This window comes from Moschus berezovskii, chromosome 13 (genome assembly GCF_049115385.1).
Source record: "Moschus berezovskii isolate FMDL1 chromosome 13, NW_MosBer_1.0, whole genome shotgun sequence".
Lineage (NCBI taxonomy): Eukaryota > Metazoa > Chordata > Mammalia > Artiodactyla > Moschidae > Moschus > Moschus berezovskii.
Window position 1 is genome coordinate 51,207,657 of NC_142472.1, and position 71,150 is coordinate 51,278,806.

General features: G+C 49.4%; 1 protein-coding gene across 1 annotated transcript; it reads left to right on the forward strand.

Moving 5' to 3' along the window:
* Window positions 1-7,658: 7,658 nt before the first annotated feature.
* On the forward strand, window positions 7,659-37,543 carry FGF9 (fibroblast growth factor 9). Its single transcript, XM_055426391.2, has 3 exons — window positions 7,659-8,749; window positions 18,023-18,126; window positions 34,248-37,543. The coding sequence occupies exons 1-3, from the start codon at window positions 8,473-8,475 to the stop codon at window positions 34,491-34,493; spliced, it is 627 nt and encodes a 208-aa protein (XP_055282366.1). The 5' UTR covers window positions 7,659-8,472; the 3' UTR covers window positions 34,494-37,543.
* Window positions 37,544-71,150: the final 33,607 nt, after the last annotated feature.

A 71,150-nucleotide genomic window follows, 5' to 3' on the forward strand; every position in this document is an offset into this window, starting at 1 on the left:
AGTCACAGGAAGTACTGGGAAAGATAAGGACTGATTCTAATGAGTTAATAAAATTCCAGAGGACACCCATGGTGTTTTTAAACCCTGCTCTGTGTCTGTTCTGTCTGAAAAGACATAAGTGCAGTGTGAAGCCCACTGGGTGGACACTTGCAAGGGGATCGGCGTCAGTCACAGTGGTTGTGCACCACACCTGGAATGATTTCTCATTTCTTATCAAGGGCTCCCTGGTTTTGTGGTTTTCCAGGGGGCTCAGCAGTAAAAACCTACTTGCCCACATGTGAGGTGCAAGACACTTGGGTTCGATCCCTCACTTGAAGGAAATGGCAACCCGTTCCAGGACTCTTGCCTGGGAAGTCCCATGGACAGAAGGAGCCTGGTGGGCTAGAGTCCATGGGGGTCACAAGAAGTCCAATGTGACTGAGCCTCTGAGCACATTCTTTGGCGATTGGTTCAGAGCTGTATAAGAAAACTTTCCCTATTTTTTTTCCCTTTTACAAACTGCTCAAGGTTTTCCTTTATGGATTTATTATGATTCACATGACCGGTTAGTTATTCGTGATGGATATTCTTGATGGGCTGCTTCCAGTCTTCTGCTAACATGAAGAGTGCAACAGTGAGGAGTCTCCTAAGAACATGATTTTGCACACGTATGTACAGGTATTTAAGATAAATTTCCAGAAAAGAGATTGTTGCATCAAAGACATTGTTGTGCATTTGTAATTTTAATAAATATTACCAAACTGCCTTTCATAGAGTCTGTGTCAATTTCACCTCCATGGTGATGTATGAAAGTACCTGAATTTTCCAAATGCTAACACCATTTCATATTATTTCTAGCATTTGTCAGATTTATAGGTAAGAAACGGTATATCAGCAGCTTTATTTTTATTTCTTCTTGTTATGAATGGAATTGAGCATATTTACTAATGTTGGAGAACCATTTATATTTTCTTTTCTGTAAACTATTTTATCCTATTGTCAGTAATTTTCTTTTTTCTTTTAGCACTTGAAATATTTTATTCCATTCTTTTCTTGCTTGCATAGCTTCCGAAGAGAAGTCTGATGTAATTCTTACTCTTGTTCCCCTATAGGCAAGATTTTCTTCCCCTCTCTGGCCACTTGCAAGATTTTCTCTTTGTACTTGGTTGTCTACACTGTAGACATGGAAAATGATATGTGGAATATGGGATACAGCATAGAGTTTTTGGTATTTATCCTACTTAGTATCTATGAGCTTCCTAGATCTGTGGCTTAGAATCTGTCATCAGTTTTGGAAACTTCTCAACTATTATCATTTCAAATATTTCTACTTCTTCTTCTCCTTCTGATCTTCCCATTACGTGTATGTTACACTTTTCATAATTGTCCCACAGTTATTGGATATTCTGTTCCATTTGTTTATCTTTGCATTTCTGCTTGAGAAACCGCTATTAACGTATGTTCACGCTCACTTGTTCTTTCCTTGGCTGTGTCCAGTCTATGAAAGAGTCCATCAAAGGCATTCTTCATTCTGGTACACTGGTTTTACTTGTAGTATTCCCTTCAGATTTTTTCCTTTAGCCTTGATCTCTCTGCTTACATTCTCTGTCTGTTCTCACATGTTGCCCATTTCCCCCAAATAGATCCCTTAGCATATTCATCATGGTTATATCAAATTCCTGGTGTGATAATTCTAAAATCCCTATCATGTCTGAGTCTGTTTGGGTCTGATTTCAATGAGTGCTTTGTCATTCCATATTAAAGGCTTAAAAAATTATTTTTTAGCCCACCTTGTAGTTTTTTGTTGAAAGCTAGCTGTATTGGGTAAAAACTGCTGAGGTCAATAGTCCCTTAGTGTGAGGTTTTATATTTATCTGTCTGGGAGCTAGGCTGCTTTTACTGTTTGCAGTAGCTATGGTGTCAGGGGCTAAAATTTCTTCTGGTGTCCTTGTTTTTGCCTCCCCTGTTGTCTTTGGGTTTCCCTGGAGACTCCTTAAATAGGGTCTGAGCTGTGTAGTTCTTTTAGCTCTAATCCCTGTTATCACACAGAAGCCCTGTGGATTCAGCCAGTGAGGTGTGCGGGCAGGGACGTATTCTGTGGTCCCATGACTAGGTCTCAGTCTCTCAGAAAGCTTGATTCTGGGATTTCCCCTCCCCCACGTTGAAGGTGGGAGGGGCTGGACTTGGGTATTCCCTTCCCTGCAGGTGTGTTGCTGCTGCTGCTAAGTCACTGCAGTCGTGTCCGACTCTGTGCGACCCCATAGACGGCAGCCTACCAGGCTCCCCCGTCCCTGGGATTCTCCAGGCAAGAACACTGGAGTGGGTTGCCATTTCCTTCTCCAATGTGTGAAAGTGAATTCGCTCAGTCATGTCTGACTTGTAGCGACCCCATGGACTGCAGCCTACCAGGCTCCTCCATCCATGGGATTTTCTAGGCAAGAGTACTGGAGTGGCTTGCCATTGCCTTCTCCGGCAGGTGTGTTAGGTGCTGGTAAATAGTTCCCCTTGAAGGCAATCTGTGTTAAGGAGAACAGAGAGCTCTGGGCATGTTTCAAAATGGTTACTTTTTTTCTTCTTCCTGAAGGAAGCAGGAAGGAATTTTTCTCAGATCTCCTCAGTGAGAACCTGGTAGGGCTTATGGAGGTAAATCTCAGAAAGTGTGGGGCCCCTTCTAAGACTGGGCTCTTCTGAACTTTTGATCGTCAAACTTGTCCACACTGAGCCCCCAGAAATTAATCAATTATAGTTCAAAATGTTCCTACTGATCCTGGTTCCAGCTGTGGGCTCCAGGTAAGAATTCTCTGCATCTGTCTGTCTCTCCAGTTTCCAGACAAGCAGTTTGTCCTGTGACCTCAGCTCTCTGATGGATCTAAGAAGAGCTGTTGACTTGCACTTTGTTCAACCTTTTTCTTTCTGTGAAGAGAGACTTCCAAGCTCTGCATGTCAGACTGAGACCAGAAGTCATATTTGCCTTATTGATTCGGAGGAGCTCTTTGCATATTAGGAAAATCAGTCCTTTGTCTTGATATGACCATTTTTTCCCATTTTGTCCTTTATATTTTAAATCTGTGTTTTCTCCCCATGCAGTTAAACAAATGTTTTGTGTGTGTTGAATTTATTATCACTCTCTTTTAGACATTTTAATTCTGTGACACAATTAATAAGGCCTTCATAACTCAGATTATCGGAGAAGGCAATGGCAAGCCACTCCAGTACTCTTGCCTAGAAAATCCAGTGGATGGAGCAGCCTGGTAGGCTGCAGTCCATGGGGTCGCTAAGGGTCGGACAAGACTGAGCGACTTTACTTTCACTTTTCACTTTCACACATTGGAGAAGGAAATGGCAACCCACTCCAGTGTTCTTGCCTGGAGAATCCCAGGGACGGGGGAGCCTGGTGGGCTTCCGTCTATGGGGTCACACAGAGTCGGACACGACTGAAGTGACTTAGCAGCAGCAGCAGCAGCAACTCAGATTATAAAGGAACTCTTCCATTATTCCTTCTAGTACTTGTTATAGTTTTATGTTTAAATATTTGCTCCATTTAGGTTTCATGTTCATGTAGAATGTCATGTATAGATACTATTATATACTATTTCGGTATCTACTCTCTATTCAGTTGTTTCAAAATCATTTACTCAATAGTTCATATTTTTTTCCCCCATTGACTATTATGTGTTAAATTCCAATATGCATTTGGGTCTATTTCTATGATTCCTATTCTGTGTTATTGCTTTATCTCTTTATTCACATGCTAAAATGAATGTTACAGGATAATGCTACTCTGTTTTAATTAGTACAGCTTTAAAATATTATGGCTGCTAGTTATTTTCTCATTTTTAATGTCAATTTCAAACATTTTTGTCAATTTAAAATTTCTTTATTAATTTTAGCATCAATTCTTCTAATAAAAACAGTTGATGGTGTTTTTATTATGATGCTGTTGTTTTTAGATTAATTTAGGAATGATTGCATATTTATGAAATTGAGTTTTTCCATTTAAGAACATTGTGTGGCATTCCATTTGTTCACATTTTCTTTTGTGTCCCTAAAGAGCTTTAAACACATTTATTCATATAAATCTTGTGCATTTCTGTTTTTTCCTGTGGATCTTATCTTTCTTTTCCTATTTTAAGTGTGGCCTTTATTTCTTCCTTACATATTTTAACTGGTTGTTTTTATGTGTATATGTTTATTTTATGGAAACATGCTATTTCTAAATGTTTACAAGCATATGTCCAGTAAAACAGAGGGCAGCTGGGGTCTGCACTATAGGGGTCTGAGGTCTATGGACTTGGCTCCACGACTTAGTAGCACCGTGGCACTGGGTACTGTTACTTAACTTTCATAAGCCAATTTCCTCTGGTGTATAATGGGATAGTAACAGTACCTACCCCGTAAGGTAGTTTGAGGATTAAAAAGATAAAGCAGGAAAACCCTTAGTAGAGTCTCTGGAGCACAGGAAGCCACGGATCAATGTTGGCTACTGTGGTTCTGTCTTCACCATTAAAGCTCAAATCCAGTCCATGGAGGTCAGAGTGGGAACTGACTCCCACCTGCGGGAACCACTGTCCCCCCTCCAAGTTCTCACACGAAGCCCACTAGTAGAGGAAGGGCTGTTGTTTGGGGGGATGGAGATGGAAGGACAGAGACCCCTTACCTGGTTGTTGTAGGAAAAGAATGAAAGGGTTCTGGATGGTCTGCGTTTGGGGGTCCAAGGAAATCAAAGGAGACACACGCGGATGGAGTAAGCAGCAGAGGTGGGCAGAGCACTGTTTCCAATGTCTCCTTAGGTTCGTAGTGACATTGCTTCAATAGCTTCAGGCCACTTTTACACACAGGTATCCTAACCCCGTCTTTGCATCCGCTCAGCAAGACCGTGAGGGAGGAACCGGAAGTCGCAGGGAGCGGGTGGGGTGGCAAAGCCGGGTGCAGACATGCCACCCCGTGCTAGGGCGCACTCCCCTCCGAATCTCTTCACTTCCTTTGTCAAGTCTCCTGTTTGGGTCCGAGGATTAAATTATCAGCAGGAAAGACAGGGGGCAAACTGGAAGGCGGGGAAACCAGAAGGATGAACGTATCGGGAAGAGGAGCCTGACGGGGGCTTTGGGTTCAAATCAGTGTTTGCTGAAAACCCCGCGCGCAGATGAAGCCACGGAGCTGTGTTAGGAAGAGTGTGGTCACAGCCACCACGTCTTAAGCGTCTATTGTGTGCTGCCTGTTCCTTTTATTCCTAACAACAGTCTTCCGAGGCGGTGACACCGCCTCTAAGAAAGCAAGGCCTGGGTCCTCTCGGAGCTGAGCCTCTGTGCACTAACTGAAGAATACCCGTGCAGCACACGCACAGGCCAGGGCAGGGGAGTCGTGCACCACGGCGGAGCCGGGAAGTTCTGCAGGGCGTCCGCCCCGGGAGGTGGGTGAGGTCCGCAGAAACGGGATGTGATGGGCGAGAGGAAGGACACGGCGTCTGTCCCTGAACAAGGGGCAGAGGGAGCTAGCCGGTGGGCGAAGGAGTCGCGCACGCTGCCTGCAGCCGGGGGTGGAGCCGCAGAAGAGCGCGGGCGGAGCGACTGCGGCGGAGAGGGGCGCCCGGCGGCGGGGAAGGCGCTCCACCGGCTCGCGGGGGCTCGCCCGCCGCCGCAGCGCTTTTACAAGGGCCGTCACGCGGCTGCGGGGTTCGGAAGCGGAAATGCTCTCGGCTCATTGGTTGCCGGTCCAAATCCAGACCGAAAGAATGCGCTCGGGGCTGGCGTGTGGGAAGAGTCCCCGGCCCGGCCTCAGGGCCCGTGCCCACGTGCCGCTCGGCCTGCCTGGTCGGGCGGCTCCCTCTCTCTGCATCGCTCCTTCCATCTGCCCGCCCGCCTGTCTTTTTTCATTAGGTTTTAACCAAAAAAAAAAAAAAAAGTAAGCAACCCGGCGCATTGTACCCAAGTGGTCCAGTAACGCCCCCGCCTAGCCCAGCGCCGCTGGCCGCCTCCGTGGTGGATGCGAGCAGCTCGGGTGGTTTCTGAGAAGGGACACTTCCTCCCCGCCTCTGGTGTCTGCCGCCGGGCAGTTCAGGTTCAAGCCCACCGTCGACGTGACTGCTGTAAAGGCCGCGGGGCAGGGCTCCGGAGCTCCGCTCACACGTAAGCGAGACGCACGAGGCAGCCCCGGACGCGCAGTGACCCGGGACTGCGGCGGCGGGTGTGGGCACGGAGGGGCAGGACGCCGCGCCCCCACCCTCCCCCCGGCAGGCCAAGAACGCCTTCCAGCCTGGGGGGCAGGGGCAGGTCGCCCCGGGTCGCCGGCACCTCCGGCGCCCGAGAAATCTGCAGATTCATTGCTCCCTTTCGTCTTCCGGCGACAGCCCTCCGTGCCGAGTAGGGCCAGCTGGGTCCTTCGCCGCCAGCCGTGAGCCGGCCGCAGAGGCGGACCCGACTTCTCCCCCATAAAAAAGCTGCAGTTCCTTCTCTCAGCGCCGGGGCCCCGGTCTGCGTCCCACCTTGCTTCTCCCTGGCACGTCCCGCGGCCTGGAGCGGTGCTCAGTCTCGGCAACTTTCACCGTCTGGCCCCGAGAGTCTGGCCGTTTCTAAGACAATGTGAACAAAGAGGAGCAGGGGCGAGCGGGGCGCGCTGGCGGGCTGGGGGCGGGCGTGGGGGCGCCGCGCTCCAACCGGCCCCGCGGGGATCGGGCGCAGGGCGCGCCGCGCGGCTCCCCGGTCGCTCGGGCGCCGGATTTCTTTGTCCCGAGCCTGGGGCTGGGCGCGAGGGCCGCCGGCCGCGAGCAGAACCGAGCCCCGGGCTCGGGGCTCCGGCTTCCACGTGCGTCCTGCGGGTTTAGAGCAGGAAGCAGCGTCCGCGACCCCTGGGCGCTCCCCGCACCGGGCTCCCGCAGCTCGGCGGCGGCTTCGGGGCCGCGAGGCACCCGGGGCCCTCGGCTTTCTCATCCCCCGAGGGCTGGCCCAGCTCGCCCCTCGGAGCGCGGTCCAGGGTTCCAGGGTAGGGGGAGCCCCCGGCGCGCGCTCCTGCACCCGGACTCTCCGCAGTCGCAGGCGAGCTCGGGGAGTGAGGCGGTGCTCGGGCGCCCCCCCCCCCACCCCAAGCCGGCCGCGCAGTGGGGGCGGGACCTAAACGCAGCGCCCGCTCGAGAGACACCGGGAGAGCCCCGAACCCGGCCAGGAGCGGCCACTGCGGCCGGTGTGCGCGCGTGGGAGGGGGCTGGGCGCACAGTCCCCCGCCCCCGCCTCCCCGGTCCCACCTGCCGCGCTGCTTGCTCCTGTCTGCAGGAGAGATGAGAGCGGAACTGTGGGGTCCGTTCAAGCTCATTAAATCAGCCCCCTTCACTCCAACTCTTGGCTAAGTTTTATCTCGTAACTCAAAGCAGCCCCCGAGCCCCAAGTGGGAAAAACTAGTTCTCCCGATTCAGTCTGCACCTCCGCCGTCGCATCGAACGAGGGGTTCGCTTCGCGGCTGCGACTCCGCGTGAGCGACGCGGCCGCAGAGGCCCGGGGGCCCGCTTCCTTTGTGAGACCGGGGACTCGGGTCCCCGCTCTCGGGCGCGCGGCGTGGGGCCTGCCGCAGCGCGGAGGGCGAGGCGGGCGCTAGGACCGCGGGGAGCGCGGGCGGCGCGGCGCTACCTTAAACCCGGCCCAATGCCGCCGCCTGCGCCACTCTGCGCGCCGCGGGGCTGCGCAGGAGGAGCGCTCCGGCCACCTCGCCCCGCGCCCCGGCGACACCTGTTCGCGGCCGCCGGCGGCACGCGGGTCCCGCCGCGGCGCCCCTCGCTCCCGCCGCCGCCGCCGCCCGCCGCCCGCGCCCGGCCGATGGACGCCAGCCGAGCCCCCGGAGGACTCTGGACACCAGCCTTGGACGCCTAAAGTTTTCCCTTCTTTTTGTTTTATTATCATCCTCATTTTTGGAGGAGGGGACGGGGCTGCAGATTCGTCGCCGCCACCAACGTGAGATTTTTTTTTTTTTTTCCTCCCTTGAAGGATTCCTGCTGATGTCTGCAGAGTCGGTTAGAGTAAAAACAGCGCATGCCTTCCTGGAGTCAGGATCCGTAAATTCTGACGTAGCCCGTGCATCTTAAAAACCCCTATAATAACGCCTAGGCATTTAAGTTGCTATGGTCATTCTGGTCGCAAGCCTAATGGAGAAACTCCGGGTTTTTTTCCCTCCCTACGGTCGGTTGAGATGAAGACCTGCCTGCCTGCCGAGAGCTGGGGATCTGTGTGTAGAGATACATAGATACGTTTATCAATATGTCAGTGTGCGAGTATAAAGTGGTGCTTGCTTAGACTATCCGCGGTTTGACCTTGAACCTGAGCCAGCGAAACGGCAGGTTACTTTTATTGATGCATTTCATGGATTGAAGAAAAGGACCTTTTTTTTTTTTTCCTTCTCTCTGCAACTGCAGTGAGGGACGGGAGTTGGATTTACCTCGCCGAGTACCTCCTGGGTTGGCACCATCATCATTGTTTATCGCTGTGCTCGGAACGCCCGCCGACTCTGCCGATGGCTCCCCTGGGTGAAGTTGGGAACTATTTCGGCGTGCAGGATGCGGTGCCGTTCGGGAACGGGCCGGTGTTGCCGGTGGACAGCCCGGTCTTGCTAAGTGACCACCTGGGTCAGTCCGAAGCAGGGGGGCTTCCTAGAGGACCCGCGGTCACGGACTTGGATCATTTAAAGGGGATTCTCAGGCGGAGGCAGCTGTACTGCAGGACTGGATTTCACTTAGAAATCTTCCCCAACGGTACTATCCAGGGAACCAGGAAGGACCACAGCCGGTTCGGTAGGTGCACCGTTAACCCTTGAGGGCCCGAGCTGGCAGCCTCGGACCGCAGCTGCCCAGAAGGCGGCCGGGAGCGGGCGGGGGATGCGGGAAGGGGTCTGCCACCCTCGGTCTCAGCCTGACTCGGTCTCGTTAGCTCCAGGGGAGGAAAAAACCTCCGGAATTGCAGACCTGCCGCTGGCACTGATGCGGGTTTACACTGGAAGGCTTTTTTTTTTTTTTTGAAGAAGGGCATGATTTATAAATATAACACATACCCCTAGTTCTTTTGCATCATATAGGCGGTCAAGATCGGGTTTAGGAAGTTTCTTTTAAATGGACTGATTCCACGAGTTTCAAGCTTTAATCATTAACTACGGAGAACTTAAAATGCATTTTGCTGAAGGCAATGGTTATCATCTCGTGCCAAATGAAGTTTTTGCCCCTTCCCTCTATTCCTCCAAGAAGTGTCCTGCTTAAATTGTAAATGAAGCGCATTGCTGATTCCCACCGAGAGGGACTGGGGCGCTTTAGGCGAAGGTTGCAGATTGTTCCGTGGGAGGAGAGACTCAAGTCGTATTTTAGACTCCGGGGCTGCAGGGGCAAGGCGCAGGGGTGGTGGGGGACGGACTCGGGCAGGGGCAGGGCCCTGTCCAGGGTCGTTTGTCCTTCCAGTCATCGACTCATGCCCTGTGCTCTGTCCAGTTCCCACCGCGCGCAGCCCTGTGTAGGATTCCTGGGTACCTCTGGTATGCGTGTGTGCGCGCGTGCAAAAGCGGCGAGCTAATTTTAAAGGGCATTCCTAGGGCTTCATCTCCTGAGGAGGGTGTCTGTGACTCAGCACGAGGTCTGCAGACCCCGGGGGCTGGAGACCATCCGTTCTAATGACTGCACACACGTGCCTGCTGAGTCGCCGGGCGCGACGGCAGCATCCCGGGGGTGGTGGGTGGAGGGGCTTCTCCTGATTTTTTCCCCCCATACTTACAAAATAAAGCGGGGTGGGGGCTGGGGGTGGGGGGGCGTTTGGGCAACCGGACTGTTGGAAGGAGTTAACTTATTGAGTGAACCCACCTGACAACATAAACTAGGTCGTAAAAGCAAAGTCCTATGGTGCTTTCTCTTCGTCAAGCTTCACGCCAGATGCTGAGCACGGTCTGAACTGTCCGTGTAGCTCGTGGGCTGCAGACGATGGCCGAGGTGAGGCCAGCCCGGGCCTGAGATGGGCCGGCCTTGGGGTTTTCTGCCTCTGTCCTCCCTCCCCAAGCCTCGGCTCGGAGGGACCCACCAGGGAGACGGCTCAGGGTCTCCCCCATCCCCCGCGCCCCGTCCGCTTTGCAGTCTCCAGTTACCCAGAGGAAGCTCGAGAAGTGGAGGCGGCTCCGGCCGCTGCGGAACGAGGACGAAACTTCGCGCAAGTGCTCACCCCGGCCGCCCCCGGGCCGCCAGCGCTCGCGCCGCGCTCCGGACCAGGGCGGGCGGCCCGGTGCGGGGATAGAGCGCACAGACCGAGCCCCCGCGCGCCGGCCGGCAGGTGCCACTCGGCCGCCCGGGCCCCGCGCGCACTCGGCTGCCGCCAGCCTGCTCCGCGCGGTCCTAGACGCGCTCGGGTTCGGCGGCTCGCCCCCGCCCCGCGCGCCCTGGGCTGCTGGGACCGCCGAATCCGGGGCGCCGGGCCCGGGCGCGCTTCGGCCGCGTTTAGGGATCGGGCTCCTTGAGCCCGGGGCCGCGTCCCTTCGTGCTCGAGGCGTGAGAACGCAGGTCCAGCGGATCGGGCCGCCGCCGGGAGTGTGGCCGCGCGCGGGGCGGGAGCTGCCGGAGGCGCGCGCGTTGGGGCCGAGGCCCCGGAGTCCCGTCCCATCTCGGACCCCTCTCCGTCCTTCGGAGCGCACAGCCGGGTCCCGGAGCGGTGGGCTCGCGGCGCCGGAGGTGGGTCGGCCGGCCGGCAGGGCTGGGGCCGCGGGGGAGAGAGAGGGGACAAAGGGCGGCGTAGGCAGGGGGCCGCGTGCCATTGTTGCGGACCCGCCGCCCCTCTCCGCCTGGAAAGCCCGCTATGGGCGCCCGCGTGCGGCCGGCGACCTCCGGTGCGGAGCAGGCGAGCCAGCCCCGCGACACCGGGAGGCTCCGCTTGGGGCTTCTCTTCTCCGTGCGCTTTTTGTTTTTTAAACGCAGTCACCTTTCGGGTAGGACGTTCGCTACACGCAACCCGGTCATTAGGAATCCGGTGCCTCTGCCTCGGGGACAGCGAGGGACCGGGGTGGAGAAGGGGACCGGGGGCCGGAGGGGGGGCGGCCGAGAGGCGCGCTCCGGGGTCAGCCGACAAGGACGCGGGCCGGGCGGCTGCACGGAGACCGTAAAACAAAACGCGGCCTCGGCACCCCCGCCCCCAATCCCGGAGGTGACGCGTCCCCTCCCCGTCCGCCCGCGCGGCCGGCGGGCAGCTGGGGGCGGCGCTGGCTGGGGGGCCGGGCAGCGGAAGCCGGGGCCCGGGGCCGGGCGGGGTGGGGGCCGGGACTGGGGTCGGCCGCAGCGGGCGGCGGGGGAGGGGCGCGCTCGCGCCGGGTTCGGATGCGGCGGAGCGGGCGGCGCGCGCGGTGGGGGCGGGGAGGGAGGGAGGGCGCGGCGGCCGGCTTCTTGCGGCTTCCATCCGGGAGCGGTGCGGAGAAGCCCCCACGGGAGCCGTCAGCGCCGCGGCAGGTTCGGGTGTCAGCAACGCCCGCGGCGCGGCGCCGGCCGCCCACCCGGGCTCCCGGCCCCGCCCGGGGGCGCGTGAGGGGAAGTGTGGGCGCTAGGACCCTGCGCGGGGAAGGGGGGAGGCCGCGGCCAGCATACCTGGCGCCCGCCCCGCCCCGCCCGCAGCACCTAGGACACCCCCATCTCCCCCGCGCGCGCCCCCCCCAGCCGCGCCCTGGGGACCTCGAGTGCATCTCCGGTTTCTCTTCCGAGCCTCTAGAGGAGAGGAGCTGTGGGTAGGGGGCCAAGAGGGCTTGCACCTCGGTTAAAACAGAAGGTGTGTTTTCCACCTGACATGGGAAATGGTAGAGGAAGCGGGAGAGACTCCCCTCCCCCGCCCCCACGCAGGTGACTGCGGCTGCGGCGGTGACACAGCAGCGGCAGTGCGGGCGGGGGGCGGGGAGCCTCGCGGCTGTGCCTGCGGGAGCTGTGTGGCCGCGACGCGGGCACGGAGGGTGCGGGGGGCCCTTTGTTTTCCCCTGGTGGGGGGCTCTGGCTTGGCGTGGAGGCCAGGCCCGGAGAAGGGGACCCGGGATCCCATCTGGGTTGATAGGCCCAGGGGAACCAGACAGTTCGTTCCCTAATACTGCTGGACGGAAAAAGTGAGCAGAAAAATCAGTGGAGGAAATGGTAATGTGGATAATAAAAACAGGGAGCCTGGGGCCTGATCCGCTATTTGACTTGGCACGAGGAACCCGAGCCGGGTGACCCAGCCTGGTGCGGAGCCGGCTGGTCCTTGCCAGGGCCTTGGGGGGGGCCTTGCGGGGGCGGGTCCCGGGGTCAAGGTGTAGTAGTAGTGCTGCTGCTAAGTCACTTCAGTCGTGTCCGACTCTGTGCAACCCCATAGACGGAAGCCCACCAGGCTCCCCCGTCCCTGGGATTCTCCAGGCAAGAACACTGGAGTGGGTTGCCATTTCAAATATGATCAATAGCCGTGCTTTAAAAAGACAGGTTAAACAATCCTGTTTCCAGGGGACTTGCTTGAAACAACTTAGTTCTGTGTATCTGTTCTTCAGTATCTCAGTCAGGGAGAGGATGCTGTTCTGAAGATAGACCCAGATTCTGGAAAAATCGGTGAGGTGATGGCTCCCGTTCAGCTAGTCATTTCCCAAATGAACCCTGGGCTTTGCTCAAGGCCTCAGGCTCTGAGATGACTGATCTGGCAGCCCTGTTGAGCAGTTCTCCCCAAGCAGGGGGCTGGAGGGGGGAGGTTAATCTATTTTAGAAAGCCTGCCCTGGTGCCTCTCTCCACAGCCTGCACACATTCTTGTCCTCTGAAGAATGCAGGTCTGTTAAGTGTTGGGGGCTTTTAGGCTGGAGGGTTGTTTCACATGGCCCACCCACTTCCCAGGGCCAGCAGAAATGTGGTCTGGGGCTGAGGGGCTCCTGGGAGCAGGGCCAGCTTTGGGGTAATGGTCCATGTGAACAGAGCCTGGGGCCAAACACTACTTACCTGGTGAGTCTGGGGTCAGGGGATACTCTGCCGAGGTCATTTTCCTGAAGGGGTTCAGGAACTGACCTAGCCTCTTGTGGACCACAGATGACCGTGGGCCCTGTCAGACCCCACCAGGCCTCCTGGGCCCTGGGACTGCATCCTCATGGGAGTGCTTGCCTGCTGTGGAAGGGCACAGCTAGATGCCACCATCACGGAGCGCGGCTGCCCAAGTCACTCCATCATTGCCTATGGCTGTGGCCCTTCTGCACTGTCTAAGAGAGACGGGCCACTCCCTCCCTCCCTCCTTTCTCCTCTTCCTAGTTCTTTCCTTCTTGCCCTTCTGTGTCTACACAGAAGCTTTCTCCCCAGGTTCTTCTTGAGCCAACAGCCACCCCCCACCCTGTGTCTCATGCTGGTGGAAACAGCCATGGAGGGGGGCAACCCCGCTCAGATCAGTGCAGTCTGAAGCAGATGCTCGGCACTGGCTTGGGCCTAGAGAGGGGGTAACCTACCTGCTGGAGGTTCTGGAGTTCCTGGTGGACAGGATAGTACCAGGAGTGTCAAGGATTCCAGTCTGGGTGGGGCGGGGGCTTGTTGCCATGTTGCCAGGTCTTGCTGGCCTTGCAGCTCTGATGAGCTCTGCATGTGGGAGAGCAGCTGTGACTCAGATGTTCTAGATTCTGTTTGCCCTCAGATCACGAGGTGACCTCATGAAAAGCTGGGCTGTTCTTTTGAGGTCTCTGCGTCTTAAGGGGCTGCAGAGCTAAGGATGCTAGTTTGAGGTGATGACATCCTTTCCATCTGGAATCTTCTCATTCCAGCACCTTCTCATCTGGAATCTCTCTCCTCAGAGACTTGTCTCTGGTCTTAACCCTTGGAAGTACCCTAGACTCCCCTTTCCCAGCCTGAGTGAGCTGCCTGCCTACCCTGCATACCCACCTTTCATTGCATCCCCCCATTGTTGTTACACTTACCTGGTTGTCTGTCCTTCTGCCCACTAGATGGGAAGCTCTTTGAGGTCATAGTCTAGTCCTTGCTCATCGTCATATTCTCAACAGAGGGTGTGGTGCTTGGCTTACAATTTGTTGTTGTTCAGTTGCTCACTGGTGTCTGACTCCTTTGTGACCCCATGGTCTGTAGCCCTCCAGGCTCCTCTGTCCATGGAATTTCCCAGACAAGAATACTGGAGTGGGTTGCTATTTTCTTCTCCAGGGGATCTTCCAGACCCGGGGTTCGAACCCATGTCTCTTGCCTTGGCAGGCAGATTCTTTACTGCTGAACCACTGGGGATGCCCATTGGCTTACTTCTTAGTTTGTTGATTTAATGAATGAGTGCATGTCTTATTGATACAAGGAGATAACAAGATTGATCACTTACCACTTTCATTTCCAAAATGTGTAATAATCATTTCAGAACTTACATTGTGTGTACACAAAATCAGTATGTTAACATGTGGAGCTGCCCACCTTCCCATGTCCTGTGTGGGGAGAGTGCAGACACAGGAGCCCACCTGCTCTTCATTTCCTCTACTGCTGCTTGTCCTGAGTGCTGGCTCGGCCAAGTCTCATCTCGCCAACGTCTTCCATTTCACTCATAAGCGAATGACCATATATATCAGCAGATGAATGGATAAGAAAGCTGTGGTACATATACACAATGGAATATTACTCAGCTATTAAAAAGAATGCATTTGAATCAGTTCTAATGAGGTGGATGAAACTGGAGCCTATTATACAAAGTGAAGGAAGTCAGGGAAAAAAAAAACACCAATACAGTATATTAACACATATACATGGATTTAGAAAGATGGTAACGATGGCCCTGTATGTGAGACAGCAAAAGAGACACAGATATAAAGAAAAACATTTGTACTCTGTGGGAGAAGGTGAGGGTGGGATGATTTGAGAGAACAACATTGAAACATGTATATTATCATATGGGAAATAGATCACCAGTCCAGGTTCAGTGCATGAGACAGGGTGGTCAGGGCTGATGTACTGGGATGACCCTGAGGGATGGGATGGGGAGGGAGGTGGGAGGGGGTTCAGGATGGGGAACACATGTACACCCATGGCTGATTCATGTCAATGTATGGCAAAAACCACTACAATATTGTAAAGTAATTGGCCTCCAATTAAAATAATTAATTTTAAAAAAGTGGTACAGAAATCCCAGACTCTTGAGGAAAGGTAAAGCTGATGGAAAGATGTACGTGGTCAGTAAGGACCTGGGCCTTGGAGTCTGATTGCTCCCACGGAGGTTGTCCTTAAGCCTAGCGTCCCCATATGTCATCTGAGGGCTCGCATGTGATGATGCCTTGGGCTGTTATGTGGCCCGAGTGGCAGGCCTCTCACTGGGCACACACTAGATGCTGGAGGACCTGGCTGTTGGGGTTGTCACTGATGAGACTGGTGCTCCTGATGTCCTGTAGACCAACCAGGCACATGGTTTTGTGAGAGCTCGTGTACTTAGGTTTTGTGGGGGCTGATAGGCAACGTTGGTTGATAACTGTCATTAGTTCTCTCAGAGCTGCCTCATGTTAGGGAAAGCAAAAATCATCAAATACCCTCTTAGAAGGTGCAAGTATCTTTTAGTTTTATGACTTTCAGTTGACATAGCGTATTAAATTGTTCAGCTGCAATGGGGCAAAATGTTTCCATTTTACAGTGAAAATTGGAAGTTAATGAATTCCTTATCCTATTTTAGGATTACTATGATTTACAGCGTGTGTTTTCGGGTAGCTAAAAAGAGACTCACACTGTAGTGTGTGACTCCTTTAGTAATAAAATGCCACAGTGTAAGTTACTGTGGTCATGTATGGATGTGAGAGTTGGACTGTGAAGAAAGCTGAGAGCCGAAGAATTGATGCTTTTGAACTGTGGTGCTGGAGAAGACTCTTGAAAGTCCCTTGGACTGCAAGGAGATCCAACCAGTCCATTCTAAAGGAGATCAATCCTGGGTGTTCATTGGAAGGACTGATGCTAAAGCTGAAACTGTAATACTTTGGCCACCTCATGCAACAAGTTGACTCACTGGAAAAGACTGATGCTGGGAAGGATTGGGGGCGGGAGGAGAAGGGGACAACAGAGAATGAGATGGCTGGTTGGCATCACCGGCTTGATGGACATGAGTTTGAGTGAACTCTGGGAGTTGGTGATGGACAGGGAGGCCTGGCGTGCTGTGATTCATGGGGTCGCAAAGAGTCGGACACGACTGAGCGACTGAACTGAACTGAACCGAAGTTACTTTTAATCCTAAGAATTGGATATGGCATAATGAAATAAAATGATTCATCAATAAGGGCGTGCATCTCACATGAACTGACTCTCATGGAAAGATTGCCTTATTTGTCTTTCCATTTGCTTTGTGAGGTAGGGAATGGCTGATTAATGAACTTATTTCAGATGTGTTTTTCATTCGAGACTCACCAGTTATCAGATTCAGAAGGCAGTTTCTCATATTTTCCCACACACTATTTCATATTCTGTTAAAATACATAGTTTTTTTTTTTTTTTGCAGGTTCAGATGGACAGTCTGTAAACTAGGCTCAAAGAATTTGTTACATTTTGTGCTTATAACTGGACTAGGAACACCCTTTTATAAGCAGTCTCTCTCTTTGTCCATCACCTTGGAACCTTTGCTTTATCAGATTTATGTACTCCATGTCTTGCTATGATTGCTGCACAGTCTTTTGTGAGAGTTGCAAAATTAATTGTTTAAAAATCCATGTAAGTGCTTTTTTACAAGTCACAGGAGACTGTAGCACAGTGTTATCCCTATTTTTTTCTAAACTTTTTTAATGTAAGTAAATTATTTTAATATTTGCAGATATTTCTAAAACAGCTCAGTATTTGGTATGTGTTAATGCAAGGTTTACACAGAGTGTAGCACTTTAATACAAAATGTGGAGAAAATGGCTGAGCATGAGTGTCTTACTATTGTCCCCAAAATGCCGTTGAATAATCATGTTAAAACAACACTATTGTTATGGAACCTAGAGCTGCTGTTGTGTGACTATAAAATTCTGGATTTATGCCCAGCTTAGGCAATGTTATTCTTAGTGAGGTAAGCAAGAGGAAAGAAGGAAATAAGATTGTTATGTTGATTTGATTTTGGGTTATAGTAATCCATGCCTATTTTAAATCAAGAGCACTTTTTTGGAATGAGCATTTTTTTTCCCTCCAAATATCGTGTTATCTTAATTGCTTAACTATCTCTTTGCGGCTTAGATAAGCACAGAGAAAAATCAATACTTTGTTTAAGCAGAAACATTTGGGATGTAGGCCTTTTAGTTTTCCAGATGTAGCATAATACAGTTATACTGGATAGAGAGAGCTGGATAATTTTCGGTATAAACTAGACAAGTCTTTGGTTGACATCTCCATTCTTACTTGAAGAGACATAGACTTAATAGAACTTTTTTCCAATCCATGACCATACACGGATACTTCATTTCACAGTTTTAAAGTAGAAGTAAGTTTTCTGTTACATTATACTCAAATAAGTTAGTTAGAACATGTACACTGGCTTATCTGACCTGTCATTTCTTACCATATCTATGTTAATACCAGGTTTTTTCTTAGAGAATGAACTTATGTTTATGGGGATGGGGGAAGGTTGGGGGGAAGATTAGGGGGAAGGGATAGTTGGGGAGAGTTGGGGATGGACATGTCCACATGGCTGTAGTTGAAATGGATAACCAACAGGGACCTCCTGTACAGCACAGGGGGCTCTGTTCAGTGTCATGTGGCAACCTGGATGGGAGGGAAGTTTAGAGGAGAATGGATACATGTATACATATGTCTGAATCCCTTTGCTGTCCACCTGAAGCTATCAAAACATTGCTAATCAGCTATACTCTAATATGAAAAAAAAGTTTAAAAGAGAAAATAAATGCTAGCTTTTTATTTTAAAACATTTTTTTTGGTTGTTATGTGTCATGTTGATAAGTGTTTTTGTCTCATAACTAGAAGCTAAGATCTAGTGGAAAAATCAATTCTTTGGGGCAGTGGTTTTAAGAGAAGATGGTTCCTGAGTAGGTGCTCCCCTTCGGTGCTCCCGGGCTTGTGGATGCGCGGAGGGCAGTGCTCCAGGCCCTGACCTGTGTCCCTCTGTCTCGGTCTTGCAGGGATCCTGGAGTTCATCAGTATAGCCGTGGGTCTGGTCAGCATCCGCGGCGTGGACAGTGGACTCTACCTCGGCATGAATGAGAAGGGGGAGCTGTATGGATCGGTAAGTGCAGCGGGCCACCTCGCCAGCCTCCCTGACTCACGTTTGCTGGGAACCTCTCTTTCTCTTGGCTATAAATAGAAATGAAACTGGTGGTGGTGGGAAGGGGAGTGTAGGCTTTCACTTTTTGAAGAAAACCACTTCATTGTTATGAATAGATGTCAGCCCTGAATCTTCACTAGACCAAAGTTTCTAAAACAAATGCTTTATTTATATGCTGAGCCATTTTCATTACCCAGTAAATAAAAAATTCAAAACTGTGAAAAATCCAATCTTCTGGTATTGAATGGGAGTTATTTTTGAAATGAGATGATCTCTCCCCAGCTTTGGCAAGCATTGTAATTAGAACTAGAAATAGACCATGCAGTGAGTATCAGCCCTTTTTCTGAGCTACATAAGATTTTCATTATGTGGAGACAAGGGAGATGGAAATTACTGTCAGATATTCTTGTAGGCGAAAAGGAATAGAAAAATATAATAATTATTTGTAAGTATTATGAGTTTCTTTTTTCTTGTGTCTTCCTTCCTGTCTCCAGTGGGTTGGAAGCTCCCTGTGGAGGCAGAGAGCACTCACTGCAGCTGGCCGGGCACATGGAATGGTGGTCTCCAGAGTTTTCTGAGTGTAGATCGCAGTGCCTCATGTCAAATTGTTTAAAAGTTGTGTACATAAAATTTAGCCCTTATATGTTATGTTGTTTTATGCAGCACACATTAAGGTGAAGGGCTCTAAAGGCAGGGATGGATGAGTGGACAGTCAGAGGCCACGTTCTGTCCACAGCAGATGAACCTGTGTCCTTGAGGCTGTGGACTGTTGTGGGGGCTTCTCCAGGGGCCCGTCCTCCCCCTTCCTTGCCCCTGCCCTTTTCACATGTCCCCGGTTGAGCCGCCCTGGGGCAGAGACCTGGTGACCACGGGGTGGCGGGGAGGCCTGACTGCGGGCTTGTGAGGCCCGCTGCCTGGTTCAGAGCCTGAGGTGCCCAGCAGAGGTGGGCCGGCCCCCTCGCCCTCTGTGTCCTTGCTCGCCTGGAGGTGTTCTCAGGCTGGGGCCCTGCTTGGTGGACGGGTGGCCAGGCCCGCATTTTCAGCCTGGTCCCGCCGACAGAGGATCCCTCAGCCCCCGACACCACTGCTTCCTGCTCAGACTGCTTGAGCTCCTGCCCTGAAGGCGGTGGCCACCTGCTTGCATCCATTCGCCCTGCCGAACCTTGCTGCCCGGGTCTGCTTTGCTAGGCCACCTGCTGTCCCTGTCCCATGTGCCTCGAGTCTTCCTCCCCACTCTTCTCTGGTCACTTGTCGTCTGATGGGCTGTGGGCTCGGGTCCCCCACCCCACCTTGCTGTCCCCTCCTCCCTGTGCCTCAGGAGGCAGCTTTTTTTCTTTAGGATTTGGTGACAATACTGCCACTTCTGCAAAACCTTCCCTACCCAACTGGAGCCCGAGTTCCTGGTTAGCATCCTGTGTGTGTGTGTGTCCTCTGGGCTCTGGTGGTGCCTTCTTTATGTTTCCATCCTCACCTGAGGAATGTAGACTTCTGGTGTGATTATGTGTCTGTGTTGGTTGTGTGTTCGTGTTGGTTATGTGTCCACTGGAGCAACATAGACCTCTGGTGTGGTTGTGTGTCCATGTTGGTTGTGTCCATGTTATGAGTCCACTCCAGGAATGTAGACTTCCGATGTGGTTGTGTCTCCATGTTGGTTGTGGGTCCATGCTCCCTAGTGTGTTGAGGTGGGGGCTGCAGGTTTCCTTTCAGCATTGCTCTGCACACAGCCTGGGCCTGCACTGGCGAGGGTCCTTGTTGGGTTGGAGTAGATTGAACATTGTGGTTTCTTCATGGCTTCCTGACCCTCAAGGTGTGGCCCTGGCTGTCTCTGCCTGTGTGGTCAGTGTATCCCTTGGGCCCTGCTGGAGGAAATGTCCCTCTCTGCTGTCCCCTTGCTGAGCCGCACTGTGACGTGTTGTCCTAGCATCCATCCCTGGGGGAGGGGCAGAGGCTGGAGAGGATGGTGTCCGGGAGGGTGGTGGCCATTGGGATGCCAGGCTCCCCTGCCTGCTCCTCCTGTCCAGATAGGGGCTGGACTCAGGCGGCCTCACAGCTCCTCTGCTCTGGGTCTCGGCCTTTCATGCCTTGGGCTCCCCAGGGTTCACTCCCGTCTTACCCGCCTGTCCTTTGATGTTCTCTGTGTGCCCATGATGTTACACAGCAGGATTGCTTCTTCTGAGCTGCCTGCCTGGTTTGCCTGTGTGCACGCCTCACATAGGTGTGAGGGAGTCCATCTCCTCGGTGGCCAGAGCCACACTGCACTGTGGTTGTCATCACCCTTGTGTGGCAGTGAGAACGGGTGACCCGCACATCCCCTCTCCATCCCAAAGAGACCGAGAGAAGGAAAGAGAAGCAGGGAGTGATTCTGTTCTTAGCGCGCCAGAGACTGTAGCTGAGAAGTTTACCTGTATGAAGTTGTGTGAAGCTCAGCGAAGTGGAGAAGGTGTGTTTCTAAACATTGAGGAAACCTTGAAAAGGCTGATCTCATTGGGGAAGAAGGTGAACAGGAGATTTGGGGAATTAGCCATCACTTTTATAAAGTCTATGCAAGTGTAAGTGCAGCAAAAGTTAACGTAAAATGTATTTAGGATTGTTTTTTCTCTTTTCATTTATGTGGTTCTTTTGCTTCCAAGACTATATTAGTATTAGATCTAAAAGGTCAGAGGTGAATGGGGTAATACTGATTCAAAAAAATATATAGGATCCTGAACCCTGTTAGAGGGCTTCCCAGATGGTGCTAGTGGTAAAGAATCCAACTGCCAGTGCAGGAGACATAAGAGATGTGGGTTCTATCCCTGGGTTGGGAAGATCCCCTGGAGAAGGGAATGGATACCGTCTCCTGTATTCTTGCCTGGAGAATCCCCATAGACAGAGGAGCCTGACGGGCTATGGTCCATAGGGTTGCAAAGAGTCAAACACAACTGAAGTGACTTAGCACGCACACACCCTGTCATACTGTGGAAATAGGAAAAACCCTATTGCTGATGTATATTATGATGTGATTTAAGGAAAATCTGAGCCATTCTATTTCTGGGATGGAGTTTGATTATTGTAATCATGTTTTGAATTCATCCCTACGTCCATTCATCTGCTCATTTCTTTACAAACATTTATACTTAGTATGTGCCCAGCATTGTGCTAAGTGCATGACAACACAGCAAGGATCTCAGACTCTGGTGGGAGAAATATGAAAAATGAAAGTGAAAGCGAAGTCGCTTAGTCGTGTCCGACTTTTTGCGACCCCATGGACGGTAGCCTACAAGGCTCCGCCGTCCATGGGATTTTCCAGGCAAGAATACTGGAGTGGGCTGCCATTTCCTTCTCCAGGGGATCTTCCCAACCCAGGGATCGAACCCGGGTCTCCTGCATTGCAGACAGACGCTTTACCGTCTGAGCCACCAGTGAAGCCTGCGTTTAATGAGAGTTGTTGACATTTTCATTAAAAAGAGGCAGCGCAGTCTCTAAAACTGCAACAGTGCAGGAAAGGGGAGCATGGGACCTGAAAATGTGGCGAGGAGGGTGACAGACCCGTTTGCATCCTTTCAGCACCCGCTGTTTTCTGCCTGCAGTTTTCATTCCTGTTGGTCTTTCCCACTGAATTTGGCTCTTAGGAGCCGGTCTCGTACTCCTGAAGGCCCCGCTGTGTGTGTCGCACGCTGTTGGCACGTAGGGTCCTCACTCTAGCCATTTGGCTGGTCACGCCTGCGTCCGTATAGTACGTCACACATAGATAGCGTGACCCAAGCTATCACTGTCCACCTCCACTGTCCTGGGTTTCCACCTGGGCCACCCTGGTTTTCTGCTGGGGGACCCTGCTTAGCTGTTAAGGCTGAAAGAGAGGAGGTAGGGTAACTTGCTCCTGGGCCAGAGCTTGTGGGGCAGAGTGGGGACTCAGACGAGCGCTGGAGTGCGGGAGCCTGGCCACCACCTGCCAGAGATGCTGGTCACACAGGCACCTGTGGGCCGTCGGTTAGTTGTTACATTTCCAGAGACACAGGTGTGCCCGGCTGGGTCCATGTGAGTCCATGTAATCAGCAACCAGGGTGTGCTGGATTCAGACTGTTTCCATTGTGTAGAAACTTTAAAGCCCAAGATGTCACGTGGGGTGCCTGTCCACACCGGCTGGGCCTGTGTGAACCGGAGCTGTCCCTTGTGCGGTGTTTCCACGGAGGTGGGGCAGTGGTTGGGGGGCTTCAAGGACCACCCATCCCAGGATGAAGGTGTATGTCCACCCCTGTAAGAGACAGTGGCGAAATATCTCAGATCCCAAAGCCCCATTTGCCTTATTTTTGTTTTAATTGAATATATACAAACATAGACAGTTTGTGCTCCTTTGGCGACTGCATTGCAAAACATACGTCTATTAAAATTCACCCTGGACTGTGGAATGGCTGGACTCTGGAGTGGCGGGCGGGGTCTGATGTGATGGGTGAAGCTACCTGAGTGGGGCTGAGATACAGCTTCATGCGCAGCGCACCTGTCCCCAGGGTTCCTGGTTGGGGGGCGTGGCAGCCTCCCCCCACGGCCTCCTGGGTGAATTGCTGAGAAGCCAGTTGTCACCTGGCCCTCACAGACGGTCCAAGGATGTTGTTTCTCTTCCCGTGAGTCCCAGTGGTGAGGGTTTTGCTGCTTAGCACTGAAGGTGACGTCAGATACAGACACATCCTTGGGTGACCGTGTGTGGTTATAGGCAGGCCACAGGAGGGTCTTGAGTGGCCTTAAAAGGATTCCTTTACTTTTTGGGAGATGAAAAGTCCAAGATGATGCTCCTGCAGGAGGCTTGTTGCCCCTGGATTAGCCCTTATTTTCCTGGGATGTGCAGCTGTGGAAACGTGCAGTGATGGGGGGGGTCCCTGTGGTCTCCGTGAGGTGTCTGCAGTGCCTGTGTGAGCAGCGTGGGCACACGCAGAATGAGCGTGTGCTTGTGGAACAGGACACCGTACCCGGTGGCCAGTCCCCACTGGACTTGGCGGTTTGTCTGTGTGCTGTGTCAGTTGAGACAACTCTGGCAGCGGCCGTGCCGGCGGGTCCTGGATGCTGAGTCCGAGGGGTGTCATTCCTGTAGGGGAAATGGTGAGAGTCTTCTGTGTTGTGGCCTCCCTGGGGTGGGCGCGCTCTGCAAGAGGGTGGCTTTCAGCAGACACCGAGTGATGAAGCCCGGCTTCCCATCCTATGCGCAGGTTGCCGGCTGTCAGAGGACTGCGTGGCGGTTCTTTGTGAAGGAGGGCAGCGCCTCAGGAGACCATTCCTACCATATTAGCCAGTTTAGCTAGTAGAGCATCTTTGTGCTGGAGGTGAGGAGATGAGGGTTGGTGGCTTAGTGACGGACTCAAGGTCACACAGAGGGTAAGGAAGGAGTTTGGTTTGAACGCAGGTGAATTAATCTTGTCTGATATACACAAGAGTGGCCATCTGTTTTTGTGAATTAAAAAAATATACATATATATATATTTTTTTCCCCCCAGAAATAACCCTTTTATTCAGTTCAGTTGAGTCGCTCAGTCGTGTTGGACTTAGAGCAGGGTCTAGTCTGCCCTTCACAGACATGATTTTGAAACAATTGTTTCCTTCTAGTAGCCTAGTTTTTACTTAGTGGTTCATTTGTTTCCTTAGCATCCATACTCCTGGCTGTTAATTAGTGGAAAATCATCTTTTATAAAAAAAATTTCTTCTTTATATAACTGTGGTCAGGTTTCTGTTGTTAAGCAGCCAGCTGACTCCCCTGAGGGTCTGGATAACCTGGCAGGTAAGCGGTGGCAGGGCTCACAGGTGGGGAGGCATCGCAGGCTCTGAAAAGTGAAGTCGCTAAGTCGTGTCCAACTCTTTGCGACCCCATGGACTGTGGCCCGCCAGGCTCCTCTGTCCACAGGCTTTTCTAGGCAAGAATACTGGAGTGGGTTGCCATTTCCTCCTCCAGGGGATCTTTCTGACCCAGGGATCGAATCCAGGTCTCCTGCATTGCAGGCAGACGATCTATCGTCTGAGCCACCAGGGACCTGGTTTTGATCGTCAGGTCCACGGGCTGGGGTCAGTGCACCCATGTGCGCAGAGCGGGGAAGAGAAGGATGGCCCGGGACTGGGGTTCCTGCTCAGGGGTGGGCCTCCTTTAGGCTCTGGGATCTCGGCACAGAGTCGGTGCTCCGATTCCCCCCGCCCTGCCCCCCACATTGCATCTCTGTAGAACAGGTGGGGCCTGGCCCGGGGCTTCGATGCTGGGGACATGACCTTCTGATTCTCTTCAGTCTCTGCATGCCTGCGTTCCTTGCACTGATGCTGTGGGGCAGCTGTGCACACTCCCTGCCACACGCGGCCACACACGAGTGCACACTCACTAGTTTTCATGACCCCGCAGGGTTTGGAGGTGTCATTGCGCACAAAGGCCGGCACTTCTGTAGGTGCTGGAGAACAGTTGACCCTCGTGACTTCAGGTTATGTGCTTGTGCGTTTGTCCACCAGCTGGAGTTTGTGTACCCAATTGTATGACCCTTAAATGGTGTGACTCACAAACCTGCCAAGAGCAGCCGCAGAAGCTACTGCTGGCCAGGACCCCACAAGGCCGTGCAGCCTTGTGCCTTCAGCTCCTGCTGAGTGAGCATCCTCTCCTGCATCTGTTCAGTGCCTGGGGTCTCATGTTTTTGTGCTTTTCCAGGGTGGTTTCTCTGATCAGAATGCCCCCGGGGCCTAGTGCTGAGATGCTATGTGTGTCCCAAGTGCAGGAGGCTGGGCGTGTGTCACGGAGGAAACACGGGCCTCACAAGAGTCTCAGCCGGCCTGAGTCACTGCCCTGCGTCCACAGCTGACAAATCCATAATATTAACTTAAATGGAGACAGAACAAAGCAGGGCTGTGTATTGGTTGTTTGACAAGCAAGTGGTGAGCAGAGAAACAGGCTCTGAACCCACGTTTCCCCAGGAGCTGCAGTTCAGGGCCTGATCCACATGGAACGGCCTCACACGTCAGGTTGCTTCCTCCTGGGGTGACCATGGCGCTGGTTCAAGGGGTACTTGCCACACTGGGGGGAGTTGGATGTGCAAATGTGGTTGAGGTAACGGAATTGTGTCCAGAGAGGGCTGGGGGCAGGGCTTCATCTCGGGCTGGTGGGGAGGGCTGGATGGTTCACAGAAGGCAGTTTGGGAGGGGCCGATGTGAAGGCATCCTTGGGTCCATGGGATTTGGAGACGTGGCTGCTCACAGGTCCCTATTCTGCTCCCCCGCCCCCCCGCAACACACACAGTGGTCCTGTCTCTGCTTCTGGTTTTCCTGGCAGCTACCAGAGGCCACGACGCTGACATTTGAGGGGTCCTCCACTGTCACTGTCCTTAGCCGCTCAGGGGACACTGCTGCCATGCTGCTGTGTGTCCTGGCTGGCGCCCTGGAGTTGCCCTGAGAAAGCCCCTCATCCTGGGGCCAACCCCCCCCCACCCCCCCAGCTAGGAGGGCTTGTCCGTTGCCCTGGGTGTCCGTTGGTGATCTCACAGGTGGCTGAAAAATACGTCTGCCTTCCCAGCACCCCCGCTGAGGGCCCCCCAAGGATGGGGAGGCCGTGGTGTCAAGTGGAGCCCAAGAAGGGCTTGTGAGTGCTTACAGTCCTGACCAGGCTTGTCTCCTCCTCCCTCAGCCCTTTGTCGTCCTTGTCACAGTCCTGACATCACCTCCGCAGCTTGCTTCTCCTTTGTGGAAAGTGCCCGTGTGCTGTGAGTGAGGACCCGCCAGGATCATGCCAAAGCCGCCACTGGGCGGCTCCGTGTGGCCTGCAGGGGCCTTGCCCTGGACGTGGACACGGGCTTGCTGTCCACTCCCCACCCGGGGTTGATCTCTGTGCCCCCTCCCGCTCCCACCCCGTTTTCCTTTGGCCTCGCTGTCTGCAGGGGCTTGCCTCCGGGTCCTCTGGAGTGGCTTGCATCCCTTTTCCTTCCCTCCCTGTCTTTTGAGTTGGTTTTCAGCTTGCTGTGTCTGGATGGAAGGTTCCTGCCTGTTCTTGCATCCTGAATGAACACTTTGAACTTGGAGATGAAGCGTGGAGTGGGGGAAGCACAGGGCTGGGACCCCAGCTCCAGGGCCACCTCCTCAGGGTTGCGGGCTGGAGTAAGAACCAGGGTTGATGACAGCCCATTGTGAGGATGGCTGGTGCGGGCGCCATCTGGGCTCCCGGGGGCTGAGCAGCGGCTCGTCATCCTCATGGATGTGCTGTCCTGTCTGACCACAGAGCTCCTGGTGTAAGACCCATGGAAGTCGTGTTTCTTGCACGTCTGAATTCACAAGTTAAGAGCTAGGACATCGTGTTTGAAAGGAAATAAGCATTTTCCTTCAGATCAAACTATGACATCCCTTGAGTTATCCTTCAGACTGTTAACCATAAAGCTGTGTTTGCCGAGGTTAATTTTGTATACCTTCTTCTTAAGTGCAGCACTTTAGTATGTTATGTTCTTAGTTAAATTAAGTAGTTGGATTTCTTTATTAAGGACAGAGTTTCCATCACTGATGGTGGCGAGGATGGTTTCTCCTGTCCACATGCTGGCAAAGTCTACCGGCTGTGGCAGCACCAGAGTGTCCACCCCCAGAGTTGGTGTCTTGGGGTGAAGGCGCTGTTTTGAAAATGGCCCATGATGGCCTGTGGATCTGGTGCCTGGGGGGAGCAGGGTGACTGACAGCGTCAGCTCGAATTTGCCAAAGTGGGCTATTAGCAGAGGGGCCCTGAGAGAGTGGGACAGCCACCGTGTGTTGCCCAGAGGAAGGCACTGGTAACTTTCCACGAGCATGGGGCCATTTCTTTACCACCAGGTGGGGGCTGGGAGGATGAGTCTGGTTCTAGAGGAGTCTGGGTTGATGTGAATCCAGTTGGAGCTGAGTGGTGGGGGCACCCGGGAAGTCAGGAGGTAGCAGAGACACGTGTGTGTGTGTGTGTGAGCCCACGAGGGGTTTCTCTGTGCATCTTGGGGGATGACTGTGCGCGTCTGAGAAGTTCCCACTCCTTGGTCACTTCTCTTTGGGGCTGCCTTCCTCTGCCTTGTGTGACATGTCCAGCTTTGCCCCCAGCTCTTGGCCCTCCCTAGGCTTCCCAGGTGCTCAGTGGGTAAAGAATGCCCCTACCAATGCAGGAGACACATGAGATATGGGTTCAATCTCTGGGTCAGGAAGATCCCCTAGAGAAGGAAATGGTAACCCATTCCTGGGAAATCCCATGGACAGAGGCACCTGGTGGGCTACAGTCCATGGGGTCGTAAAGAGTTGGACACAACTGACTGACTAAGCACGCGTGTGCTCTGGGTACTCTGTGACTTTGAGAACTGTTTTCCTAAAGGTTTTGGTTTTTCTTCCCAGTCAGTTCTCTTGGGGCAGCTCATGACACAGGTTTTGTTGGTCAGGCAGACATTCATTCATGAGCTGTGATTATTGAGGTCAACACAGTGAAGAGGTCAGCCGTGGTCCCCCAACATAAGACACCCTCTAAGGGGGGTGTCCTGCCAGTCTCCCAGGGAGGGAAGGAAGGGCCCCTGGTGCCACAGCCCTGTCTCATCCCCGTCCTTTCTTCCCAGAAACAGCAGCTTCCCTGCTTGGCTGCTGCCGGAAGCATCACTTGGCCACGTCTCTGCATTGGCAACGGATGCTGCACATTTTAGCTGGTTTCTTCCCTACTTTCCTACGACACTGCAGCTGTTTTTCCATTTCCCGTTCACTGCGTCCTTCTCCAGTCATTGTGGGCATCTCGGCTTCCACACTGGATGCTCCAAGGCTGGACCATTTGCTCTTAGGCTGAAAGAGACCCTAGATGTCTCTGGGTCCTGTCCCCTCTCTTCACAGAGAAGGAACTTGAGGCCCAGGATGGCTGATCAACCTCATTTGGGGTGTGTGTGTGTGTGTGTGTGTGAGGTCACCATCACTTCACTGCAGAGATTCTGTGAATCTTGTAGTTCTTCAGAAATTGCCTTTGGGCTTACACAGCCACTGTCTTTGTTAATCTTTCAGTTTCTCTAATTTCACTTCCGCAACTCAAGGCCTGAATTTTGCCTGTTTCACAGGAACTCTTTGGTACGTTTTTCTGTTTTGACTCCACCCCCTTCAGTGGGCGTTGATTGTCCCACAGACTCGGTGCCTGGGTCCCATTATTTCTAGGGGTGTCCTTAACAACAGGAATTGTTTCCTTCATTCCACCTCCCTGCCTTGAAGCTCTCCACTTCTCCTCCTTTGTCTGTGCTTCTACTTTCAGTTTTGAGAGGGAGTAATATTTAGCTTGAAGTTTTTTGCAGCTTTTGCAAGTCTGTGACGTGCATTTTAAGTGGTCATTGAATGACTTCTCTCATCAAGATAGACATTATGGTAAGAAATGTTATATAGGCTTTCTTTTTAACTAGGTGTTCTAAGATCCTGAAAGAAATTTCATGAACTTTTCCCGTAGAGTTCTTGGCAGATGAATCAAATGTGCATTGTCTAGACACTGAGACAGAAGTAAGAATATTGCCTACAGTGAATATTAAACTTCTCAAATTGGAATTCTCTTCAACCTTGGGCAGAATTTTCTTTCCCCTGTGGGTCTCCATCTCTGAAAATGTATTGCAAGTCTGTGAACTAACATGATGTGCCAAACAAATGTCTGTCTCTGGGGGTAGCTGTGAAGATTACCTCTAAGTAGCCTTGTCTGCCCTGCGGTACTCCTGGCAGGTCCTGTCCTTGGCTGAACTGTGGGTGCCACGTGGCTGGTGAGCACACAGCCTAGGAGACGTCGGCGTGTTCCTCCAGATTCAGACTGGGCCCTGCCTTCGGGTCCACATATGCTTAAGCCGCTTCTGGAGGGTTGGGTTTGGTTTTGTGGGAGGAGTGGAGAGGATGTCGGAATTCTTAATTTTCGGTATATTTGATGACATAGTGTTGCCTGTCCACTTTGTTCTATGTGCATTCACCAGACACACCTGCTTCACATGTTCCCCCAATTCCAGTGGCACATTTGATGGCTAGGATCGCGGGTGTAAAAGCAGGCCCATTGGGTATGGTGGGGATTTTAAAGAGGTTTTGAAAAATGAGGCTGGAGGTGAGACATGTTAAGGGACTGGACCTAAATGGAGCTTCTTATCAAATAAGACACAGTGTCTTCCCACCTGTTCTCTGTGTTTGTTGCTTTCTGTTTGGGGACTTCTCCCAGGAGAGAAGCACTAAAAGACCTGGCTTCTTATTAATGGTCCTTTCATCATTATAGTTAATCACCCCGATCCTTGCAACAGTTCCCACTAAAACTTTACAGCTAGATTATTAATGAGGAAGGTGCAGCTATACAAGTAATTGTAGTTAGCTGCTAAGTCACTTCAGTCGTGTCCGACTCTGTGCGACCCCATAGACGTCAGCCCACCAGGCTCCCCTGCCCCTGGGATTCTCCAGGCAAGAACACTGGAGTGGGGTGCCATTTCGGGTGGTCTAAATACCATGACTGGGATAAACGATAGGCAGAAGGCTGAGCGCTGAAGAATTGATGCTTTTGAACTGTGGTGCTGGAGAAGACTCTTGAGAGTCCCTTGGACTTCAAGGAGATCCAACCAGTCAATCCTAAAGGAAATCAACCCTGAATATTCATTGGAAGGACTGAAGCTGAAGCTCCAATGCTTTGGCCACCTGATGTGAAGAGCCGACTCATTGGAAAAGACCCTGATGCTGGGAAAGACTGAAGGTGGGAGGAGAAGGGGACGACAGAGGGTGAGATGGTTGGATGGACATGAGTTTGAGCAAACTTTAGGAGACAGTGAAGGACAGGGAAGCCTGGTGTGCTGCAGTTAATGGGGTCGCAAAGAGTCAGAGACGACTTGCTGACTGAACAACGACAAGGAGGTAAGGGGAGCAGGGTTGCTGAATCTATAAGCCTGCACGTGGAAACCTCAGTGATGGATGAGAAAGGTCTTAGCAACTGGACAGCAACAACAGAGAATGAATGATTACATCAAACCATTAACTTATAAAAGGTTGGGAACTCTCCTATCAATGTGACTTCTGACCTTGGGATTTACATGTTGTGAGTTTATGCTGGGGGTTTGAACAACTCTTTGAGTTGAACACAAGCAACCATTTGGATGGTGTGGTTAGAACTACACCATATGTTTATATGTATAAAATGGAATCATGTTTTAAAATAGCAGCATAAGTCTATGTATTTTCAATGAGAACTCTTGACTCTCAAAGTTTGAAAACTTCTGATTTCAGTTTTTAAATGGGGACTTGGGCATGGTAACGCCCATGTGAATTATACATTTTCCAATTGTCAAATAGTTGAAATTAGTGTCCATATGAGTTTATGTTGTATAACATTCCTAAATATTCTCTGGGGCACACTATAATTTTCACATTATTATCTCATACTTTGGTTTTAATAGGATTGGTAAAAGTTTTGAAGTTTTAATTTCAGTTTTTCCCACTGCTTAGAATTTGATGATATAAAATGAAAAGAGGTTTCCATAGTTGCTAACATTCACCAGATTTTGTTCCAAAGCATGGGCTTTAGAAGACTTTTGAATTAAAGCCACATTCTCCACCCAAGCCTAGTGACATAATCCAGCAGTTCAAAGATAGGTATGCCATAAACAGCTACAGTTAAATAATCTAAAAAAAAAATTAAAACATGGAAATACAATAAAACAAGAATTGATCACTTTATAGTGGAATACTCTATAAACCGTCTGCATTGGAAACATGTGGTGAGTTTTAAAACATCTGAGTTCTATAATTCTAAAGTGTATAGTTTATTTGAAGGCAGAAACTGTTTCTTCTTCTCTGCATATATATATATATATAAATACAGGTTAATATATATATTTTTGCTGTCCTGATTTGCATCCATTTACTTATTTTTAATTTAGATAAATCACTTTGGACTACACATTCCTAACATAAATATATTCACCTCAACTAAATATTTTATCGCTAAGTACTGAAGTCTGGTCATGAAGAGATTAGTTCTGTAAATCTTGCTACTTTGTCTGTGTTTGTCTAAAACAAAAATCATGCATTAACATAAACCCTAATAGTAAGAAGAAATTATTTGAAAGTATATACATGGTATAGAAAGGTATCAGGGTCTTTAATTTTTATGATCCTTTAAATTAGAAAAAGTTTTTAAGGTCTGCAGGTTTATCTGAGCGGCATTGTAATCCTTGAATAATAATTAGAGGAGCTCAACTGGACCAGGCATTTGGCAATGTATTGTCTGCATGCCTCATTTAACTAGTTAACTGAAGTTATCCAACCCTCCCAAGAATGAGATGATTGACCTTTCAACCATCACAAAAACTGCTGTCTGGAGATCATAGTGGAACAGTTTACTTCATTTTCTGAGTTGTCTAAAAAGTTATATAGTATGTGTAACGACGTTACAACAGCCTCATAAGGGGAACAGAGCCATGTTTGTGGAGCAGTGAAAAGGTTAGTTCAGTTTCTTAACCACGTTCAACTTTGTTAAAAAGGTTTTTTTGTAAACTGACAATACCCCCCAAACATGTAAAGCCCCTTTGGAGGGGCCTTGGAAGTCCCTGGACGGACAGGGTGTCTGGAGGGAGCCTCTGTTGGTGAGAAGTGGGAGGTGGGAGTCCGGGCAGGGCTCCTGGAGCTGCCCGTTCACCATGGTGACAGGATCCTGAACAGAGACCCCATCTAGGGCATTTTCGGGGGAAAGATGCACTTGCTGTTGGCTGAGGTTTGCTGCAGTTCTGAGAGGTTCTGATGTTAAGTGTCTACAGCCACCTTGGTGACCAGTGATGTCCTGAACTCTGGGCGCCACTCCCCAGCTACGCGCCTAACCTGGCCCCACCCCAGCTGTGGCGCTGATCTGCTCCAGAAGGGGCTGTGGAGGCTGAAGCTGGGGGCATGCCTGTGGCTCCAAAGACAGGCCCCTCATGGGTGCAGACCTTGAGGTGGCGTGTCTTGTCCTGATCCATGGAGGGCCAGTGCCCAGCAGGGGCAACCCGTATTCAGAGCAGACAGAAGCCGGGGCACAGCTCAGGGTCCAGGAGGAGGGGAACCCTGTTTCATAAGCAAAGTATCTGCCAGGGCTTCCCAGGTGGTGAAGTGGTAAAGAACCCACCTGCCGATGCAGGAGTCGTCAGACACATGGGTTCCATCCCTGGGTTGGGAAGATCCCCTGAAGCGGGGCATGGCAACCCGCTCTAGTGTTCTGGCCTGGAGAATCTCGTGGACAGAGGAGCCTGGTGGACTGCAGTACAGGGAGCCACATAAAGTCGGACACGACTGAAGTGACTTAGCATACTTGTGTCTGTCAGGTAATGTGGTTTCCTGCTAAGAAAAAGAAAGCTGGATTTGAATTCCTTTTTTGATTTCCTTGGTAGAACTGAAGGCTCTACAATTCCGTTCTTTGGTCCATTTTATTAAGCAGAAAATAAATGAACATTGCCTGCTTAGAAAACTTACTTAATCACTGAAAACTCAAACCAGACCTTTTAAGCCAAGAGTAATCTTGTCTGTGGGGAGAATATTTATTATACAGATGGAAGTAAAGTCTGAAGTAGCTGTTAATGTCTTTAACACTAGTTTTATTTTGTCCGCTTTAATGGAGATGGAAGAGAAATCACATTCAGCCTGGTCTCCCCAGCGTGGGGGTTTCCTCTGGGTTTGCTTGTGGAGGGAGGTGGGGGCTTTTCTGTTAGTTCCCAGGGGAGGGGCTGCCGCTCCCCCTGCAACCTCCTTGTCTCCATAGACCTGGCGTCAGCGGTCCAGTGTTTCCCCATCAGTCTGTTTTGCTCGATCCTTTCCCCTGGTTCAACTCACTTAACAGAGACTTGTCCAAGGACATATTTTGTTACCAACCCACTCAGTGCATTTTGATCACCCAGAAGTGCCCCTCCTAGGAGGTGTGGGTCCTGTGTGCCTTGAGTGGTTTAAGCGTTTGGTGAACAGATGAACGATGTCAGGAAGCTGGCTCACAAGGCCTCTGGTTTTCGGCATCCTCAGCTGGACTCGCCCCCCTTGTCCCCACCCTCACTGTCCAAAAGGCTGGCTGTGAATCAGTGTGCTGAGTTGTGTCCTCAGCATAAGGGGCCAGGTGTGCATGAGCAAGGGGAATATTTTCAAAAGTCATTTTAGTGTTTGTTTTTTACACTACCACCTGGGAAGGTGTGGACCTTGAAGTTTCAGCACAGCGAGAAGAGCAGCCCCCCAACCCGCCCCCCATTGCCTCATTTGTGTCTGTGCCTGGAGTGAGCTCACGGTAGGGGTGAGTTGTGAGCAGGGCCTCCGGTCCTTACTCCTTTTGGCGTTCAGGATACATGACCTCTGGGGCCCTGGTTGTGTGGTTCCTGGGAATCCAGGCTTTCATAAAGCTTCAGTGAAGGGCAAAGTGCAATACATTTATGAAAAGGTGGACCCTTTCTGCCTTTATACCGGGAGGGGACTGGTTCTTCTGAGGCCTGGGATGTTTGTCTTCACTTCTTTGTACTAAGGAAGACCCAGTCCCGATAGAAAGCTTTGTATCTCAAAATGTGGACCCAGCGGTGGCTGCCTCCAAATTCCCCGAGGGCCTGTTCAAAATGCGTATTTCCAGACTTTCTGGCTCAGAATTTTAAAGGGCTGGGGATTGGAACTCTACATCGAAAGAAAAAAAGTATCCCCAAAGTGATTCTTCTGCACACTGAAGTTTGAAAACCACTCTTCTAGAGTAATAAATAACTTCAAAGGGCAGAAAGCTTGTAACGTCATGGGCGATATTGGTCCACACGGCAAGGACTCTGAAAGGATGCTGACGATGAAGCGGCTCTCTGAAACTCTGTCCCCGAGAAGGTTCCCTGCCCCCAGGATGGTCTCCATCCTAACTGCTGTGGTGAAAACAGGAATGGCTCATGGCGTTAGTTGCCTTTGCCCGCTGACTCATTCAGATAATTGGCACTCGGAAAAAGTTTAACTAGAAAAAATTTAGATTCTTTTTGTGCTTTAATTGTTACCAAAAAAATTAGAACATAGTTGCATTTATAGAGGTAAGTAGCTTTTGCAGAGTGCCTTTAAAGTGGGTTAAAATCGGTATTTTCTCACCAGTTATGTAACAACTTTTAAATACAGAAAGGAGCTAATTTTGCAAAATGTTTGCTTTTGTTTTTTAACAGGAAAAACTCACGCAAGAGTGTGTCTTCAGAGAACAGTTTGAAGAGAACTGGTACAACACGTACTCCTCCAACCTGTATAAGCATGTGGACACTGGACGGAGGTTCTACGTCGCGTTAAATAAGGACGGGACCCCCCGGGAAGGAACCAGGACTAAGCGGCACCAGAAATTCACCCATTTTTTACCCAGACCCGTGGACCCCGACAAAGTACCCGAACTCTATAAGGATATCCTAAGCCAAAGTTGACAAAGACCGTTTCTTCACTTGAGCCCTTAAAAACGTAACCACTATAAAGGTTTCACGCGGTGGGTCCCTGTTGATTTGCTGTGTCATCACATCCATTGTCGCCAAACTCTGTCGCATGCATAGCCTGACGGAGGCGTGGAGGGGACGTGTGACTGTGCTGTGCCCCGGGCTCGTCCTCCCGTGGGACCCCTGCCTGCTGTGCTGCCGGGTGGGTCTTGGGGCAGAGGGCGGCCGGGGATGCGGGGTGGGGGGCACGTGGGGGCAGGGCCTGCAGAGAGCGGGGAGCAGAGAGGACAGGCCATGCATGTACCCGCCCAGTCTGTCCTTTCTCATCCTGGTCAGCACAGCCGCTCCACCTGGACACGTCGGGACTGGCCGGCGGCCAAGGCCCGCTGCGTCTCAGCAGGTGCAGCCGGCGCGGTCTTACCGACAAGACTTTCTCGGTTCCTTGTCACGGGTGTCATCCCAGTGAATTTAAAGCAAAGACCTCTTAGTAAAAAAAAAAAAAAAAGAAAAAGAAAAAAAGTTAAATTTATTTATAGAGATTCCAAAGGCGACATTTTATTTATTTTATATATTTATTTATTATATAGAGTTTATTTTTAATGAAATATGTACAGGCCAGATAGGCATTTGGAAGCTTTAGGCTCTGTAAGCATTAAATGGCAAGTCCGCTAGAACCTGTGGTGAGTCCACGTGCGAACGTGGCGTGCATGGATTTCAGACACTCGAATGGCCCTGTGTCCTGAAGGCGACAGCCGCTGTCGTGCCCATGTTACTGTAAACTAACGCGTACTGCTCGTGACACCGAGTATCCACTCTTCAGACTGCTTGTCCCATAGCTTATCCCAGAGGATTAAAGATTAACTGGGTCTCAAACGTTTATTCTGTGTCTGTACTATTTCCTCTCTCCTAAGTGGCTTCCTCCATCACAGTTGGAGAACATGACGGTTGGTATATATCCTACTTGTCTAACTCTATCGCAGAATATACCAAAGCTAAACAATGACTGTGTTTTTCTTTTAGTCAAGCTCCAGAACAACAGGACTCATTTCAAACATGTACTGGTTTAGAATTCTCAAAAAGGAAAAAAAAAAAAATGCTCACTTGGTACAGATTTTTTTTTTTTTTAGGGAACAAGAATCTGAATCAAAACAGCAGGGTAATTCTTATAAACTTGGCTCTCAGATATTATATTACACAAGCACCATAGGGGTCATTGTAACATCTTTTATGGAAAATTGCTTTTAGTGTGACCTGTCATAATACCTGATAAAAACACCACCCTTCAAATAAGACTTGCAAAATGAAACTAATAAATCTCTATCAATCATGACAATGAGAGGGAAAATAAATACTTGTTGACTGTGTTTTGTTTTTTAAAAGGGTCTTCACAAGCACTTGATTTTTTTAGAGGGGAAGTTACTATATAATATCTCTTTTACTAGCCTTTTATAACATTTTATGCTGAAAAGCATAAGAATACATATTTCTTTAGTAGCAATAATTTTGAAACCTGCCCTTGGGCAAGGGAGACTATTTCTTACTCTATACTAAGGAGAAGAGAGCCAAATTCTTAAAGCAATATTTAAGAAAAATTTATAACAAATTCAAATACCACATATAACACTTTCTAGCCAGTTACATGGGAAATTGAAAGTGACAGTTAAAAAATGTGTTGGGTTTTATGTAACTAATTTAAAAGCTTAATATTCCAACCTTGTTTTGCTCTGATGCACATTCTGTATGAAAAATAAAACTATGTCACTGGTGAGTCAAAGCTGTTTTGAGGTAGAAGCTCATGGCTTCTTGTCATGAGCACAGGGGCCCCTTCCCTGGCCCAACGTGGAGAATGGGCAGGTTCACTGATGTGCATTAAGGAAAAACCAAGTCCAGTGTTTGGAATTAAGAAATGTTGTGGGGGAGGGGGCAGAAGCAATGTAAAATATGATAAAGGTCAGAATGTCCTCTTCATTTATTTTCTTTTTTTTCTCTAAACAGAAGCTGCATTTAATCCCAAGATGTAGTATTCTTATTTATTATTTAACCCTTTGCTGCTGCTAATATGTGCACATATTCAGGCTGTAGATTTTCCAAAAGGCATTTAATATTTTTGGCTGAAAAACACCAAGCCTCTGACCACAGGGAAGGATCACGTTTCTAGGATGTCGTGGGTACAATGTTTAGCACTGAAGAAACTGATTTTAGGAGACAGTCAAAAGTGATCTTAAGGTAGCACTAAATGCTGGATTGACCTGTTGGAGAGAAAGAAAACCATCTGCGAAAAAGACAGAGCTCTCCATGGGTTCCTAGAAAGTGCTACTTTAATGTCAACTTTTGGAGGTTTTTTTTTTTCAGTGACTTTTTTTTTTTAAAAGAAAAAATGTTATATGCTTTGGCGACTGATATAATAAACTGTAATGGTGTGTAAATAAATAAATACTGACTTATGCAATTTCTGTACATAAGTGTGCCGGGGGAGTGGATGGCTCAGGTCTGGGGCCAGCACTGTCCTGTGGGAGCCCCCAGCTCCTGGCTTTTCACCTGGTTCTTGTCGTAAGGCACTCAAGGCCGTGGACAGCTGCCCCACCACTTCTGGGGTGGTGGGTCCAGTTTTCACAAACATGAGGCTGGCCAGCCAAACCGCTGTCTTAACTGGTGCCAACGCTGCACCTCAGTCACAGACTTAACGGGCATGGACTGATCACCCGCCCATCTGTCATGCAAATGTCCCCAGGCCATGCCGATGGACATGCCAGGTCACCTTGGGGCACCTGTCCCTAGGCCGTGCCGAAGGACATGCCAGGTCACCCCAGGGCACCTGTCCTCGCCATGTCCTGCTCTGTGGGTCAGTGAACGGCTTCAGTTTATGGTTTTCATGCAATTTCATCTCATTGACACTATGCTGTGTTATTTACTTGATAATCTGTAATTGTATGTAAATACATACAGGATTATGTAATTTGTGTAAATACATAATTACAGACTTTGGAAAACTGGTATTTTTTACTCAATGTCCATGTTGGAGCTGCTTCCGACTCTGTGCCTACACCAACCGATTGAATTTTAAAAACACGATCTCCTTGCTCTTACAGCTGTTGCGTGTGTTGAGGGGACGAGGGGGTGGGGTGCTGGGAGAGGGGAGCAGACCCACCCAGGTGTCTGTCTTCTGTGAGCCCAAGATGAAGGAGCGGGGGGTGCCAGGGTTAGAGAGGCGCGGGCATGCCTCGGGCAGCACTCGGAGCTGTGTGCAGGCCTCCATGGACGGTGAGGGGACAAAGGCACCGTCTGAGGTTGCGTTCTGTGTGTACTGCGTCATTTGACCTCGAAACGTGCCAGATTTAGATCCACTGTTTGTGGCCACTTGCACGAACGCACAATGAAATGGTGGGGGTTGGGGAATGCACCAGATGGACTCAAAACATGCGTTAGCCACCAAGCCTGTGTGTCTGTGTGTATATATCTGTGATACATGCAGTGTCATACTGTGTCCACAGGCATTTCATGTTTAAAACTGATATTTTATTGTTGCCAGTGGGACAGGGAGGAATTATGAGACTGCAAGGTGCCTGCCTCTATCACTAAGAGTACCGCATCCTGGGGAGTGCGTAGGGCTGGCCAGGTGGGAGCAGAGCTCCATGTGGCTTCTCTCCCTGCCCTGTGCCTGGGCGGCCGGCTGCCTTAGGTCTTTAGGAGAATTTTTGTTTGACTTTTTCTTCACCAGGTTAGTAGGGGGAGCAGGCAGAAATGACACACGGCCTTTTCTATCACTTTCTTTGGGAAGAAGGTGGTAATGAGTGTTGCCCACGTGGGCCTTACCCCTTGGCACTGCGCCAGCTCATGCTCACTAGGGCGGTGGGTCTGGCTCTAAGGTTGGATAGTGTTTTGACGGCGTCCAGGGAGGCCGGGAAATACCGAAGAGAGGCCTCTTTGCTGTTTGGTTGATAGTCAAAGAGAAAATCCATCTTTAGGTTTCTCATTATTCTCTGAATATATTCCAGCTTATGTCTTGGAAAACATTTTTAAAACAACTTGAATTAAAAAAGTTGCAGGCATCCCCAGGTATCTCAAAATTCCCAGGTGGCGCTAGTGGTAAAGAACCCGCCTGCCAATGCAGCAGACATAGCGACCCAGGTTCAACCCCTGGGTTGGGAAGATCCCCTGGAGAAGGGTATGGCAACCCACTCCAGTCTTCTTGCCTGGAGAATCCCCATGGACAGAGGAGCCTCGCGGGCTACAGTCTAGGGGTTCGAAAAGAGTTGGACACGACTGAGCACAGCACCAGGTATCTCAACAACCCTTGGCCAACTGTGCTTGTAACTCGCTGTGGTGGTTTTTCCCAACCTTCTGAAGATACTTCTGATTATGTTGTGGTTTTGGTTGTGATTCCCATTGTTTTTCATGGACTGAACCAGGCACATCTGATCCTGGGAATGAAGGATTTACAAGATTGTGTATCGGCCGGGGTTGGGCTGAGCTGCTGAGTTTGCCTGCCTTGCTCAGGGCCTCCGGGGATGGGCAAGTGGTCCTGACCATGTCCGTGGCCCGGCTTGGGGAACCTTACTGTGAACACACTCTGGCAGGCTTCTTCCTGAACACTTTGTGGGGTGCGGCAGAGCACTCTGGAGGCTCCACCTGGCTGTTGTCTCTGGCTTCCAGTGTCTGCGGGTGTGCAGGGCGGGTGCATGGCAACTCTGTGGGATTTCTGCTTCTGATGAATAAAAAGAGGGCTTCTCCTGGCCCACGAGGCTGCTGAGGACTATGACTGCTCTTTCAGAAGGAGGCAGTCCTCTGAACGTCTCTTCACTCCGGGGCTGAGCAAATCCTGCCCTCTCCCCCTCCCTTTCTGTTTCCCTTTTCCTCACGCCTTCCCTCCCCCTTTCTTTGGTTGTGTGGAGCTGGCATCAGCAGTAAAGAGACAGGCAGGGTCCCCCAGGGGTCCCGGAGCTTAAACCACAGGCACCCTGGTGTATTGTGATGAACCCAGGGATGGGAGGGGCCGGGGACCGGGATATGTATGTGCGCCTCATGTGGACTTTTGAAGATCTGAGGTCATCATGTTTGAGATGACGCATAAAAGGGCAGGAGGGACGGGAGATAGATCTTATAGCTGCCGGCCCTCTGGATGTGTTGTCGGTGCTTCGTTCGTGGAGAATCTGGGCTCGTTGGGTCTTTTACTGGAGTTTCCTGGATGCCTGTGATGGATCCTGAGAAAGCAGAGAGGGCTGGATGATTGGCCAGCACTGGTTGGGGCCTTGGTTCCTGGAGAGGGAGGCGGCCGGCCTGCAGTCAGGCCAGCTTGGCTGCATGGTGTCTGTGGGGGCTGCGTGCACAGACTTTCACTGTATTTAGAGGAAGGTGACCCTATTAGTTTTTGCTAATATTACTTTAATGTCCCCCTCTCATTTACCTCATGTCACAGGCACAGACCACACCAGGATAGCACTGAAAATACAGAATAATAAAAGAGGTGAAAATACACGCTTTAAAATATCCACTTCATTCTTTCAATAAATACGTACTGAACGGCTGCTATACGATATGAAACAGTGCTAAAGATGTAGTGGAGGAAAAGAAGTCAAATTCAGGGCTTGTTGCTTCAATTCAGGCTGGGTTCTCTGTCGACTGTTATATAAGTGTGCAGTCTGGATCCTGTTGGGCTGGAGTGCCCACATGAGAAGGCAGTTAGGACAATGTTCCATGAGCTTCACCCGTCTTCAACTATATATCCAATTTACAGGAATATATAAGGACACAGTTAGATGTACTCCCGTTCAAGTCCTATTGTTTTAAGACAATGTTTTTTCCCTTTTTTTCATATTCTTTTGCGTTACGGTTCATCACAGGATTGAATGTAGCTCCGTGTGCTAAACAGTAGGACCTTTTGCTAGCCATTCTATATGTAAGTTTGCATCGGCTAGACCCACACTCTCACTCCGCCCCTCTCCCACCCCTGCTCCCCCAGGACAGTGTTTTAAGAGAGTGTCCTCGAATTTGATGGTACAGATTCTTTCTGTAGATGATCTGCTCCTGGGCAGTAAATGGGTTTCTTCTGAAACAGAGGCAGCCCCGTTTTTCCTACCATGGGAAAATCCACAGGAAAACCCACCAGAATTTCAAAACGTTATCAGTTTCATATTTGTGATATCTTTTAAGGATACCAGGACTCCGAAGGTACAAGAACCAATGAAGCTTTGGAAACTACCTCATCTCCCATACAACTGACCTCACTGAAATATAAAGAGAGGGGGCAATAGAGAGAGTGGCATGGAAGCATACAACACCATGTGTTAAATAGATAGCCAGTGGGAATTTGCTGTATGACTCAGGGAACTCAACCCGGTGCTCTGTGACAACCTAGAGGGTGGGATGGGGTGGAAGGTGGGAGGGAGGTTCAAGAAGGAGGAGACATAAGTATACCTATGGCTGATTGATGCTGATGAATGGCAGAAACCAACACAATGTTGTAAAACAATTTATCCTCCAGTTAAAAGTAAATAAAAGAGAAATACAAAGGGGCATCTAACAGCAACTTCTATACCATAGAGATGAAATTACACATTGTGGTTAGAGGGATAAAACTTCTCATTTTGTCTTCACCAGAATTAAAAATCTGTAGTTAATCCTTTTCTAGTTTAGGGGGCCCTGGCTTCCTGCTTTCCTGGGTCTTCCATCTTTGTTCCATATTTGAAGAGTAGAGATGCGTCAGTGCCTGCTGCAGAATAAATGGAACAAGTGGGATGTGGTGGGTGGTCTTTAGAATTTCTCTGGAGGAGTTTATGATGTTGTGTTTGGTTTAGGGGATGAGGGCTAATTGAATTAGAGCAGTGTTCAAAGCAGGGCTTCCCTGGTGGCTCGGATGGTAAAGAATCCACCTGCAATGCAGGAGACCCAGGTTGGATTCCTGGGTTGGGAAGATCCCCTGGAGAAGGGAATGGCAATCCACTCCAGTATTCTTGCCTGGAGAATACCATCGGCTATGGTCCGTGGGGTTGCAAAGAGTCAGACATGACTGAGCAACTCACCAGCACCAACCACCACCAGGGGCATTCAAAGCAGAGTGTAGTGGTGAGAAGAGAGAGCACCATCCTCAAAAGACACACGTGACCAGCCCTGGATGGAGAGAACCCGAGGGCAGAACATTTCCCTGACACGGCCGTCCACCAGTGTGGTGCCATCCAGAGATCGATCTGAGTCCTGAAATGCTACTTTGGTGCTTGCCTGTGCTTGCTTATTTGTGTCCGACTCTTTTCGACTCCACTGACCTTAGCCCACCAGGCTTCTCTGACCATGGGGTTCTCCAGGCAAGAGTACTGGAGTGGGTTGCCATTTTCTCCTCTAGAGGATCTTCTGAACCCAGGGATTGGACCTGGATCTCCTGCATTGGCAGGCAGATTCTTTACTCTGGAGCCACCAGGGAGGGTGCAAAATTTGGATTTCTTCTGATGATCTGCTTCCAAGAAGCAGTTTTAAATTCTGAGGTGACTCTCATGTGCCTACGTCCATGCTTCCTGTTCCCTCCACCTGGCATATTTCCTATTCAAGAAGGCTGGATTCTGCTGTTCTGATCTCAGAGCTTTCATTTGGTTCCAGATGCAAAATGCTCGCTTCTCTTAAAATGTGGATTATTAAGGGGAAGAGTTGTATCAGCAGTGCTTCCTGTCACAGTACGTGAATTAACGTGTCTGAAAATAAGTCTAGTCACATCGAGTCCTCATCTGAGAGCCGCTACCCTGCTCTGCGTTCTATGTGGTCCTACACGTGTTGCCAAACACATCAACTCCTCAAAACAGTCAAACTGCACTCCATCGAGCTGCTCTGTATCCTAATTAGCTGGTTGCTATGGACACTTGGGTCATGTTTTTTTTCAAATAGCAGGAGCTCAAATTATAGGAAAACTAAAACTAAAATAGAAAGAATAAATATTATTATTGTAGCTTGGATAAATAGAAGTTGTTTTTTTTTTGTAGTCATAAGGTCACATTTGGCGCTTTAAATTTTTAAGCCATTTAAAATTGGCCAACTATTGAGTTTTATTCTTAGAGAAACTCATGATCTTTCAACATAATACGCACTGGATTATTTAGAATCTGACCAAAATTTAAGTGAAGAACTTTTCAACTGAAACTCCTTAATTTATTCAGCAAGCAAATATTGATATATTTGGGGGATTATAAAGCAGAACAAAATTGTTAAAATTTGTTTTCATATACAATACAAATCTATATGGACTCACTTAGCTGTGCCTGGAGAAGGAAATGCAACCCACCCCAGTATTCTTGCCTGGAGAATCCCATGGATAGAGGAGCCTGGCAGGTTACAGTCCATGTCGCAGAGTCGGACACAACTGAGCACTTAACACAACTTGTGCCTACCTCTTGTGAAAATGTCATGAGTTCATCGTTGTAACTTTTCTTCTTGCCCCCTTTGTATAAAATATCACTTCTTTCTGGAGAAGAGGACTGGGATGTGGTTTAAAGCAGAGTGTCATTTGGTGCTTTATAATATAATGGATTTGGGTTGCTTGGAGATCTTCTTTGGATTTCCATTCAGCTGGATGTTTAGAATTGTTCTCAAAGGTATTTCTTCTTGGTTTACTTGGAATTGAAAAGTGTCTCCGAAAAATGAAACATACATAAAGTCAGTATGATGTAACTTGGCATACATTTTGGGCACGTTTTATAATGATTAGTCTATATTTGTAATTCAGAACAGTCGTGAGGTTTCCAGATTCCTGTGTGACTGTTTTTATCTCATAAACATGTGATGGCTCATCATGAGGCTCTCTTATTGGGGAGCCACACCCAATGGTTCTGAGCACATTGAAGGGACTATATTAAGGAGCATGTGACAGATGTATGAATAATTTATAAATACATTTGATTAGTAATTGCCCTCTAGAAAGGGTAGAGGAATATACTAAAACATCTCAGGATTCACAGAGCTTTGGGTGGAGTACACAGAACTAAGTCTGATCCAGTCAGTGGTGGAGAGTAATTAGCCTTAGACTAAACACTGTTTCAGGTCTACCTAATATATTTTAAAAGAAACACCAAAAAGGATCAAACTATTTTAAAGTAAGCTTAATTTTATCCCAGAACAATGCTCAATAATATCTATGAAAATAAAAAATATCAAACAGCCAGTAAGATAAAATACTTTCTGACCACAATAGAATCTAATTTAGCAGAAAGGTCTCTGGATAATCCGTAAACACTGAAAACTAAGAAAACATAACTTCTAAATATTCTGACTTTGAATCCATGGTTCAAAGAAGTCAGAAGTGAAACTATAAAGTAGTTTGAACTAAATGAAAATTAAAATACAACAGCTCAAAAACTGTGGAACTGCTAAGTTAATACTTAGGGGAAATTGATATTTACTAAATTCCTTTATTAGAAAAAGGAAAGGAAGAAATGAAAGAAAAACAAAAAATCCTCAAACCAATGAACTCAACTTCCATCTTAAGAAACTAGAAAAGGAAGAGAAAATTTGGCCTAAAGTGAGCAGGACAAAAGACATATAAAGATCAGAGTAGAAATTAATGAAATAGAAAACATAAAAACAACAGAAAAAAATTAATGAAAGAAAAAACTGGTTCTTTGACAAGATCAATAAAATTGATAAACCTTCAGCCAAACTGATCAGAGAAAAAAGTAAGAAGATACAAGTTATAGATATAAAAATGGAGAGGTTACATTACTATAGATTCTATAGATGTTAAAATGAAATAAGGGGACTTAGCAGTAGCAGCAACAATTGATGCCAAAGTTTAATGTTGAATAAATTAAAACATTTAGATTAGATGGACAAATTACCTGAAAAACATAAACTACAAAATACCAAGCTTACTTAGGAAGAAATAGATAACATGAATATCCCTATTTTTACTAATAGGATTAATATCATTGCTATTAATATTTAAATGTGAAATATTAACTTTACCTACAGATATAGATACTCATATTAATTAGAAAATTAATAAATGAATTTGTGATTAAGAACCTTCCCACAAATAAAACTCTAGACTCAGAAGCATCACTAGTAAATTCTACCAAATGTTTAGGGAAAAAGAAATATCACTTTAAGATAAATGCAGAAAATTGAAGAGAAGGAAATATTTAAAACTCATTTTATGAATTAAGTCAGAGAAGGACTTTATAAGAAGAGAAAATGACAGATCAGTATCCATCATGAACATATAGATTTAAAACTTCTAAATATAATTTTAGCGAGTTGAATCCAACCTTTTTTTTTTTAAAAAGAAGAATAATGTATCATGTCTAAAGTGGGACGTTATTGCAATAATGCAGGGTTGATTTTCCAATTGAAAATCAGTGTAATTCAACTTATTACCAAGCAAAAAAGAAAAGCAAGTTATCATCTCAGTAAATTTAGAAACAGCATTTGACAAAATTAAAAATAATTCCTGACAAAACCCTCAGCAAGGTTGTTCACTCTTACCACTTCTGTTCAACATTGTCCTGGAGATCCTAAGCAGAAAGAAATGAAGGGCATCCAGATTGGAAAGTAAGAAGAACCATCTTTTCTTTTTTTGCAGATGACATTACTATTTATGCAGAAGATTTGATGATATCTACAGAAAAGCCAGTAGAATTAAAAAACGAGTTTAGGTTGCAGGATGAAAGTTATCAATTAGTTGCTACCTTGTGTTTGACTGTTTTGCGACCCCATGGATTGCAGCCTGCCAGTCTGTCCATGGGATTTCCCAGGCAAGTATACTGGAGTGGGTTGTCATTCCCTTCTCCAGGGGATCTTCCTAACCCAGGGATCGAACCTAGGTCTCCTGCATCGCAGACAGATTGTTTACCACGGAGCCACCAGGCACTACAAAAACCAATTGCATTTCTACATATTCTTAATAAACAATCAGATATTGAAATAAAAGTAACATTTAATAGGATACAAATATTTAGGGACAAATATGACAGAAGATATTCAAGATACCAATTCACCACAGACTACAAAATGTGGCTGAGATAAAAGAAGTCAAATAAATGGAGAAATATACCATGTTTATTGTTGTTAGCTGTATATATCCTGCACACTGGGCTATTGATCAGAGGTCACCTCAATCAAAATTTCACAGGTTTTTTTTAGAAATTAGAGATTGATTCTATAATTCATATGGAAATAGAGAGGAGTGAGAATACTCAGAACAAGGAGCACAGCTGGAGTTCTGACACCATGTGAACTCAAGGCTTATAAGGCTACAGTAACTCAGACTGTGCCGACCCATCACTGGAACAGAACACAAAGTTCATAAAGAGACCCACAAATCGGGAGACACCTCAATTTAAAAATTGTATTTGTTACCCTCTATTTTATGTTAAGAAGCAAATACTCATAAATAAAATGTATTATAGCAGCAACATCATTGAAAAAGAGATCTGATGTGCTAAATTCACTACTTTTATCTCTATACTTCTAAAAAATTAAGACTGTATTTTTTAAGAGCAATGTTATGTTCAGAGATTTCCCATACACTAGCCGCCCCACCGCCCCCCGGCCACCACCATCCATACAACATCTTAACCACCAAAAGTCCATAATTTCTGTTATAGTTCATTCTTGGTGTACGTTTTTGGGGCTTGGAAAAATGTATAATGACACATATCCATCATTATATTAATAGTATCATACAGAGTATTTTCACTGTCCTAAAAATCTTCTGTCCTCCACCCCTCAAGCCTTTAGAAACCACTGATCTTTTTGCTGTCTCCATCGTTTTGCTTTTTCCAGAGTGTCATACAGTTGAAATCATATAGAAGGTAGCCCTTTCAGGTTGACTTCTTTCACTCAGTAATATACACTTGAGATTTTCCCCAGTCTTTTCATGGCTTGATAGCTCATTTCATTTTAGCACTAAATAGTATTCCTTTGCCTGGATGGACCTCAGCTTATTTACCCGTCATCCAGTGAAGGACATCTTGTTTTTTTCCCCAGTTTTGTTAATTATGAATAAAGCTGCTATAAACATCCCTGTGCAGAGTTTTTGGTGAACCACAGTTTTCATTTCTTTGGGTAAATATCAAGGAGTAAGATTGCTGGATCATATGGTAACAGTATGCTTAGTTTTGTAAGAAACTGTCAAACTGTCTTCCAAACTGCCTGTACCGTTTTAGATTCCTACTAGGAATGGATGAGGGTTCCTGTTGCTTCACATCCTTACCAGTCAAGATGATTAATTTTTGACAAAAATACAAAGGGAATTCAATGAAGAAAGGACAGCCTTTCAACAAATGGTGTGAACAATTGAATATATCATACACACAAAATTAAATCCATACCTTGTACCATATATAGAAATGAATTAAAAATGGACTATAAACCTAAACATCAAACCAAAAACTATGAAACTTCTAGAATCAAATAGGAAAAAAATATCTGTGAACTTAAAGATTTCTCAGATACTACACAGGAAGAGCACAATCTCTTTCAAAGACGCCATTGAGAGAATGAAAAGAAAAGCCACAGACCGACAGAACATAACATCTTCAAGTTATGTCCAGACTTACCTGCCCAAGGATCTAGAGCTAGAATGTATAAAGAATTCTCGAAACTCAGTTAAGTGGGCAAAATATTTAAACGGTCACTTCCCCAAGGATTATGCAAATTACAAAAAAGATACTCAACATCATTGCTCTTTAGGGAGATGGGAGATGAAACTGCATTGAGATACCATTACACATCTATTAAAAGGGCTAAAATTTAAAAAACTTGACCCTTCTAAGTGTTGGAAAGGATTCGGAGGAACTGGAATGCTTGCCCTATATGATCTAGACATTACACTTCTATGTATGTACCCAATAGAAAAAGACATATGCAGCTGTTAAGGTAATAGCCAAGTACTGGGAAAAACCCCAAATGTATTAGATATACTCCAGGGGAGTGAATTAACTCTGGTGTGTCTGTACAATGGAGTACCGCTCTACAATAAAGACGAGTGGATGATTGAAACATGCCACAGCACTGATGAATCTCAAAATAATTGAGCTGACTGAAAGCAGCTAGACAAAAACGTACACGGTACATGTTTCTATTTGAATAAAATTCTAGAAAGTTAAATCTAAATGCGAAGTTATAGGAAGTAGATGGTGGTTTCCTGGGGAAGAGCACGGCCAGCAGAAGTGGGAAGAAGGCAGTGAGGAGACCTTGGGGTGATGGGTTTGGTAATGATCTTGATTTACTGGCTGGAGAGACATGTCAAACCTCACATTCTACATTTCTGTACAGTTTGTTGTATGGCCATTATACAGCAGGGGAAAAATAAAAAAATATCATGTAAAATATCTTACGTATTTATGTAAACAGCCGTCATGTAGTTGACATGAGATGATGGTGGTAGTGTGATCCTGGAGCATCAGTCAGCCCCCTTCCTGACAACTACAGCCTCATATCCTCCCTCAAGGAGATCCTCACATCTGCTGAACAGCAGGACAAGGAACGCCCAGAGGGAGGGAAACTATGACGATATTTGTCCCTGGTCACCATTTTCTAAAACCCAGCTCCTTGGACTTGAGTGATCTGCCAGAGACAGGAAGGTGAGTCTGGGGTGGGAAAGAGCAGCTCATTACCGGTGGTGGTCCAGGGAGCCCTCCACCCTAGCCCCAAACCACATTGCACACTGTTTGCAGGAGAGAGAGGCTTGACTTACAACCTCCTGTGAAGGGGACCTGTGAGCAAAACGAAAGAACAACAGCAAGGAAATCAAGACATACATGTGGTGTCATATAGAATACCTTTCTGGGCTTGCTTTGTAATGATTCATTCCGTATTTTTAGTTCAGAACTAAAGGAGTTAAGTTTCAGAATTCCTGTTTAGCTGTTTTTATCTCATGGCAACTAGTCATGGGGCTAAATTGGGAGCCACACCCGATGGTTCTGAGCACACTCAGGGGACTATATTAAGGAGCATGTAACAAATGTACGAACAATTTATAAAACCATTCGATCAGTTACTTACTGCTCTCTGGACAGGGGCTGAGCGTTTGAAGCAAACTTGGGAACGCAGACGATGCTGTGAAGTTCACTAGAGATTAGAGGGAAGAATTAATACAACATGTAACACAGTGACTGACCCACCCGTTCTTAGGACCATAGGACTTTATACTGAAGACACGACATGATCATCAAGACTGTATACAGGATTGCAGATTAATAGTCTGAAAACAAGTTTTTGTAAGGCAGAGGAGAATCAAAGCCTCATTTTTGTTTTCTACACAACTAGGATGAGGACTTTATATTTGGAGGACAGCAAATAAGCCAGCTATGGTTGTTTCGATGGAAATTAGGCCATGCTGTGCCTACACTCTATTGGACTTCAACATGACGTGTTCCCACTGTGCTGTTTACAGAAGGTTGGAACCTGTGGAAGTAGTAATCGTTTATACTGCTGTTAATCCACACATGGGTGATACCAGCTTACAAAGAGTATTTATTTGCATCTTCTCATGGGATGGAAGGTCAATGAGGCTGATTGATGTTTTCAAATCGTGGAAGTTGCATGAGTGTCATTATTTATTTATTAAATACCCATTCTCTACCAAGTCGGTTAGCACAGTGTTTACAAGTGTAAGTTTTGTGGTCTGGTGGCCTGGGTTTGAATCCCGTATCCATGGTTTCTTCTAACTTTGTGGCCAGGGACACATCATGTTCCTCAGTGTGTTTTTTGCATGGCCCTTCATCCCTGCCTCTGTGGGGGTTGTCGTCAGGATGGGGTAAGTGAGGTTTGTAAAGCGTGTTGAATAGAATCTGACCCACAGAGGCTCACAGCAGGGTGTGCCTCTCCTTCCACACCTCAAATTTGCATCATTGAAATCACACGATCATGTCTGTCTCAGAGAAAACACACTAACTGATTCACGCCAGTCTTGGGATTGCACTTGGCTCTCTGACCTTGGCTTCAGCTTCTCTTCCCCATCTTGACTCAACACTGGAGAGATGGGTCCACTCAAGTTCTAGGTTTTGGAAACTCCCAGCTAGCATTTTCCTTCAATCATGGTGGACTCCATGTGTACCTCCTGACTTTGCCTGGGCAGCCGGAACACCACGTTTAGCCAGCATGTCTCGGACTGCAAAGCAGAGGGCAAGCGTGGCTTCACCTACCTTCACCACATTCCAGGGAGGTGGGGCCATGGCCCAGAAGTAGCTTTTCTTTTTTTCTTCTTTGAATTGGAAACAAATGGGACTTAGGGATGTGAAGTGAGTTGATTTGGTTGTTTCCACACCAAAGAGTGAGAAGCAGTCTTCCTTAGTAGACCAGCGATCCAGTTTTCACTGTATGTGTCCAATAACATACCCCCTCTTCAGTTTTCTAAATTGGTTATCATGTCTCCATGCAGAGGAGACCTGGCAGGTAGTGGTCCAGTAGCTTAAGGGTACCTGCTGGGACTGCCATGTCGCTGGGCCTGATGGGGGAGGACCACGGGCTGAGATTCATAGTCAAAATGTTCAACAATGTGCTTCCCTCAGCCACCCAGCTGGAGTCTCAATTCCCAACCTCCCTTGTAGAGGGCTTGACCACCTGATTAATTTATAACAATAGATGAGAGTAGAAGAGATTTTATGGCATTTCTAGAGCTGGCCTCAAACGCCACACATCACTCCCCCTTCCCACATGACCCTGAGACTCAACTTTGACCTTGTAGACAAGCCCAATGTCCAAGAGGCTGGAGGGATAGTTCCTTGAACATCCTCCTCTGGACTGTTCCTCCTCTGGGCTTCCTAGGTGGCTCAGTGGTAAAGAATCCGCCTGCTAATGCAGGAGATGCAGGAGACATGGGTTTGATACCTGGGTCAGGAAGATCCCCTGAAGAGGGAAATGGTAACCTGCTCTGGTATTCTTGCCAAGGAAATCCCTTGGGCAGGGGAGCCTGGCAGTCTGTAGTTCATGGGGTCATAAAGAGTTGGACACATGCATGTACGTATATTCTGGGCTGTTCAGAACTAGCAGGGACACCAGTGACCACGTCTCATTTGACTCTCTTCCACTTCTGCCTCCCCATCAGGTCAGGGTTCTTAGTTTTCCATCTTTAGCATCTTTCTGCTGGGTCACTTAAGTGAGTAACAAATTCTAAAGACAAAACCAGAAAATAGCCCATCAGCTGTGCTTTCATGGAGTGAGAACGTGTTTCACAGATAATAACTTTGCTGTCTTTGGTGATTCTGCTGCTGATTTTCTGCCCCAGAACTACTTGTTTGAACAAAATCACCTTGTTATTTATTTGTGGCTACGTACATCATTAGGCTTCCTTCCTGGTTTGGAATTTGGTGGCTTATTGCTGGGGGCCATACCTGCATTTTAGAAATGACTTTTGAAACCATTTCAGAGATTATCCAGAGAAGACCAAAAATCTGTGTAAGGAATCCAGTAGTAGGAAAAGTGTGATGGTGGAGTTGCATGAACTGTCTTAATATTATACCTGCTGAACGTAATAACAACCAAGCTCAGAAGACTCTGTAGCTCTTTGTCACCCCAATTTCAAAAGGTACACAAACCACATTCTCCCATCTGTGAGCACTGTCTCAAAAGTGCCGCTTCTGCCCACCATTGCATCCAGGACAAAACTTGTGAGTCCTTGTCCCCACCCCTCCCCCCTCCCACCCTACCTCTCAATATCACCAAGTCCTACTGATTTAACCCCAGGCCAGCTCCTTCTCTCCAGCCCGTCCAGCATGCCGTGGGCGGGTTCCCTCCATCTGTAGGGCTGATCTCGTTCTTGCCTCCCTCATGAGCCCTGCCTCCATCCTTCGTGAAGCTGTGAGAGTTATACAGCCCTGCCACTCCCCGGCCCTGGCTTGCTGTGTTCTAGAACATTCTAGAGTTTAGGAAGGGAATTTGGTACATGCACTCCATATTTGGGAACACCCCAGCAGGGTCTGATATATCACCTCAAGTTCCAAAGTGTTAATGTTTCTGTTCAGAACAATTGATCAAAGTGGTCAAAGTCTATATGTAGCTTCAGACCCATGGAGGTCGGACTGTGTGGCCTTAAGTTCTGACTTTGTCCCCCAAAGTGTTGGCCCCTTGCTCTGAACATCTGTTGTGTTTCTCTGATCTTCTTCCTCCACTTCGGAGCAGATTCTAGCAGGATCTCCCAGCTTCCCACCCACCCTGCCCCCCCAACCCCTCCACAATGAACTCAGCTGTTTCTCGTCCCTCCTCCCTGGGGGGACCCCTCCCAGCTCAGGTGCCTCTTCCTCCAGTTTCCTGCGCTCAGCGCCTAGTGTTGACATGGTGGGTTGTGTGATCCCCGGACTCCTGAGTCACGTTGGGCTCTGTCCACAGCGTCCCCCGCCCCACAACCTCCATGCACCTGGGCCCTGGGGGCAGCAACCGCTTTGAGGACTCAGTTGAGAAATGACTCCCCCCACTGCTTTCTCCCTGGAATGTATTTACTGTTTTATTGTGGGTGTTAATGGGGAATCGGGATTCCATAGATGGACTTTGAGCTTTGAAGTTGACTTTTCCAGAAACAAATGTATGCATCAAGGGCTGTCTGGACTTTGCCTCCAAATTTCATAACTACAGCTCATCAGTGTCGGCTAAGTTGACAGGGAAAATCCCGTGCTTGCCACAGATCTCAGCAAACCAGTGCCTGTAGCTTTGTCACATGACTGCTGCAGAGGAGTCTGGGGTGTGGAAGGGGACCCCAGGAGGTGGCCCAGAGGAGCAGGAGGCTCGGCAGGTGGCCCGTGCGGTTTCAGTCTTGAGTTGTTTAACTTAAACCTGCAGTGTCTTCCCTTCCACTGGTTCACTCTTTTGTTTTAGTCGATTAGAGAGGCTTCGAGGTTTCCCATGGGAGACTGTCCTTCTCATGTGGCTGCACTCTGAGAGGCGCTTTCAGGGTGGAGAGAAGGGACTGGGTGTACATAGTGTTCTGGAGACTGTGCACAAGCACAGGGGCACACCTGGTTTGGGAAAAGAAATTGAGAATTGTTGAAATGTTAGATTTTTAAAGAAATTATTATTGAAGTGTTTGAGTTGATTTATCATTCTGTGCTAATTCCTTCTGTACAGCAAAGTGACTCCGTTATTCATATGTGTTCTTTTTCATGTTCTTTTCCATTATGGTTTATGACAGGATATTGAAGACAGCTCCCTGCCCTATGAAGTAGGACCTTGTTGTTTATCCATTCTATAGGACATATAGGATGTTTAATGGCCCTTCTAACCTTAAGATTCTTACAATCCATAGCAATGAGCCTGCTAGGTCTTTGGTCTTTGGTGTTTTACCATGACTTCTACCTTGTGTCATTTTTTGGTAATACATGCTTTATTTATTTCTTTGCAAACTGGTCATCTTCTGTGTCTTTCATTTGGCTGATATTTATGGGATGATGACCAGGAGGTGGGCATTGCCTCAGGTGCTGGGGAGTCACTGGTGAGCAAACCTGGTGTGTTTCCACTCTGCTGAGCTTGCCGTCTGTTGGGGAGAGGAGGTGACAGCCACGGGCTCCAGCAGTTGGGGTAGGAGTCACGCAGGGTGGACCGGAAATCAGTCGATTCGGAAAAGCAGGATTTCCTCCCACTGCGTTGGAACAGTACTCCTCAGTGTCTTTAATTTCTCTCTCTCTTCAAAAGAAGCCCACACAGCTCTCCGAACGCCCTTCATAAATTGTCCTCTCCGGCGGGCTACCCTCCTTCTGCTGAGCCTCCTGGTACCGGCCTAAGCGTCTGCCGCGCTGTTTACATGCCTTCATTATTTATAGGCTGCTACGATTCCCTGCCTCCTCAGCAGTCACCACCCAGACGTGCTGTACATAGTTAGTTATTTTAATCTTTCCCAATAAATCATGGCTCCCCACTGCCCCATTGCTTTTATTACTGTGCTTGGTACTCCCTTCAGCTTTCCTGCATCTTTATGGTATTGAAGTGCCCGGAATTTCATGTAATTTTCCAGGTGGGGTTTGGAGAAGGCTATTAACGAGGGACTCTCACCTCTGTTCTCTGCTGATGAAACCACTGGGAACAAAGCCCAAACCTGCATTAGCCCTTTAGCTGCTGTATCAGCTTTACTAACCCATATCTCATTTTCTCTTCACCGTCACCCTGCCTTGGCGGGGCTGGCTGAGCCCACGATGCTCTCACTAACTTGGAGCTTTCTGTCAGGCCTCAGCACTGGCAGGCGGAGGAAGGGAGAGGGAGCAGAGCCCCCGAGAGCAGGTGTCGTATCACAGTGAATGGCGGTGACCATGCCTGCCCCGGGGACAGTGACGGCGTGCAGGCTAGGGCTGCTGAAGGCCTTGCGTGTCTTATATTTGAGGCTCACAGCATGCTGGCCCGGAGGCTGAGGAACATGCCCAGAGATGCTGGGGAAGTAGCAGGAAGCCACCCAGCTCGAGGTGAGCTAGCTGGTTTGAGTTGGAGCTGCGGGACTGCAAAGCTTTTGATCCCTGGAACCAGTATGTCTCATGAGGGGACTCAGGGCAGGAGGGGTGAGACTTGGCACCGCGGCCGGGGCTGGTCTCATGTCTGGTCCCCAAGTTATGCGCTGAGGTGGCCCTGCTCCAGCCTGTTTCTCATCCTCATGGAGTGTGAAGGAGAGAGGACCACTGAAATCTGTAAGCAGATAAGTGGAAGTTACGTTCCTGGCCACAGTGGACACTCAGAAAGCATCGTCACACCTCCCCCTCCACTCCATCACCTGGAGAGCAGAGTCAGGACACAAAGCCCAGCCAGACCTTTCAGAACCATCATCTGAAGACGAGAACCAGCCACCCTCTGAGGCTGTCTCTAAAGGAACTTGACCTGCAGTGTCTTAACGGCCCGTCGCCAACCTCAGCAGTGCCACCGCTTCTCAACACTTTGCTTCTGTTTTCGCCTCCTTTTCAGGTCAAAGTTGAAATGGAGTAACTGGACTTTATTTCTCCTGGTGCATATGTACACCCTGATCAGGAGTCAATGAACTGTGGGTTTTGACGTGTTTCATGTGCAGAGCCCCTGCTCTGGAGCCGTGGCTATGGTGGAAGAGCTCACTGGCTGCCTCTCCCTCTGCCTGTCAGTCCTCAAAGGCTCACTTGCAGGACAGCCTGGTGTACATGGCAAAGCCCTGACCATTGGGCTTATGCAGATCTGAGGCCCAGGCAGTGTCATTACTTAGTTTTATAAAACAGGGCAAGTCATTTAATTTATTAGAGCTTATTTTTTCCCCTCATCTTTAGGATTTCCGCCCGTGTGTTGCAAGGGGTGAATATGGTCATAGTCCTGCTTGGTAGGCTTGGCTTGGTGTCCTGGCAGCTGCTCCACATGTGTTGGCCTTCACTTCTCATCTCTACCTCTTATTTCCTGTGAAAGCCCATGAGTATGTGTGGATTGCCAGGTGACCCACATGACAGTGAATACTTCTAAGTTGCTGCTGTACCCTCAGAACTATATGATGCATACTATCCACCCCGCCACCAGCACAACCATTACCACCACTGCCACCATTGTCATCACCATTACCACCATCATCATCAGCATTTTCACCCTCACCACCACCATTGTCACCACCATCATCATCATCCCCACCACCATCAGCATTACCACCACCACCACCGTCAGTATCACCATAAATATTTTCACCATCACCACCTCCATCATCATCATCATTTCCACCACCAGCATCGCCACTGCCATCAGTATCAGCATCACCATTTCACCGTCATTGCTGTCATCATCATCACCACCATCGTCACCACCATCATCACCAGCACGGCCATTGCTGCCTCCACCAGTGCTTACTGTGCACACAGGGTATGCCAGGCACTAAGCCAAGCCCTTTGCAGACATGCCCTCATTTATATTCTTCAAAATTACCCTTTAAAGTAGTTGCTACTGCTATTCCAGTTTTGAAAACAAGAATACCAGTGCTTGGAGAGGTTAACTGTCAATACCTTATTCAAGGCCATATAGGACTTGAGAGATAAAAAAGACACATGAGGCATGAGCCCTGCCCTGAGGAATTATATGAACAGTTGGGAGACAAAACCAATGCAAAATGAGTGACCTTGAGGGACCGTCTGTGGTAAGTGCCAAATGGCATAGTTCAGGCTGGAAATGCTGCAGATGCTCAGGGAGCAGGGCTAGTGAAGGTCACTGCGTGTGCATGGTTCTTTGTTTTAAGAATTAATTTTAAGGGAATTCAACTTGCCCTCAAGACTGTATGGATGCATGTGGGAAACAAGACTCTTAGCCATTCAGACTCCACAAGAAGCCAGGAAATGCTCTGCTCACAGGGCTCCAAAGGAAGACAGAAACTGACTTAGACCTGGACCCACAGGAACTGGGCTCGGGAGGCTGCACCGGACCTGAGTCTGCTCTGGTAACAGGGTGGTTTCGTGCCCTGGCAGCTACGGGACTTCTGGCTCCTTCTCTGAGGCTCTGATGTTAAAGAAACATGACCATTTGCTCCCCGAGTACTCTCTCTGTCTCTTCTGTCCAGATTTCCAAGAACAAGCTCTCATGCCCTGCCTAGTCCTCATCGTCCTTCTTTAAGCAGACCCTCTGTACCTGCCCAGCAAACTCATTGGCCACTGGCCAGCCTAGGACTGTGAACCTCAGTTAGGAGTCCATCCTCACCTGGTCAACTTCAGCCAGAGTCTCTTTCTTAGTCCTATAGATGCAGAGCCAGTCACCTAGGCAGCAGGACCCCCAGGAGGGCTGTGTCACAGGGCTGGTTCACACAGGCATCTGTCACAGGAGCTCTGGTGTGGCTGTCACTGTCATCTTCACTGGCCTGGCCTGGTGATGGTGGCCTCTGAGGATGCATGGAACCCAGAGGGAAGGACCTTTAAAAGAGATCCAGAGGGAGGACTGGAGTGAGCTCTTGGCGGCTGAGGACACAGGAGAGGACCAACCACATCTGCCCTCTCGGGAGCCTTGTGAATCAAGCAGCAACATTTGGATAGCAGGTCTGAGGCCCTAGGGAACCACTCAGGATGTTGAATAACGGGGTTGAAGAAGCACCAGTGTGGCTGGACACTGAAGCCCCGAGTCGGGCGTTCCCATCACCAAGTGTTAACTCTCTTCTGGGAGTGCAACCAGAAACAGGAAGACAGAAATTCTTTTCCAGGGAGATCCTAGTTTTTGGCTGAGGCACCTTTTAGGATTTCTGGCCCCTTTGCAGACTCAGGCAATTAGCATGTTCACATGACCCTCTGTTTATAAGGTAATTCACACAGTCTGGTTTGAACAACAGCAAAAGACCTAAATGAACTCAAATCATAGAGTAGGTTGGTAATGAGTCACAAGATGTTTTAAAAATAGCTATTTTGTTTACTGAGTCCACCTGCTTGCTAGATTCCTGAACCAAACTTCCATACCTCTTGCTCTCATATTTTCTCCCCTGTATTTTCTGTTTTAAGACTTTTTGAGAACTCCCCTCTCAGTGTCTGCCGAGGCCATGTCGATTCTTATTCTTTAATTTTTCTGTCTTCTTACGTGCTGCTGCAGGAACACACCCAGCTCTTGACCTGTTGCTCTGTGGTCCCTCAAGCCAGCATGCATAAGAGAGCGTGATTAACGTTTATTCAAGAAGACGCTTCTGAGTCTGAAAGCTTCCTTAGGAAACAAGACTTGGAGACAGGACTAATAGACAACACCCCACAATGCTTGTGCTTCCTTTGAACTAGCACGAACTATTTGATTTTCCATTGTGTGTTGAACACATTCAGCATATTACAAAAAAATGTGAGATGCTGCTGATTAGAAAATCCACCATTATTTAATGTACTGCTATGAAATAAATATACTGCTGATTAAGCAAAGACATCATGAACCTTTGTAAAATAGCCCTGATTAGAGATGTGAAAAATGAATGTGTTAAAAATAGATGTGAAAAATAGTCCATTTGAGACTCTGTGCATTACAATGGGTCACAAAAATCTCTTGAGTCATGTGTTCAAATGGGAAGAAAACCAGTGGGGGCCTTAATTCTAGGCCAAACCCTAATCTTAACCCTAACCTGAATGCTATCTAACTCCACAGCCAACCTAGTCTTAACTAAACTTCATCCTGACCTGAATGCTACCCAACCCTGCAGTTAACCTAGTCTTAACCCAAGCTTATCTCCTCCACTTGCCCACTCCTCTGCTTTCTCAATTCTTTGAATATCATAGTAGAAACTATTCATGTTTGAGATGATTTCTCAGCTGCCTTATCTTCAGTTCAGTTCAGTTCAGTCGCTCAGTCGTGCTTCCATGAACAAAATACCAGAGAATGGATGGGCTAAACAATAAGCATTTATTTCTCACAGTTTTGAAGGCTGAGAGTCCAAGGTCAAGGTGCCAGCAGATGGGAGTCTGGGAGCCGACTGACCTCTGACTTCTGGTTCTCACCATGTCCTTACATGGCAGAGAGAGCAGAGGGGGACAAGCTCTCTGCTGTCTCTTCTTCTAAGGGCACCAACCCCATCATGAGGGCCCCACCCTCATGACCTAATCACCTCCCAGGACCCACCTCCTGACACCACCACACTGGGGATGGTGATTCCATCACATGAGTTTGTGTGTGTGTCAGGGGACACAACACACAGTCCATGATGCTAGCCACTACCCTTTGTTCCCAGGGGCTCCCATCTGCCTGGCCTCTTAGCCCATTCTTGCATCTCTGTCTCTGGTCCTGCCCTCTTCCATCCTTCCCTATTGAAAGTGTTCGTCTTTCTAAGGTGAAAACCTCATGCCAGTGTTCTGTTTAGCAGTTTCTCTCCTCTACCTGGAACCTGCTTTCCTTCCTTCTTTGTGTGATAAAGACCCAGCTTGTATGTCAGCTTGGTGACGTCTTTTGTGACACCACCAGTAATTGTTTTTTTTTTGCTGTGTCCTCATATTTATCACTTTGTCCAGATAAGACCCATGGTTTGGCATTGGGAGATGAAAGCTAGAGCATGTGAGGGTGGTGCTGGTAACAGACAAGCATGGGAAGGTCCTGTCCATGGTCTGACGTGCAGGGCTCTGGGAGGTTGTTGAACATGGAGAACTATGGTTGTTGAGAGACCCAGATGGGAGCCAGGCAGTCCCACAGGTCTTGGGAGGCTGGACGAAGAATGTGTGCCTGGATGAAAGGCTGAAGAGGGCAGCTCCCTTCCTGGACCCTTCCCTCGGGTTCCTTTATCTGGATCAGTTCTGGATTTGAGGCCTCAGTTTAGATCTGCTTGCTGCCGGTTTTTGTAAATAAAGTTTTATAGGGGGATAGACACACTCCTTTGTGTGTGTGTATGGTCCACGGCCGCTTTCAGCATGTGGCTATGACAGAGACCATGCAGCCTGCCGAGTCCAAGTGCAATTGCTCTCCAGCCCTTGGACCATCTGCCGACCCCAGACCCAAGACATCTTGGAGGCACAGTCCTGTGGTGTGGTTTTGTAAACAGTCACTTCTTGTCCCTGCTGAATAAAAGGAGGAAAAGATGAAACGAATGTTAATAAAAGTAAAGATGAAGTTAAAAGTAGAACATAAAAAGAAAAAAAGAAGTGAAAGCAAAGGACGGGTTAAAGAACAACAGACCCAAGGTCTGAGCCAAGGTCTCTGTCTGGATGAGTCCCTCTGAAGGTGCCTGGAGAATGCTCTCTGTCTGCAGGAACAGCAGGGTCCCTGCTGGGACCAGAGGCCTTGAGGGGTGCACGCACCACAGGCTGCGGTGGGGGGGCTTGTCTTTTAGCTTAGGGAGGCTGGATCCTTCCCCCTCCCCTTGCCCCCATCCTTTCCTCCCCACTCAGCCCTATCCTCACCCAGCAGGAGTCTCTCACAGGCAGCCTGTGGCACGGATATTCCTGTCCTCCTGTTCGTGGTCCCCTTAGTGCAAACCCATGCTCAGGAGAGGCAGGACGTGTGGCTGGGAGGACAGAGGCTGGCGGGAGGCCTCTTTCCACGGAGGTGGTGCAGACCTGCCTGTGGGCTGTGCACTTCCTCAGGGAACATATGTCGATGTAGGCTCCTTGGAACTGAGCCTCTGGCCCTGGCCGGCTGGGTCTCAGCAGCCTGGGTTCCAGGGAGAGCAGACAGGCCTTCTTTCCCCAGTGTTTCCTCCGCTGCTTATAGTCAAGTGTCATCCTTTGTCCAAGGCCTCTGGCGATGAAAGGTAATTGGTGGCGCAGGTAAGCAGTGCGCAGGCACACAGGCCGGCCCCTGGAGAAGCTGGCCTGTGGCTCGCCTCCAACAGGGCCATATGTCATGTAATCCTAACCCAGCCCCTCTGCCAGGCTGAGTCCGCCCGACTGTTGCTCAGAGACAGGCTCTGAGAGCAAAGCCGGCAGGGTGTGTGGAGGAGGTGCAGAGGAGGCCTTGCCCAGGTCAGAGGTGTGAGATGTGCTTCTGATCAGACAGAAAGACAATGGCCCACTGAGCTGCAATATCAGGGCTATCCTTGGGGGTAGGGGGGAGGAGCAGAGCCTGCAGCAAGGTGCAGTGACTCAAAGCAGCAACTTGCCCCCTTGGGGTGATGTGGCTCCGAGGGGTGGCATGGCTCTGAGGGGTGACGGGAGATGGCTCACAGGCAGCATGTCCAGCTCACATGTAGATGGAGCCACCCCAGGGCCCTGCCCCTGTCCCCGGCTGTCCTGAAGCCTGCGGGGGGACTCACTCTGCACGCACCTTCAGCCCACTTGTTCTCTTGCTCGTGGCTTTCCTCCTCAATTCAATCACATGCATCGTGTCGCAGACGCACCATTCCAGGTGTGTTGAGCGGCAAAGTCTGGGCCTGAGGTTGCGTGTGCGCGTGTGCCTGCTTTAGGATAAATATAATGCAAGGGGAAGTGAGAGAGCAGCAAATGAGGAGCTGATGGGATTTGGTGAGGAATCATGTGCTTTGGGGGGATGAAGAACAATTTGATGGGAGTGAAATATGAGATCTGAGAGAGGATTCCTCTCTCCTGGGAGAGGGATAGAATTTCATCATGAGAAAAGCAGTCCAGGTGGAGCACGAGGCAGGGCGGAGGTGGGAAGCAGATGCACTTGGGGAACTGTGTATGGCTTAGTTTGGATGATGGATGGGATCTGGTTCAGGGAGTCAGAAGAGGTATGCTGGGAGGGGTTGGGGTTTGTGAGGATGAGGTTTGGCTGCGAGTGACAGAAAACCAAGAGGAACGATGGCTTAAACAAAATGTACACACATGGAACCCAGTGGTCTCTTCGGCTGGCCTGGGGCCCCACTGCATCCTGGTCTATATTCCTCATGCTAGTCCTCAGTGCAGGCCCTTAGCTGACGGTCCAAGGTTCTAGAGTTAGGATGCAGAACAGCACAGAGAAGAAGGGGTGAGGGGAGGGGTACATGTTCACCTTTTGAGGACCTTTTGAGGAGATTCCCAGAAATGACTATGAAAACTCATCATATGGCCATGCCTAGCTGAAAGGGATATTGGGAATCTGCTCCAGCTTATCTGCCCCTGTTGGTACCCATCCCAGGTCACTGGGGGGTCTCAAGTCCTGGGCTGGGAACAGCATATGGAACTTCAGAGACCATTGGATGCTGTGGAGCTTGGAGCAGGGGAATGACACGAGAAGGAGCATTTTAGGAAGGGTAACCAGCCTGTAGTGCATGGACCAGTTAAGATGGAGATGTAGCGAAGCTGGGGAGGCCAGTGAGTCTGCCACAGAGCTGCAGTGGAGAATTCACGGTGACACAGGAATAAAAGGAGGATTTAGATTCAACATCTGTTGAAAAGCTTAACAGAGCAGAGCTAGCCAGCTGAGAGAAAAGTGAAGAAAACATCCAAGAGGTTGTGAAAGTTTCAAACCCGGGTGCTTGGAGATTGGGGTTGGCAATATCTGAACCACAGATCCGTGAGAGAAGTGGGTTTTGGGGAGGTTATGGGGGTCTGACTGTTGTATCTGAGGGCTCAGAGAGCTTTCAAATGAGGCTTAAAATGAGTAGTTGAACTTGTTGGTCTCGGATGATGCATAAATGGTTGCTCACAGGTCACTTCTGGCTTTAGGTAGGATGGTTTGTGCCTGGTATGGGCTTCACCTGCACCATTAAAAAAATGGAAGTTGTTGCTCATTAATTGCTTATAAAAATCTGCAGTTCTGACTTCTTTTGAAAAACCTTATTATTTGGAGTACCGAGCGCTCATTCTCCCAAGACGGCAGTAGTGTGGAGTTGGAGGGACTGTGTGCTCCCACTCTGCCTCAGTCTCCACTGCTCTCTACCACCCTCCCATTCAGCCTGAGTTATTTATACCACCTGGCTGGCCCATCTGGGTACTGGGGTGTTCAAGCCCTATTCTGAGGTTTGGAAAAGATGTCAGGGTCACACATACAGATTTGGGAGCCCTGACTTTAGGGAGATGAGTTGAGGTATTGATTGAGTGCAACTGACGAGGGGTAGTGAGTAGGAGGTGAAGCGGGGGCGCCCATCAGAAGGACAGGGGGGCCTGGGATGGAGGCTGAGGGGGAAAGTGCAGAGATGGAGGAGAATACCCAGAGCAGTATTGTGTTGCAGAAACCAAAAGAAAAGTAGTTTTCAGGCTGGAAACCAGCCAGTTTAGTGCTGCAGAGAGAGGGAGGTGGAGGAGCCCTGCTGAAGGTCGCTGCTCAGGAGATGGGCGGTCTTGTGGAGTCTTGGTGCAGTGGGGAGGGCACAAGTCATTTGCAAACATGGCTTTTCTGTTTCTAATAATCTGAGGTCATCTGCACAAAGGTATTGGGGTGCAGAGAACAGCGGGGCATACCTGGGACTGGCCTTGCTCTCAATTTCTCCCTCACCTGGTGAGAGCCCCGGGAGGGGGTGGACAGAAGGCAAGCAGACGGTCCTCCATTAAGATGGGGAGTCTTAATTCCACACCTGCTCAGGGCTAGGTGCTTGTTTCATTCTCACAACAACCTTGGCAGTGGGTCTCCTTGTTTGCATTTTTACGAATGAAGAAAAGAAAGCTCACAGAGGTTATGGGACGTGCTCAGCTGACTGCAGCAGTGACGGGGCTCAGGGAGAAGTTCTGAACGTGACCTCATTCCTCTTCTCACACGCTGCCTAGGTAGGGGACCTAACCCCAGCCTGGGTTACCCCTCCCATGGGCAGGAGGCTCTTCTCACTGCTCTGAAGCACTGCTCCAGCCAGTAGTCACGTCTTGCCCTGAAATGGTTGAAGGACGTTAAGTTTTAAAGAGAAAAGAACTTATTTTGAGTCCCGTAGTGTTGCTCAGCACATGAAAGGACTTTGCTTTATCCCGATTACACTAACATCTCCTAGGGCTCAGTTTATTTCTGAAAATCATGTGTTGTGAATAGTATCCACACTATTATATAAAAAATGGAAACAATCTGTGTTCTGTGATCAGTGGTCTGGACTTGGTTCTTTATAGTCTTTCTATACAGGTCAGAGCACTGACTCAACCCCACTTTGTAAGAGGGTAGATAGTCGCAACACCTCCTTGTAAATACGAGGCCCTCTATTCACACGTGAAGGAGTGAAGGTGCCTTCATGGAAGATCACAGCTCTGCACTGGTCCATCCACCTCACATTCTCTGGTTTTGGGGAGAGGGAGACAGAGTCCAGAGTCAACATTCTCAGAATCTCCCCATTCCCCCCCCAAAATGACTCTTTTTCCCCTTAGGGGAATCACCAACATCTAGCATCATAGGGTCTAATATTTCTTGAATACTTACCATGTGCCAGATACAGTGATAAGTGCCTTGACTAGCGCTTCCTCATTTTGTTTTCACAACAATACTGGTTGTTGTTGTTCAGTTGCTTAGTTGTGTCCAACTCTTTGTGACCCCATGGACTGAAGCATGCCAGGCTCCCCTGTCCTCTACCATCTCCCGGAGTTTGCTCAAACTCATGTCCATTAAGCTGGTGATGCCATCCAACCATCTCATACTCTGTTGTCCCCTTCTCTTGCCCTCAATTTTTCCAAGCATCAGGGTTTTTTCCAATGAGTTGGTTCTTTGCATCAGGTGGCCAAAGCATTGGGGCTTCAGCTTCAGCATCAGTCCTTCCAGTGAATATTCAGGGTTGATTTCCTTTAGGATTAACTGGTTTGATCTCCTTGCAGTCCAAGGGACTCTCAAAAGTCTCCTGCAGCTCCTTGTAGGTATGTTTATTATTTACATTTTACCAATAAAGAAACAGAGGGGCTGAGAGGGCTGGAGGCCACACACTCAGCTGCTGAGCTGGAATTAGATGGATTCTTCCCTGTGTTGCTGTGAGCCCACCAGAGCATCGGCTGTCCCAGGAGAGACCGCAGGGCGGAATCAACCAGTGTGATTATCAATCAGTCTTCCTTCCAAGGCACCGTGGTGCCCTGAAGAGACCTGCTTCTCCCCTGCACTGGCTCACTCTCCTCAGGGAAGTGTCCCTTCACCCCGATTTACAAAATGGTAGACTTCAGACCAACGATGCATCCTCATTTCTGACCCTAGAACTAGGCAGGATGTGCATCTGACCAAATATTGTTCTCTGACTTGTGCCAGGACTTACATGGAGAATTATGCCACGAGTGAACATGAAAACCTACTTACCTCATATTTAATGACCTGTTGATTAAAAGAAAAAAAAAATGATAAAAAACCCAAACCAAAACAAAACTGAGATTGCTCTGGGAAATCTGGGGACTGTGTGCTCAGCGCACTCTCTCATCTCAGTGATTCTAGGAGGGTTTTTTTGGGCTGGATGGGCCCAGATTACTGCACAGTCCTAAATGCAGATGGCTTCTCCTTGGGGAAGTGGCCATGCTCAGTAATGGACCCCTCATGTTAACAAGAAACATAAGGTAGGGATGGGCAGGGGGCTTCACAAGGTATTTATCACAGCGACTGTGCCCAGGGCTTTCTCACAGTGATTGCTCCATAAATTTCAGTAATCTTTCCTCCTCTGATTTATGTAGCTTTTCTAAAGGGCATTGTTCACCAGCACATGAATGCGGACGCTAAATTTAGCTGGAAAGCACCCAATCTCTGATGCTCCAGTGCCCAGTGGAAGGCAGGCATCTGCCAGTCAATAACCTACTTTTGTTCCAGTCTTCCTCGCTTGCATAGATCATGCCGTGGAGGCTATTTATAGCTGGAAAACATGCTGGAAGTTGTCAGGAGCCCTTCCTGCCGCAGTGAGCCGCCCTCCCAGGAGCTGGGTGGGTATGTGTGCGGTCTTCCCAGCAGCGCCCGCACTGGGTGACCTTGATGGGCTCCATCCTTCCTTTGAAAACCGAACCTCAACTTGGAATTTCAATTAAAAGGCAGCAAGCTGGCTATCAGGCTTTGGCGTTGGCTGAGCTGCTGTTCATCATGGTGTGGATCGGAGGTCCCTATTGTGAGGACCGTAAGGTTCACTTATCGGGAACCACAGCCGCTGAATTCATCTCCAGGTTCACCAGGAGTGGGGGTGCTCGGAGAAATTTTTTTTTTTTGGTTCATTAAAGAGATGTGGTTAGGAGCGCAGGGAAATCAAGGAGGACAAGGACATCCGCCCTGTGGATGGGAGGGAGTGAGGGGTGGACAGACGCATCCCTCGGTGGGTACCACATGGAGCCCACCCATCTAACCCACAGCACTGGGCACCGACCGGTGGTGGATGTAATGGCTCTGACTCGGGGCTCGGTGAGGCTCTTGGAGTGCCCCTGGTTCAGCTGGCCCATAAAATGACTTAAGTCTGCTTGAGTGGGTTGTTTTGCATTGAAAAAGTTATTTAAAGCCTTTTAAAAAATGGCATTATCGGAGCCTGTTATTGGTTTACGTTACTTTGTGGGGAGGCACACGTTGTTTATTGCAATAGAGATCTCCCGATCCCCAGATGAAAAAGCCCTCTCTGTGGTGGGGTCACCCCATCAAGATCCCCAGAAACCAACCCCCTGAGTGGGGGTGGTGGCGGGGCCATGCACCTGGGCCCTGTGAGTCGGGGGCGGGGACTCCCCAGGCTGGGACGCCAAGGGATCCTGGAGTTTCCTATGCGGGCTCGTTCTGTGCTCCCCCTAACCTGCTGCAGGGCACTGTCCTTGAGTGAGCGTGACTCTGTGTGTGAAGGCTCATAAATGATGCGGTTGGGAGCACAGGGGATTGAGCACAGGGCCACTCACCTGGCCGAAAGGAGGGAGCGAGGAGCCCGACAGACATGCCTCTTGCTGGGCACCACCAGCATCTCAGACGAAGATGTGGGAAGCTCCTGGTTAGGAGCCTCTGAAGTCCAGTGAGGTCTTGGGAACATGATGCCTGGTGTCTTCAGAGAAGAAGTAGGACTCGGATGGGGCCATGTTGCTCTCTCCCGCTTCTGCTGTGACGGTAAAAGACTGTCCCGAGACTAGTCAGGCGGCGGCTGGGCGGGGCTTGCCCTGCACCCACTGTTGGATGCTCCAGGCACCACGCCCCTCAGTCCTAGCCGCCCTTGGGCAGACCCTGGCACCCAGCTTTACAAACAGGGAGCCAGGCATGGCACACAGCTGGTCCTGGCAGGAGGAAGAGACCTCGGCTGGCCTCTCTGTGCCCCCTTCAGTTTTCTCTTGGGCTAATGGAGCCTCAGCTCTTCTTCACCACTTGTAGCCACGGAGCTGACCCCCTCCCCCACACCCCCTTCCCACTTCAATGGGTGGGAGTGGGTGGGGGTCAGGAAATGGGACCGCCCCCATGTCCTGATCCTCTGCTCTTTATAGCATCAAGGTCTAATTCTAAGCAGAGGTTTAGCCCAAGGTTTGCCACCCTCCCTGCTGGACCCTAGAGATGGAGAGCAGAAGGGGGCAGGCACCTTGAGCCTCCGCCACGGTTGTCAAGGAGACAGGCAGGGGATGGGATGGGGGAGGCCTGACAGAAGATTTGCTGATTTCCACGGTGAACATATTCTCATCAGGGCTGACTTCAAACTACCCATGGCTTAACAACTGGCTTTGAAAGTTCCTGAACATCTGACCCCTGGAAATCGCATATCAGCCCTTAAACGTGTGCCTGGCGTCTGTGGCCAATGTAAGTGCCAGGCCAGCATTCCTCTTCTTGGCCAGCCTCACTCTGCCTCATCTCAGACACCGCTGAGTGGTGGCCTTGGTGCCAGTCCTGAAGATGGTCTGATGAATTCTGTGTGTGTTATGCACGCGGCTCCGCAGAGGCCACGTGCTGGAGTGATGGAGCTGATGACCTACCAGCAGCTCAAGCTGCTCACGTGGGCAGCGCTCAGGGACTGCTGGCCTGAGGGGGTGGGAGTCAGCCCCATGGTCTCGGGGGGCCCTGGGTGTGAGAATGGGTGCAGGGTGGGGCTGGGCCAGCAAAGCAAGTGGAGACAGAGGGGCCTCTTTCAGCCCCGGCGCCGCCTGAGCGGGTCTGGGCCGGTGACGAGCAGTGCCAGGTGCAGACGGAGCAGCTGTGTCTTCATGGCAGGACTGAGTTTATCTGCGCCCTATGTGGAATCCCTGGGAGCTGCTCACTGGGACTTTCAGCCTCTTCTCCTTTGCATGCCGTGTCCAGAAGCTTCCGTGGACAGGACTGTGGAGACGGGGAGCTGGCGTCTCTTGCTGAACTGTGACCTGGTTATCTTTAAACCTCCCGTGCTCATCACAGTGCTTGCTCTGCAGTCACTGGTCCCCAGGAGCCTCGGGCTCCAGAATCCATCTCCCAGTCCTGGGCTTTGTGGGGGTGAGCTCTCTCTGGGGTCCTCCTGCCCCTGATTTGAGCTCCTCCCATCTGCCCTTCACCCTGTATGTTAGGTGTTTTCTCTGATGAAAATCTGATCATCACCTTGAATCAAATCTCTCCCATCTTCAGAGTGAGGTCTGGACTTGGTGAGGCATCTGCCCCACCCCCGCTCTGAACCTGGGGTCTCTAGGTTGGCCTCCATCCCTGTGACCTCCCATCCCGGGCTCCAATCCTGCTGGCAGTCCTACTTGCCTCCATTGGAGGCAGCCTGGCTCCCCCTAGCCCCTCCTCAGTTCTCCTCGATGTGTTCCCCTCGCCCCCCTTTCCAAGCTTACCTGGGCTCTGAGGGTCCCTCTCGATTGCCCATGAGACCATTACAGCACGTCCATAGCTCACATGTCTTGTGAGCTCACATGTCTCCTGATGCCAATGACTCCACAAAATGCCTAACATGTAGCAGGCACAAAAAATATGCTTCTTATGTGAATCAACTCAAATGGATTCACCTTTTGCATGTTCGCTTTCGTCATGCATATCAGAACCTAGTCTGGACAGCTCTCCTTAGGATCACAGAGTGGAGGGAAGGGTGGCAAGTGGAGTGGGTGTGACAGGGTCAGGCAGAGTGCCCATGGCACCCCTGACCCCCCTTACCCCCAGGACCAAAGGGTTGATAGCGGACTGCATGTGTGAGCGCACAGAGCCTTCTGTTCTCAGCTCTAAGAGGAGGGCAGACAACACAGGGACCCACCGGCTGCCGGGAGCCTGGTCCGGCCGTGGATGCCCCGACGCCTCTAGGAGCCTGAGTGTCTGGTCCCTCTGGCCTCGAGCGCGGTTCCCATTAGCCCCGTCGGTGAGGGGCAGGACCCTGTACAGCGCCAAGCAGGGAGCCGACATCTGTGCTGTTGTGTAACCAGCTCTCCTCTGGTCCTCGACAGAAAGTGGGTCATTGGCGTGCGGGCACAGCACAGCCTGGTGCTGTGTGTTTGGGAAGGCTGTGATTGAAGTCCTGCCCTGGCACTGTGGCCCCAGAGGCTGCAGCGCCATGATGCAGGGGACAAGGAGAAGACGACGAGGCAGCCTTCTGGGGGACCATGGCCCTTGGCCTGATGTGTCCGTGTTGGTTTCTGTGGTTGAAGATGCAGTGAGGCCAAGACAGCAGTGCCTTTGGCAGCCTCCGCGGAAGCCGGTGAGCGGCCGTCTGCTCTCCTTCTCCACCCCTTTCAGACGTTGACCCTCCTGCGTTTAGATAAACAGACCCAGGGCCTTCGCCGTGCGGCGTTTCTTGGTCACTACTGGCGACTTCCTGCTTTGGACCAGCTTCTTTTTCACCTGGCAGCTCTACAGAGTTTGGGGAGAACATCATTATTTTATTTTTATATATGTGTGAGTAAATCATATTACCTCTCATGGGGCATTAATAAAACTTTTCAGTAAATAGTAATTTTGCTTTATTTATTTTTTAAGTAGGCTACTGAGAGTACAATGAATATAGATTCCAAGACTCAGCCCTCCCTCTGTCATCCCCAAGGAGATGTATTTGTGTATGGTTTATCAAGACGTCTTGACCGTCATCTGTAAAACAGACAGCCAATGGGAATTTGTTGTATGGCTTAGGAAACTCAAACGGGCGTGGGGGTGGGTATCAATCTAGAGGGGTGGGATGGGGAAGGAGATGGAAGGGAGGTTCAAAAGCGAGGGCATATATGTATACCTATGGGTGATTCATGTTGAGGTTTGACAGAAAACAACAAAATTCTGTAAAGCAATTATCCTTCCATAAAAAAATCAATAAATTAAAAAAATAAAAAGAAGTCTTGACCAAAACACACTTTGTCTTCTCCATACTTTCTTGAGTTCATTCATTGATGTCGGAGGAGATGGTTGGCTTTCAAGTTACACAGTCACATAGAGGAAGTGAGGCTAAGTTCTGGCACAGCAAAGTCGGCTGCATCAGATACCAGTTTGTCACCAGCAACCGTGGCTGTCATGCTCTAGAGGAATAACTCACATGTATTAAATGCTGTTTATGTGACCAGAGCCTTTCGTGGATTATCATTTAGTCCTCCCAGGTCCTTCCTGTGGTCATGCCCATTTTCCAGGTGAGGAAGCTGAGGCTGATGTACGTTGTGTGTCCCTGGTGAGGGACAGAGCCAGGATGTGAATTAGGTCCCTGAGCAGACGCTCGCTGTGCACGGGCAGGGTGAAGACTTGGGTTCACCATCAAGACACCTAAACCTGGACGAGAAAGTCCTCTGCTCCGGGTTTTGTCTTCAGGTGAGAGTGAGATGTGTCTGTCTGGGCTGCGGGTTCTTGGTGAACTGCGTTGGTCCAGACAAGCGCCCTGTGCTTCTGTTGGAGAGCCGGGTGGCCGGCCTGTGTGCAGAGCCCGTGGCGCATGCGCGTTCCACAGGGGGAGTTCTGTGGATCTCACCTCCGTCCACACCTGCTTCTCCCCCCTCCTGAACCCCAGATCCAACCAGGTAAGCAGGCAGGACCCCAGCCTGTCAGGGCGCCATGTGGCTGTGGTGACCTCACACCTTAATGGGCCGTTAGGGAATCTGTCACCCAAGTTCCCAGATGCTTGGAAGTTCACGAGCCATGAATCCACGGGGTCCATCATGGTTGAATGCTGTTCGCACAAGTGTGCTGAAATCCTACCCCTGGCCCTTGGGACAGTGCGCTTATTTGGGAATGGGGTCTTTGCAGAGGCCATCCAGCTAAACGGGGTTACAGCAGGCTAGGGTGGGCCCTCATCCATGATTCCTGTGGTCCAACAGAAGGGGAATTTGATGCAGACCCACAGGAGATGGCCCGTGAAGACAGAGGCGAGATGGGAGTGAGGTGTCTACAAGCTGAGGACAGCTTCCCACCAGGAGCAGGAGGGAGGTGGTGGAGGGGCCTCCTCCAGGCCTTCAAGGGAGCAGGCCCCTGAGCACACTGCTCAGGCTTCTCAGCCCGGAACCACGAGAGAAGGACCCTTGCTGTGCTAAGGCGCTCAGTGTGCACCATTCGTCGTAGCTGCCAGAGCAAAGTACAGTAATATGGGGAGTAATATGGGGAGTTTGCTTAGAATACATATTCCTCCCCCCACCCAGGTCCTGAGGGCATCTGTGGGGGTCTTCAATAAAGAGCCAGGTGACATGAACTGGAGGGTCGGGAGGAGTGACCCCAGCCTAGTGGGTACACACGCATCACCTTCACCATCGGAACTACAGTGTAAGTTTATTTCCTAGAACAAAAAGCTGCTTGTTTTTGTCACAGCAAATGATAAAGAAAGATAAAGAAAAGCCTGCACTGGTTTTGTAAGAGAGGGTGTACAAGGAAAGCATCCGAGACTCATTCTGGATAAGGCGGTGCTGTCTGCACACCTGTCTGGGCTCTGAGGCCAGTGTTTGGGTTCACACCCTGTCTTATCTTTATTACTTTCTTTATCTTTAACATTTGAATGTTGACCCAATGTGGGGCGTGGGGCGGGGCTGGGCCATGGGTGGACCTTGTTTTGAACCAAAGGATACAGCCCAAGGGAGTTGGAAATGTTTTTATGTAACTTCTAGCTTGCCTTCTGGGCTTCCGCTCCCTGAATTCCAGAAGCCAGAGAAGCTCTGGAGCCCCAGCCTGTCGCTGCCTTGCTTTGTTCACCCCTTCCAGGGCACTGGCTCTACAAGACCGAGTTAAAGCTCTTGAGTTTCATGGGGGAATTCCCAGTGGTAAAGAATCTGCCTGCCAGTGTAGGAGACCATAGGAGGCGCAGGTTCGATCCCTGGGTCAGAGGAGGAAATGGCAACCCACTCCAGTATTCTTGCCTGGGGAACCCCATGGACGGAGGAGCCTGGTGGGCTGCAGTCCATGGGGCTGCACAGAGTCCGACACGACCAAGCACACAGAGGCCTGAGCACTCTGCAGTTGGGCCTGACTTTTTCTGTAGTCCGTGTCCCCGGCTTCATCACTTGATCTTCTTCCTCCTCCACCCCTCCACCCTGGTGGACTTTGTTAACCCTCCAAGGCTGGCTTAGGGTCCCTGCTCTGTGAATCCCTGTAGCATGTGTCATGCTCTGCACGTGTCATGTCAGGGCGCTGCAGGCTCACTCCTCCATCTCCACCCTCTAGGTT

Excerpts from the sequence above, each read along its gene's own strand:
- FGF9 (XM_055426391.2), top strand. The coding sequence starts at position 8,473 with ATGGCTCCCCTGGGTGAAGTTGGGAACTATTTCGGCGTGCAGGATGCG. Across the intron at positions 8,750-18,022 it reads GAAGGACCACAGCCGGTTCG|GGATCCTGGAGTTCATCAGT; the intron begins GTAGGTGCACCG and ends TCGGTCTTGCAG. Across the intron at positions 18,127-34,247 it reads AGGGGGAGCTGTATGGATCG|GAAAAACTCACGCAAGAGTG; the intron begins GTAAGTGCAGCG and ends GTTTTTTAACAG.